The sequence below is a fragment of the Carica papaya genome, chromosome 5 (genome assembly GCF_054855325.1).
Source record: "Carica papaya isolate Zhongbai chromosome 5, ASM5485532v1, whole genome shotgun sequence".
Taxonomy (NCBI): domain Eukaryota; kingdom Viridiplantae; phylum Streptophyta; class Magnoliopsida; order Brassicales; family Caricaceae; genus Carica; species Carica papaya.
In genome coordinates this window covers 38,177,550-38,238,730 of record NC_142313.1, presented here as the reverse complement: position 1 = coordinate 38,238,730, position 61,181 = coordinate 38,177,550, and the positions used below count along the sequence as shown (strand labels likewise).

The following is a 61,181-nucleotide window of genomic DNA, read 5'->3' as shown; positions in this document are numbered from 1 at the left end:
GCATCCGGCGAAATGACTTCTCAACCCTACTACTTCCAAAAGAGTCGTCTTTCTTGACTTTCGCTGCAGTTTCATTCACTAGGGCTTTATCTTCAACTCCCTTCGCTTTCAATCTGGCTGGCTCCTTCTTTTTTGGGACCAACTTTAGATGAAAAAACATTCCCAATCGTCGCCTGTCAGCTTCGACTCCGCGATCGGAAACTGAAAGTGGCCAGATGTGCTTTTAAGTCAAAGTCAGTTACGGAGCTGCTGTCCTGAAGTCAGTGAGCGGAGACTGCGCTCTTTCCTTCTTTCCAACCCATACCCATCCTGTCCGTTGCAGCTGCGGTAGTTATCAAAAAGTAGCTAGGCGGGGTGAGAAGATTCAAAAGAGAAGGGCAGAGTAGTAGAAAAGGAGAGGAAAATCCATTCCATCTTAGCCTGATCCCGCGCCTGTTCGAAAGTACGTTGACGACCTGGATCCCCCTTTTAAATGACATAGGAAGCATCTGGCCGAGTAGCAGTCAGTAGGCGGAGAAGGAGTCAAAGGCGAATCTCTCTTTACCCCCCTCTTCAGTCAATGCTTTGGCCTTCGTCTCTTTTGCCCTTTTCTGTGACCAGTTTTCTATGTTAGCGCGGGGGGCTATGCCTTTACCCTATTTGAGAAAAAGACATTCCAGAGCCATAGCCATTCCGTGTAAGCTAAGGTAGTTATGTGCGTCTCAATAGCCTACTTGCCTTCAAGCTAGACCCCATTGGGGAAAAGCCCACTCCGTCCGTAAGACAAACTAAAGGAGGCTGACTTGACCAGGAAGCCAGTCCTGTATTAGTAAAAGAAACCTATCGCGCTGGGTCACCATTCCTTTCAGAGTAGCCTACAACCCATGATATGGTATATGGTCGGTCTCCAGCTAAGGCGCATTCTCCACATTCAAGGTAATCCCTAATTTAACATGACCATGACTTTTTTTTGGACTGACTTTGGAAGCAGACCTTTTCTCGGCTAGCTATTTTCGGTATTTGAAAAACATGGCTAAAGGACATTGAGATTTTGAAAACTATCCTTTCAATGTTGGTAGGTCGGTACTCAACTAAAGGATTTGGGGCTGACGAAGACAAAGACGTATTGAAATTCGGGATTTTTGATTACCACAGCACAGCGGACGTTGAATTGACTAAAGACTAAGGCCTATATTTCTCTTCAAAAAGAAGAAGGGGACAGAACCACGCCTTATGACGAAAGGGGAGAGTGAAACCTAGAACGATACCACTCCGAGAATGAGACATCCTGGACAGACGGCTGGCAAGAGTGAGACCTCTGAGAGATTTCCCTACTGGACTCCAATCCAATACTCTATTTTGAAGAGACCACTAAAAGAAAAGAGAAGAATGCGACCATCGAGTTTCTTCAACGAGCCCCACCCTGGGTCTTTCTTAGTGTAGTTGGTTCTCCCGTGGTAAGCTCTCTGACTACTGGCTTGGCTAGGCTGGTCTCCTATTAAACATGGTAAGCCCGACCCGTCACTCACTGAAACCCGGGAATCCTCCCTTTTTTTTTAGGAGTCAGAAGTCCTCTCTCGCCAGTCTCGGTCAATTGAATCTGACTGAGCTTGACAGGTTCCGACTTGCCTTTCCTATTCTTTTTTCTTATTATTGAACTGGTGTCTGAAAGACAACAAAAAGGTAGGGTAGGAAGAATCTCCTAAGAAAGGTCTCTTCTTCTTCTTTAATGGATGGGAACACATCGAATGAAAAGGATGTCGAATGAGTTGAAAGATGGCAAAAACCCAACTTCCTTGTGAGAAATTCAATCTGAACTTGATTGGCTCCATCACCGGAACCAGCTGCAGCCTCTCTAATCCAATTCCGTTCCACAGGAATGCCAAAACAATGATGATGGCCCGTTCTTCTTCTCAGAGACTACTTGAACTGCCCGATTGACCGATGGCTCTTTAATGGCTGATTTGCCTGACCTTCTCTCTTTCTTCAGAAGAAGCTAAAGGAGCCATCACTTCAAGTGAAGGCGGAAGAGAAGACTGGAAAGGCGAAGAGCTAAGATTCAGGTAATGAAATTATGGGAGAAAGGAGGAAAAGGTCAGGCTAGTAGCTAAAGGCTTTACTCAAACATATGTGATAGATTAGGAGGAAACCTTTGCCCCGGCAGCCAAGATGAAGTCTGTTCGTCTCCTGCTCTCTATTGCTGCGAATCGAGATTGGCCTCTGTTCCAATTAGATGTTAAAAATGCCTTCCTGAACGGGGACCCACAGGAAGAAGTTTACATAAGTCCTAAACCCCCTTGTGGTAAGGGGGATGAGAAAAAGGTTTGCAGACTGTTCAAGGGTGAAAGCAGTCTCCCCCGGCCTGGTCGGAAACTGAGGCCTGGTTTATCAATAATGATATGGACAAAAAATCCCGAAGGGAGAAAAACAAGAGCTCTTAAGGGCTCTATTTGAAAGGTACTGGGGACTCAATCAAAAGAGGATACCAGCAGAGTTCGACATCCATAGGATCCAATCCCACGAACTGATGACCTCATCTGCTCCTCGACCTAGAGGGGCGAAGTGGAGATCCCTTCCCTACGCGTACTCATGGAAGCTGAATTGGAAGAATCCGAGTGGAGTCGGTATGAACAGTTGAACCTGATCGAAGAAAGAAGGGAAGGGTGGCTTTTCGCTCCAGGCGACAAGATTAGAACCCATATAGACACTGTACCCACTAGTGCTGCGTCTGTCATCTGGACATCCAGCCCAATCAGCATCTGAATATGCACTAAGTTGATGAAGTTCATTTTTGCTTCTGTTAAGGCCAAAAGTGAGAGTATGCTTGAGATATCGAATAATACGCTTGACAGCAGCCCAGTGATCAACAGAAGGTGCTTGCATAAACTGACATACTTTGTTGACAGCAAAGGCTATGTCAGGTCTAGTGAAGGAGAGGTACTGAAGAGAACCAACAATGCTCCTGTACAGTGTGGGATTTTCAAAAGGTTCCCCTTGATGACGAGAGAGCTGTAAACCTGTAGCCATAGGAGACTTTTAGGGATTTGCACTTCCATAAACCATTTTTTTATCAAGTCATGGATGTATTTACTCTGACATAAGAAAAGACCCTCATCATCTCGCCATGCTTATACACCAAGAAAATAGTGCAAAGGAAGGAAAGCAACCTTAATAGCAAACTCAGTAGCAAGAGAAGCAATGAGGCCACGAATCGCTCCAGCATGAGAACCAATGAGGACGATGTCATCAACATATATAAGAACATAGAGGGTTTGAGAGTCAGAGTGCTGAATAAAGAGAGAGGACCTTGGAGCCCACAAAACCAAGGCTGTAAAGAAAATAGCTGAGATGCATATACCAGGCACGTGGAGCCTGCTTGAGACCATAGATTGCTTTACGAAGCAGACAAAGGGAGAATTTTGATCAACAAAGCCTTTGGGCTGCTTCATGTAGACCTCCTCCTCAAGGTCACCATGGTTGAAGGCGTTTTGTACATCTAGTTGATGCAGAGGCCAGCCACGAGAGACAGCAAGAGCAACTACCAGGCTCCATTCCAGGTAGTGGGTTTTACAACTGGACGGAAGGTCTCTTCATAGTCCAGGCCTTCTTCCTGACTGAAGCCTTGAGCACACAACCGTGCCCGATACCTCTCAAGAGAACCATCTGGTTTTTGTTTTATCCTTAACACCCATTTCCATGCTCAGTATCCAATATGCGTTATCATTACACCTTAATGCAATTCAGTATTAGACCGTGAAGGAATGAATTCAAGAGTGAACAGCTGCGGTGGAGATGAAGGAGGTGGATTAAGAGCCGGTTGGGATAGAACCGGAAGGGGGGCCAATAGGTAGAGGGAGGGGCCCCACTGGCGCAGCAGCAGTGGTGTCAGAGAAAGTCTCAAAGGGAAAAGCATTTTCATTAAAGACCACATGCCTGGATATGTACATTCTTCCTGATGGTAAATGCAAACATTTGTAACCCTAGTGCTGCCCACTATAGCCCATAAAAACACAAGAGAGAGAGAGAGTTTTTAACTCTCATCTATTACATGCATGGGACAGTATCTAACCAAACACAAATGTATAGGAACACATATTTATAGGCGGTTTTGCCGCCATACAAGACAAAACCAGCAGCCGACTATGATTATTTTATAATAATAAGAAATGCATTAATCTAACACTCCTCCTTAATGCATTTTTTGATTACTCCAAGCCAAGCATATTTCTTAATATCTCGAACTTTGTTCTTGGTAATGCTTTGGTGAAGATATCTGCGAGCTCTTTCTCTGTCTTGCAATATTTTAGCTCGATTTATCCTTTAGCAGTGACTTCTCGTAGGAAGTTATATTTCATCGTAATGTGTTTTGTCCAGCTGTGATACACAGGATTTTTTGTCATTGCGATTGCTGACTTGTTGTCACATAGAATTTCTGTAGCTTCCTTTTGTTGCTCGCCCATGTCCTCAAGTATTCTTCTGAGCCATATAGCTTGAGATGCGGATCCCGCTGCTGCTATGTACTCAGCTTCTGCAGATGATTGTGCCACAGAGTCTTCTTTCTTTGATGTCCATGAGAACACTCCAGAACCCAGTGTGAATGCATATCCTGAAGTACTCTTCATGTCATCCATTGATCCAGCCCAATCACTGCTTCGAATAAACATCCGACTAGCTTTGAGATAGAGTAAGCTCCCAATCAGACTTCTATAGATTGAAGCATCTGCCTTTGCGGATCCGTCTTCCTTTTGTAGTTTCTCGTTGTTGACGAGTGGAGTAGAAACTAACTTAGAGTTGTACATCTTGAATTTCGTTAGGAGGTTTTCTTTGTATTTCTTCTGTGATATGAATATACCTTCTTTTTCTTGACTTATTTCGATGCCAAGAAAATAGTGCATCAAGCCCAACTCAGTCATCTCGAATATCTTCATCATATCTTCTTTTAATTCTTGAACCATCTTTTCACTATTTCCTGTGTAGATGAGATCATCCACGTAAAGTGAAAGAATTCGAGTCTCGGTCTCACCTTGGGTCTTGATGTATAGTGTAGGCTCACTTTCGCTCCTCCTGAATCCTTGATCTGTAAAGTACCTGTTAATTCGACTGTACCATGCTAGCGGTGCTTTGGTACAGTCGCGGTCTTTCTTCACCAAATCAGATGAGTCGTCATAACTCAGTGCCCACCTCCATTACCGCTCCCGTTAGAGCTCCCATTGATCCTTCATCTCCCCCATCCTCAGGCAGTCATGCTCCAGATCAAACTCGGCTACACCCCCCTAAACCACCTGACCCTAATCCTTCCATTGTGAGTCGTGAAGTTTCCGCGTCTCGGTTAAGGCATACTCTTACCATGGCGCGTGATAAAGTGACTGGCTCGGCCAATGAGAGTCATGATACTGGTCCGTCTATTGTAGAGGAGGATATAGCAGATTATGCCATGGATGATGTTACTGAGGGACACCAATCTGGTGTGATTCAACATTCTTCTTCCCTTGTTTCACATGAAGAGACTCTCATGGAAGAGTAGAGGTGCTGGGAAGAAGGCTTTTCCGCGCAATTTGATAGATATAATGGCGCATCGTCCTGATTTGGTGATCATTCTTGACCCTCGGGTGCGCGGAGAGCGTGCTCCATTTTTGGTGAATCAATTGGCTTTTTATTCCCACCATATCGCTGATCCTATTGGTCGTTCAGGGGGTCTTTGGTTGTTATGGGATGCTGGGATATGTAAGATAGAGGTTCTGGATTCCTCTTCTCAGGTTATTCATGCTTTGGTCTCTCAGGGCTCTTCGCCAGATTGGTTGTTATCGGCAGTTTACGCGAGTCCCAGCCAGTAGAGAGGAGTTATGGAATATCTTCCAAGAAGCTGGTAAGGATATCAACATCCCTTGGATGCTTATTGGGGATTTAAATGAGATTAGTGATGCAGATGAGAAGTTAGGAGGGAGAGCTGCTCGGTCTTTCCACTGTAGTAGATTCGCTAATTGGATTTCCAGCTGCAATTTGATTGATCTTGGATTCTCCGGTCCGCGCTTTACCTGGAGCAACCTTCGGCCTGGTCTTGGGCATGTCAAAGAAAGATTAGACCGTGCCCTTTCTAATACTGATTGGAGACTGCTATTTCCAGAGGCCATTGTTCAACACCTCCCTCATACTTATTCTGATCATTGTCCATTATTGGTGGATCTCGAAGGTCTTCCTATTCCTAACCCCCATCTTCGTCCTTTTCGTTTTGAGGATTGTTGGCTTTTAGACGATAGATATAAAGATCTTCTTAATCAAGTCTGGCATCAAAGTCATTTTTCCCTTCCCGAGCTTATTCCGGCCATGGTGCAGGCTACTAAAGACTGGAATCTTCATATGTTTGGGAACCAGTTTAGGAATAAGAGACGTCTCCTAACTAAGATTGTTGGGATTCAAAAAGCCTTAGATAGGGGACCTTCTCATTTTATTATTAAGCTAGAGCGTGATTTGATTAACCAATACAATCGTATTTTAAAACAAGAAGAAGAGTTTTGGTACCAAAAATCTAGGGTGCGTTGGATGTTGTCTGGGGATCGTAACACTCCATTTTATGATGTCTCGACTATGGTCAAGAGAAGCTCAAATTGGATTCTTGCTCTTAGAAATTCTAATGGCTCTTGGTGCTATGATCAAAATGAGCTAAGGGACAAGGCCTGTGAGTACTTTTTTAAGCTATATTCTTGTGAGGATGAGCAAGATGGACCCTATCCCAGTTTTCACTCCTACTATTGCTCCTTCAGTAGCTCTGACTTTGAGTCAAAATTCTTCTAATGAGGAAATTCATTTTGTTCAGTATGCACCCTTTTAAAGCCCCAGGCCCTGATGGCCTAAAAGCTGTATTTTTTCAAAAGTTTTGGCCGATTACCTTTATGATTAAAAATGCTTTTTCTACTGGAGCTTTTCCTAAAGATTTGAATCTGACAAATCTTTGTCTCATCCCCAAGGCTCCTAAGCCTGATTTTATTACACAGTTCCGTCCTATAGGCTTATGCAACATGGTGTATAAGACTTTGACTAAAGTCATAGCCAATAGTACGAAAGCCCTTTTGAAGAATTTTCTTGCTCCAACCCAAGCTAGTTTTGTCAAAGGTAGGACTACCATTGAGAACATCATTCTTGCCCAAGAATTGGTCCATACCGTTCGTCATAAATCTGGTCTAATGGCGGTTAAGATTGACTTGAAAAAGGCCTATGACCGCTTAAGTTGGGATTTTCTTGAAGAAAGTTTGGGTCAAGTAGGATTTCCTTCTTCTTTAGTGAATCTTATAATGTTTTGTGTGCGTTCGCCATCTATGTCCCTCATTTGGAATGGGGAGGTCACAGACTCTTTTGCGCCTCAAAGTGGTCTCCTTGGCGGAGACCCCCTTTCGCCCTACCTCTTTGTCCTTTGCATCGAAAGATTAGCTCATTTAATTGATCATGAGGTTCGGCGTAAAAACAGGTCTCCTATCAAAGCGGGCAGGAACTGTCCTCCTATTGCTTCTTTATTCTTCGCTGATGATCTTCTTCTTTTTTCTAATGCTTCTTTTGCGCCAAGCTCCAATTTTATGTAAAATTCTTGCAGTCATTCTGGTCAGCGTGTCAGTCTTAATAAGTCCAAGTTATTTTTGTCTGCTAATATTTCTCACAGTTTGGCTTCTGGGATTAGTCAGATTTTGGGCATTCCTTTGACCAAGAATTTAGGGAAGTCTCTTGGGGTCCCTATCATCCATGGTAGGGTCACTAAACAGACCTATTCTGAAGTTCTAAAGAAAGTTCAGTCTTGCTTGAGTGGTTGGAAAGCTAAAAACCTTTCCCTTGCAGGTCGGGTCACCTTGATAAATTCAGTGACCTCTTTTCTTCCCTTGTACACTATGAAGTCCACTAAACTGCCTCTTGCAATTTGTGAGAATATTGATAAGCTTAATAGACAGTTTCTCTGGGGAGGTAGTAATGAGAAGCATAAGATTCATTTAGTCAAATGGGATGTTGTAACTAATCCTAGAAAGAAGGATGGAGGGCTTAATATTAAAGAAGCTAGGATCCTTAACCAAGCTATGCTGGCTAAGCTCGGTTGGAAGATGATGTCTGATCCTGAAACCTTATGGGTTATAGTCTTTAAGAACAAAAAGTGAGAGTTTCCTTTTCTTGGATGTGGCTATTAAACCGAATGCTTCCTACGTTTGGAAGAGCATAGCTTCCACTATAGATATCATTAGAGAACTTGGAGAATTGGGGAAAGGGCTTGAGAAAGAGCCTTCCCGACGATCTGCTTCATGAATGGAAGGGTGGAACCAGGGAAGACAACTGGATACCGGAAATTCAAAGAGAAGGATTTCCAGAGGTAAATATTTGGCATTGAGCCCGCCTATCATAAGTATGAGTTGGGAGAGCGAGATAAAGACAAATACCCAATAGACGGTGAAAAAGCTTTCCTGCACGCGGGAACCTTCCTTCTGTCTTGCAGCCTTGATGCTCAATTCTATTCTCCCGCTCTTGCAAGGCTAGCCGCTAGCCGGGAAGGAGGTCTTTTTTCGGGTTTGGTTTGCCTAGATAAGAAGTGCGCTTGCAGTGCTTCTAGTAATGATTTTGAAGTGCAATATCTTGGGGTATGATTGCTTCTTTCTTCGGCTTAATAGGGCTTGTGGTTCGTTATCAGTACCTGTTTTAGAGCAATATAACCTCGTTGCCTGCCTCTCAATGTGGTGCCTTTCACTCTGCTCTGTCAACACTTTCTCCCTATGCCGGAAGGTAGGATTTCAGGTCTTTTCCCAAGCTATGAATCTTCATCAATGGCATAGTAATAAGAGAGAAAGAAATTAGTGATTTGATGTTCCATCTGCAAACACGACGAAAAAGGTAGCCGAACCACCTCCCTCAAGTGCTAGCGTACAAGAAGGAGCTTTCGGCAGTGAATCACATGTCGAAAGACCAAAACCCTATAGATCGAGATTTTTTATTGGTCTTTCGCCTACTGTGTATGGTGTAACGGCATCTCATGCCAAGAAAAAAGAAGGGTTGAACCTGGCTCACAAACCAGGAGATCTGGGGGCTGCTTTTGCCCGCTCATCATCAATCCCATTCTACTACTCTGTTAGTACCCATTCTGACTCTTGTCAGTCTCCGAGGGACATCGAAGACTTGAAACTACATCGAAAGATAAAGCATTTTCCTTCCTCACTACCATCTCGAAAGAAGCAATCGGCTTGGGATGAATGTCATTGGTTTTTTTTTCCTATCTTTCCCTCTCGCGAGCTTCCTTTCGGAGTCGACGTGCTTCCTTATTCGCGAGAATTTCCTCCCTCCAGTCTTGTCTCCTCACTAAGAGCTCTTCTTGTCGTTTCAACCTTTTCTCATATCTTATTTTGGCCTTCAGTCTTTCTTTAGCCTGATCAGATAATGGTGCTTCACTTTTGGACATAGGATTTGATATCACCCAATTCTTCGTTTACTAACGTAGAACTCATACTACGCCGGATTTGATGTTTCAAAGAAGTGGGTGGTTGTGAACCACCGAAGTCTAGTTGATGTTTACATATGTAACTTAACCCCTTATTCTATTTCTATTATAGACTTTGATGGTCGACAAGGGGGTTGCAGAATCCTGGATTGTTAAACCAGCAAAGACCACCCCTCTTGCTGCCGAAGGTTGGATTAAAACTTCGGAACACACCAAGAATTGTGTACCAGATGTTCCACCCATTAAATAAGGATAATTAATATCACTCTTCAACGGCTCAAGGATAGGTACCTTGAAGTCGGGACCCAATAAGGCAACCATATCATAAACCTTCCAGATCAATCCAAATCTAATTTCATCTGGATTGGCCTTAGTGATCTTCCAATTATGGTTGATCACAGGTGCCTCAAAGAAATCCTGGATGGTTACAGAAGGAGACAGTGCTAAAGAATAATACCATTTTATATACTTAAGCCACTGTTTCACCCAAGCCCTTAAACATGACCACTCAAGAAAATCCTTCATACCTGGCTGATTAAATAAATCATAAGGTCTAATTTTCAAATCACGAGGGGTCATCCCCTTACGCAAGAAGTAAATAATTTTTCCTCCTAAGTAAGGATTCAAAGGACAACCGCGGCCTAACCAGAGATCCGCAGGTAACAGGGTTTTATGATACATGGCAACGACCCGCATAAAATGCTTAGATCGTTGGTGATCGAACCTTGCCAATTGCCTATAACCTGCACCTCCTACACGAGCAAGAGTAGATAATCTCTTAATAGTGTAGGTGTTATGAACACCCATCAAACCATATGGATGGTGGGAAGATAGCTGATTTTTCAAAGAAAGAGGTGAGAAATCTTTATATAAACCTGCAACCCTGAATTTCTTGGCAAGTTCAGCACACCCAGTATCCGATATAAGAGACTTTTGATAACTTTTTGAAACTCCTATACGGGATAAGGCCTGCTCATACTTCTCAGCGACTGCCGTATGTTGTCATCGCCTAAAATGGCATAGTCTTTAAACACTGATCCAGGGTAAACCTCCTCCGCACACCACCATACTAATATATGATTGGTTAAGGAGAAGAGAGCCCAAGACGAATAGTAACCGAGAGGCTGCCCCGCAACAAATGACACTGTACTATTTAGTTTCCTTACAAACGGTACAGTGAAAATCTTTGTTGCTAATGCTGAATTCACAACACTAGAAGCAAAACTTCGGTAAAATAGATAAAACATTACCTCAAATAATCAAAGTGACGGCCACCGGTCAGTGGCAGACTTTAAATCAAATGAGTAGCAATATCTATTACCCACTAAGTTATCCAACGGTTTTCTTTGATTAAATGTTCCATCGGTTGGCAATGACCGTAAAACAATCATACACCAATCGTGAATAGGCTTCAACAACCGTTGATTAACATAGTTACCTATGGCGAAGATTCGCCCTTTGCCCCCTCCTGGACACGAACAACCTAGTTTCCCTGGTATCCATCGTAAACCAAAGTCGTTTATCGAAGGCAACAAGGGACCATTAATTCGCTCAAATATATCTAAAGACCATCCACTTATCAATTTCTTCGTTTTATCTAGTGGATATCTGATATACTCAGGCCATAATGCGCCTTGAGACCACTGTTGACCCTGAGCGTGAACAAAGTTCACAAGCTCACGCCAATTAGCAAGCTCAAAGGGTAAGAAGGTAAAGACCGATTTCTAATCTTTAACCTTCTCACATCCTAATCCTCCTCTATCAAACTTAGTTAAATAAAAGGATGGAAGGCACTTAAAGGTTGGTTCCCACGTCATACCTTGGAACAAAGGTATTTCAGTGAGATTAGGGACATACCGAGGAAGAAGTCTATTCAAACTCATTTTAAGAGATGAACAGAATTCTTCAACGGAATCCATACAATTAACAGGCTCAATGATAGTTGACTTGGAAACTTTCTTTGGTATTAAGATAGCATTAGCTATCGTAAAGAAAAACAAGTAAATTCTCACTATCATATCCGCTTTATCATCCTTCTTATATATCATTAATCTATGGAAGGATGGGAGAATTTGAGGATATCCCGATCGTGCCAAGGATACCAGAACTGGTAGCAGAGTATGAGGGGTCTTCACACCCCCATAAGCCTGCTGTAATGATGATGAACACTGCTTCAACTAGAAAGGAGTGAACAGAGCACCAGACTTACGATACAATCGTATCACCAGCTTGGTAAAAAGGTAGGCTGAAATACAGAATTCCTTGGTTAGACCTTCAGCCACAATGAGGATCATCTTATTTAGAAATGACCTCATCATGCGAGAATCTTCTCAAATTCTTTGCCACCTAATGGAACTAATTGCCATAAGTGTCGGAAACAGTCAATTCATGGTACACGTTATAATTATGCTTCCTTCGGGCAGCTTAATTCCCTAACCGTGGTTAGTTCTGCATGCCAGGCTTCCGCGTCGCCCATGTGTCGTCTAAACATCTATGTCCAGACCTTCTCAAAAATGAGTCCATTAGAACTCACCTAAATGATCTCAATCTTGTTGAGACCATGGGAAGGCACCTCAAGTATGACTTAAGGTATCACAGAAGATAAGATTGTGATCGAGGTTATACATATCAGATAGAAAATAAGAAGCTTGGGATCCTGTCCCTAGGACAGCCCCAATTACCAAACCATGCTCCTGCCTCATGGAGTCAGGATCGTGTGGCGATCATGACCGGAAAGGGGATGACCCTTTCTCGCCAATAGTAGGTAACTGTTAATGACGCCTTATAGACTTTGACGAGCTAAGAGAAGTTAAGCCATATCGCAATTCCTGTATAAAGCTATTTTTCTGTAGTCAGAAGGCCTGTTCAAAAGATCAGATAGGCGAAGATAGAAGCAAGAAAAAGGCCGGCTAGCTCGTGCAATCAACGAGAAAAGCCTTCGCCTTAGTAAGCTAGCTTTGGTTGCTAAGGTTCTCCGGGCACTACGGTAGGACGTGGATCGATCATGACGAGAATGGACACTTCTCCGTAATGTAATGTAATAGAAGAGTCACAGTCCGGGAAAATCTCGACCAGACGAAGGAGATATGAATGACATTCCAGCGGGTAAGGGCTTGGCTTGACCCTGTCTTCTCTCCTGGTCGGGTCGGAGGCGAAGACAGGCAAAGTTCATCATTCAATAGTGGGGTGTTCATAGAAAGGAAGGCATCGCCCAACGAGTGGCATCTTTCTTTTAGGGATAGAGTCTCGCTCATAGATAAAGGAAGAGTACGTGCGCTAGCGCGCTACGGCTTACGCAGTTGATCGGATCAGATAGCCCTTCGGGCAACCAACTGCACAACAAATTCCGATCAACAACTTGGAGGGATGGCTGAGTGGCTTAAGGCATTGGTTTGCTAAATTGACATACAAGAAGATTGTATCATGGGTTCGAATCCCATTTCCTCCGGCGCGGAAGTGGAACGGGCGGGCGAAATTACGTGAGAGAAAGAACCTCTTGGTAGAGTCCCTCGGAGGAAAAAAGAGCACTACTTAGTGACAAGGAGTGGAGAGCCCGTTGCGCGTTGTTTTTGTTTGACCGGCCTATCTGATTTCTATAAGCAAGCTCCCTATGGCCGTCCAGTCCCTGGACGGCTCTCGGTTCTTGAGCATGTTGGGAGATTAGGCGGCAGTTGAAAGAGCTGCTCGAAAGCTTGACGAAGAAGCGAGCCCTATCCATTTTTTGAGTTTTGGGCTTTTCCCTGACTAGTCAGGTAGGGCGCTACTCGATTCAGAAAACAGACTTTAGGAAAGTGGTTCAGGTAGCTCAGCTGGTTAGAGCAAAGGACTGAAAATCCTTGTGTCAGTGGTTCGAATCCACTTCTAAGCCGGCGAAGGGATAAAAGGACACATAGCCGAGAGCGAGCCAGATTTCTAAATGAAAGTGAAATAAGAAGGCAAAAAGCCGTATAGTGCTGGAGGAAGATTTGAAAAGAAAAAGCGATGGATTACTCGGATTGGTTTTCCCCCCCTTGTGCCCAAAAGGATGGGCGAGTTCGGTTCGAGTGTTCATCGATCGGGTGGATCTATACGCTTCGGGGGGTGAGACGAGGTGTAGCGCAGTTTGGTCAACGCATCTGTTTTAGGTACAGAGGGCCATAGGTTCGAATCCTGTCACCTTGATTTGTCGGTATGCAGCTCCGCGAGCAAGGAGTGCCATGCACGAGCAGAGCGAAAACAAAACAGGGGGAATTCGGGGAAATCCTTCTCTATACAAGTTCTCGGACGAGGTTTTTGAACAGAACTTCGATAGGCGAGAGGTGTAAGCACCGCGAGGTGTAAAGCGATCTCGTACTAAACGAAACGACTTTCACTTTCCATAACTAAAATGAAAGAAAGTCAACCTATTCCTGCAATTGCGGCCAGTCTCGCTACCTCTTTAGTTGCCGCCCCCTACTTGCTCATTCGCAATTACTACCACAAGAAAGTCGCCCCTATATCTAAGGGAGCTTATGCACTCCACTGCTTTTTATGTTATGGGGTCTCGAAGACTGAATTTAGCTGCCAACCCTAGTCAGCAAGCTGAAAAAGCCCTTTCCCCTTTTTCCGAGCCCCTCCAATAATTGTACGAAGAGCCTAAGGCACAGTGCCCCATTCTGCGCTACCGGCCCACATCTTACTAGGAAATGCGCTAGATGCTGGTGCGGGTCTCCCGTTCCGTCGAACATTTTTCAGTCTGGCTGAGAGAACTCTGGCGTATATGGCACGGAATCTATCCAAGCCGGTTTGGTGATCATGCGGTTATCCTCCTTCCGGCCTTTTTGACTTTTTTTTTTTGACTAACTGATTCATTGTGCTTCGGAGACTACTTAAAAGAGCCCCGCCTCGGGATAAAGAGAGAATATGGTACCACAAGCGTAGAATAATAAAAAGAAAAATGAGTGAATTCCACATCCTGGTATTCCACAGTTCATTATTCATTAGTGTTAGTCAACTCCTTTCGCTCCTCTCCAACCAGTCGAGTGACTTTTCGCTCCTTCGTCCGTTTTAAAAACGAAAGGTGTATATTAAGAAAAGGTAATTCAAGTTGGTGGGATTGGCTTCCTCCTTGTACAAGCACGGGGCTTAGTGAAGTAGAACCGGGGGTCGCACAACTTGCTCGAAGCATCCTTTCTTTCAACCTTATTAGCGTTAGTAGGTAGGACGGACCGGTAAATTTTCCCAGGGTTATTGATGTAGTTGCTTGTAGTTTTCTTTGATTTTGATTGAGTTGCTAGAAAGAATATCAAAAAAAACTACATAGTTCAGGAGAGAGAATCAATGTTCAGTAGTACGCCTAGTTCACCGGGTTCTACCACTGCGGAGCCCAATCATACTCAAAAGAAGAGTTTGATTCTGGCTCAGAAGGAACGCTAGCTATATGCTTAACACATGCAAGTCGAACATTGTTTTCGGGGAGCTAGACAGAAGGAATAAAAACCTGCACCAACGCCGCTGATGATGCAAAAAGCTTTTTTTATAGAAAGAGAGTCAAGGGGGCTTCTGCAGATTCACGTAGAATTAACAGGTACTTTACAGGATTACCTAAGACACGCTTAGGACATGATGCTATTTGGGTAATTGTGGACTGACTTACTAAGTCCTCTCACTTCTTGGCCATCAGAATGACCGATCCCTTTGACAAATTGGCAAGAATATATATCCGAAAAATAGTCAGATTATATGAAATGCCAGTGACAGTAGTGTCCGACAGGGACCCCAGGTTCATTTCTCGATTTTGATCTAGCCTTCAGCAAGCCATGGGGACGAAACTGTCCCTTAGTACTGCATTTCACCCTCAGACCGATGGGTAGTCAAAAAAGACAATCCGCATACTGAGGATATGCTCCGAATTTGTGTTCTTGACTTCATATGCCATTGGAATGACCATCTACCCCTGATAAAACTCGCCTACAACAACAGCTACCAGGCAAGTATTGGCATGGCTCCGTATGAGGCGTTGTATGGTCCCCCATGCAGATTGCCGATATGTTAAAAAGAAGTGGGTGATAGAAAACTATTCGGCCCAGATCTCGTAGAGGAGACTACAACCAAAATAGTTAAGATCAGGAAGAACATTCAGACGGCTCAAAGCAGGTAGAACAGTTATGCAGACACCCGGAGGAGGGACTTAGAATTTGAGAAAGGCGATCGGGCGTTCTTTAAAGTCATTCCTTTTAAGAGAATTAGCAGGTTCGACAAGAGGGAGAAACTGAATTCCCGATTTATCGGACCATTTGAAATCTTAGACAGAATTGGTACTGTCGCCTACAGACTGGCACTATCTCTAGAATTTTACAGGGTCCATAATGTGTTTCATGTGTCCATACTACGCAAGTACAACCCATACCCCTCTCACGTCTTGGCTCACGAGTCTCTTTTACTTGAGGAGGATGGATTTGTCCTACGAAGAAGTACCGGTCAGCATTGTGAACCGAAAGAGCAGATTACTTCACAACCAGGAAATTTCCTTTGTTAAGGTCTTATGACAGAATTACACATCGAGAGAGACCACATGCGAGTTAGAATCAGACTTCAGAGCCAAATATCCCTAGTTATTTGATTGAGAGTGAGAGAGACAAATTTGAGAGACCAAATTTCTTTTAAGGAGAGAGAGTTGTAATACTCTAAATTAATTTTTAATATAATTTAGGATTTAATTATAAATACAATTTCTTAATTTTTAAATTTTTTAATTTTAATTTAGAGTAAAAATGAAGTAAAATTGATAGAGGATTAAATTAAAAATAATTTTGGGGGAAATGGATGAAAATTTGGATTCTAGGAGTATTTTTGAAAGAAAAATCAAAAACTGAGGGTCAAAATATAATTTTGAGAAGTTTCGCCACGTAGGATGCCTAGTCAGCAGCCCCGACGAATCAGGACACGGTGCCACGCAGACGAGTCGCATGCCCGCGATCAAACGACTCAGATCTGTTCCTGCGCGCACGAACGGCCCAGATCTGTTCCCTCTCCAAACGCGATCAGATGGTTAGATTTGAACACGATCGGACAGTACAGATTAGATCGCGATGAACGGCCTAGATTGGATCACGATGAACGACCTAGATTCACTCTCTATTTAATCGCGATCAGACGGCTCAAATCAAAAGCGGACAGATATAAATAACCCTCATCCACACCAAACCCTAACCCTAACCGCCAAATCCCCTCACTAGAGAAGAAGACCCAACTGCCGGGAAGGAGACCGCCGCCACCCGCTACCGCACCAGAGTAAAACACCCAACCGCAACGTGAGCCAGAGGAGCCGCCGCACCGGAGAGTCCTGCTGCTGGTACTTATAGCACGTTTTGATTCCCGAAGAAAAATTCAAGAAATCCGAGGACCGCCAGTGGGCGCAGTCAACAGTTTAGCCTTTCGGGTATTAAATTGAGTAAGAATCTCTCACTCTATTTTCTGTTTTAGAATTAAGACTAATTAACAATAAATCCGATATTTTGTATAATTTAGAAAATGTTCATGATTAATTACAGATTGCCAATGGAGCCACAACCAGAAACTATTCTCTGTTGATTGTTTTTACAGTTTAAATGCATGATAGTACCTCATTGATTTATTTTATAGTTTTGAATGCATGTATTGTTGTTTTACATGTTTACGATTGAATTAGAAAAATGGAAGTTAAAGGTAAATGGAAAACTTGTGTGATTAAGTGACTGGATGAAACGGCAGCCTTACTGGACATCCTAGGAGATGGTGGACGGACCGGGTACACATGAACCTTACCGTGAACGTCTCGTACCAGACGGGGTATGAAGACTTGGTACCTTGGCGCTCATACCGGACAGGGTATGGGGACGGCCCGCTTCACCCTCATACTGGACAGGGTATTGAGATTTGGTAATTTGGCGTTCATACCGAACGAGATATAGAGACAGCCCGTAATTGAGAATATTAAAGGAAATAGTTCACGCGTAGCGGGGATATCCCTATGAACGCTCATAGATACCATCAGGCTGGTGGAAAAAGAGATAATTATTGTTTGATGATTTGAATATGAAAGTATAATATGTGTTATGTTGCCAATTATATATGGAATCATGATACATATAATGTTATTATTTTTTATAGGTTATTTTCTATAAATCTCACTACGGTAAGTGGACGGTAAATGGTTTTATTATTGATAAATGAATTTAGTTAATTTAGTGCTCCATTAGTTGTTTTTTTATTTACCAACTTTCATTTCTATATTAGTGATATAGTGTGATTCTTACTGGTCTAGTGTAATTCATCCCTTATTTAAACATTTCAGATCAAGAGGAACAGGATCCAAAACCGGATCCGCAAGAGGGTTGCAAATAGAATGTTAGTTTTCTTTATTTTCCGTTTATTTCCTTATTTCTTTGTATTTCTTTTAAAATGGTGAATTGCGGAACACTAATTGGTACTCTAAGTTATTGTGTAAGGAATGTAAATTTTGAATATTTATTTCGCTTCCATACTTTAATTGTCATTTATTTCCTTTGAATATTTCCGGAATCGTTACATTTTTTGTGCCAAAATTGTAGAGTGTGGCTGGTGCATGCCTTTTCTGGTTCTATGTCTTTGCTCAGGGTATACAAGCCTCCCTTTATTCTATCCTTCTTTAATTTTCTGTTGGTCATCAAATCCTGCACAAAACAACGGTTTGGATAGAAAGAAACGTACGTATTTGAGGCTTGAATCAATTTTCTAACTGAGATCAAGTTACATGCAAATTCTGGTATGTAAAGAACATCGTGTAGGGTCAGGTCATTGCATAGTTTTATGGTACCTTTATGTGTTGAGTACCTCAGGGTTTTATCGGGTAAAGAGACAAGTACTGTGGGTTCTATTTTAGTGGTTTTAGTGAGCAAGCTAAAATCATGACATATGTGTGATGTTGCACTTGTATCGATTATCCATGTACTTATATCATCCGAGATGTGTAAAAAGTAGCAGTTAGACTGTTTACCTACAGGGTCGGAGTAGCCCACGTATCCTGCCAATTCCATTGTGCTTGCTCCATAACTTTTCATGTATTTGCTTATTCCCTACTGTATAATGTTAGTCATTTCTACATGCCAACTTCTTGTAATCGTCGTTTCCCCTTTAATGTCAGTGGGATTTCCATTTGAAACAGCATTTGCTTTTTCTTTTTCTTTTTTCCCTTTGAGTTCTATCAACCATTCGAGATAGCCGTGGAGTTTAAAGCATGTGTCCCTAGTGTGTCCTGTATTCCTACAATAAGTGCATATTCTGTTGTTTTTATCCCTTCTTTGGTTCTGTGGCCTCAGAGTTTCCTTCTGGTTGGCATAAAAAACGGCTAGCATCCCCTCGAATGCATTGCTGATTTGCACTTCTCCTTTCCTCTCAACACTGAGCACCATTGAGTAGACTTTGTTAATAGTGGGCAATGGTTCCATAAGTAAGATTTAATTCCTCATATGATCATAAGTATCACGAAGACCCATCAGAAATTGGATTAAGTTGTCTATGCTATCAATTTCACTATGCAGGTTAGTAGCATTGTAGGTACATGCAGGTAATGGTCTTAAGTAACTTAGTTCATCTCAAAGTTTCTTTAATTTTGTAAAATAAGCAACAACTGAGAGACTTGATTGAGTAATTAAACTAATTTCTCGTTTCAATTGATAGAACAGAAGACCATTACTTTCTCCATACCTTTTCTTGATTTCATCCTACAAATTTTTTGCAGATGTGGTATACAGGAAGGCGCTGGCCAGCTCTTTGGTCATTGAATTGAGGATACAGGACACCATCATGCTATCGGCCTTTTGCCACCATTCATATTCTGCTGTGTTGGGGACTGGTTTTTCGAATCTGCCGTCAACGAGAGCTAACTTATCTTTAGCTCTTAGAGCAATCATCATGGCTCGGCTCCAAGAGAAATAATTGGAGCCATCAAGAGGTGCAGAGACCAGCTGCATTCCAGGCTGATCTGAGCTTTGGAGGGTCAGTATATTATTGGCAGTATTTGGGTTGGCCATTGTAAAGGTAGGTTAGTAGTAAAAATTTAGTGGAACAGTGCTTAATACAGGCACTACTCTAATACCATGTAGAAATTACAGTGAAAAAAGGGTTTTATAATATTTTCTTCTATAGTCTTTATTATGTACAGATGTGCATATATATACATACAGAGAAAGAGGAATACTCTGATTGAGGAAAGAGAAACAAACCCTAACAAATACTCAACAACCCAAAAACAAAAAATTCCATAAACTACTTTTTACAGCTGTCCTCAACAGATGGCATCTTTTAATTTCCACCGTCTACTTGTCTTGCGTCCCATCGTGCTCTTCATCTAGTCCTTCATTTTCTGCTTTCAATCTTTACCGTTCATTTGCTTCAAAACCCTAGCAGAAAACTTTTCAATCTTTTACAAAGCTCCTCCCCTGCCAATAAGGAAACGCCATCATTGACATGTTTTGTTCAAGTAATTTTTTATTGATCAGTCGCAGCATGACAGGAGTCTTGGATATCAGGCATTTTATTGAGTCTCTTTCTTTCACACTGTGTGCTTATACTTGTTTTCGTCACGTCATCTGAAAGCATACAGCTACGAAGATCTGCAAGATATGATTTGCTGTTCAGCCTTTTAAACAAATATGAAACTCTAAATGATGTTTTGAGCTGGCAGCCAATGACTCAAATAATTACTGCGTTATCAATGCTTGCTAATAATGGAAAAAAACTTATGGAAAAGCAAAGAAATGAAAAAGGAAAGAACTATATCTAGTAATGGTAAACCTCGTTTCCAGTTTGCAGATCTGGGTTCTCCGGAGGCCTTGATATGAAGCTAAAGCATTTTTCTGAAGTTGTCAAAAGAGAAATAGGCTCGTGTCTTTGAAGTTTTTGGGAAGTGTATTTGTATGGAAAATAGGGTAAAATGTATATTAATAATGTATCCTTTGTAATCTTTGTAATTAATTGGTTTCCTTGTATGATTGCTAAAGATTTGTATATATAAGTCTGTAATATTCAACAAAATATATAACAATTCATTCTTCCACGTTGTATCAGATCTGTAGGTTAAAAAAACTCAATACTTTTTTACAAACCTTACGAGATAAGAAAACCTTTAGAGAGCAGCCTTCATCGCCACTTCCCTCCATCACCAAAAAAGCCAGCCACCACAAATTTGCAATCAGCCATGAAAATTGACCTTCATTGCCGGTTCCAGAAACTCAGTCGCGCCTCAGCCACGCGTCCAGTTTCCACCAGCCACATGTCCATGTTCTATCCACACAGCATGGCCATCACTCCCTTGCTCTATCCAGAACCTGCACGACATCTCTCTCCGTCCGTACGCCACCTTCTGCTCAACTACATACAGTGGCCAGGACCTCTGCAGCTCCAGCCACACTCTGCCCCAGCAGCTCCAGCTGTGATTCTGCCCCTCTACTGTGAAAGTTGCTGCACTCTAGCCATACCTGCACCTCTTCAGGCAGCCACTAGTTGTTACCGCTCTGTTCAGGAAACCTTAAAAGTTCTTGAATAATGTCGGAGGTTACATCTCAGTATACCAGTACAAACTTCCAAATGGGAATATCAGCACAAAACAATGGCAAATTTCAACCAATTCAAGTTGGCTATTGCTTCAATGGCAAGATTTACCTGATTATAATTGATTTCAACCACTCTCAAGGATCGAGGAAAGCTAAACCATCTCCTAGGCACTAGACCAGAGGTAGGAGATCCCACTTTTGATGTTTGGGATTCAATCCAGGAGACCTATTTCAAGGAGAAAGATGTTATAAAATTTGAATGTCAAAGTCTGGACAACTAAATAAGGTAAACAAGACAGTTATAGAGTACTCAAACTTTTGAAAAACATATGGCAGGAGCTCGCCGTTAACATAGTATCACCATAAAAAGCAGCAAAAATGTAGCCGCTCTGAAGAAATTTGTTGAAAAAGAAAGAGCTTAATAATTTATGGCAGGACTCAATGAGGAATATGATAAGGTAAGAGTCCAAATTCTAGAAAAAGAAGATATGTTGCCTCTCAATAAAGTAGTATCCTTAATCAATAGAGAGGAAAGTAGAAGGAGAATTATGTTTGATACTTGTAGAACTGAAAGACTCCTCCATAGTAAGTAAAAGTTCCTAACTTTGAAAATTAGGGAAGGAACCAAATTACACTGAGACTTCTGCTGTTGGTGTACATTCTACATGAAACCAAGGCACACCAAGGAAAAATGTTTTAAGCTTCATGGGAAGCCGACCATCTCAAGTAAGGATTGAAGATACGAGGAAAACCAGGGACGCAAACATTTAGCTTAGGGGGAAAGAGCAGTTAGACCTATGATTTCAAGGCAGAAATTAAGCAACCGCGAACCCGGCTTGAGTAACCTAAAAAACCTAAAGTTACAGGGTTCATAGCACACTCTGGTATATTTCTTATTTCCCATGGCTGAAATGTCTCAAATAAATTTCTTATATTATCATGGATTGTGGATTCATGAGCTACTGATCATATAATAAATTCCCTTAAATTGTTTGGCACTTTGCTCCATGTCCCAACAATAGAGAGATTGTTACTGCTGATGGTTCACTAATCCTAGTAGCAGAAATTAACACCATAAAACTTAATCTCCACCTCACTCTTTTGGATGTTTTTCATGTCCCCAAATTGCATACAAATTTTATATCAGCAACCAAATTATCTCATGACCTTAATTGCAAAATGATCTTTTCTCATTTTCTTGAAGATTAGAATTCGAGTAGGATGATTGAACATGCTAAGAAGGTTATACTTCCTAGATACAATTGATGTACCCAGCACTGTTCTCTCTGCCACCATATTAGACAAACTATGATTGTACCAGTAGAGATTATAACATCCTTATCTCTCCACCTTACGGTCATGTTTTCCTTTTTATTTTCTAATTGCAATAATGAAAATTTACATAGCAATATATGTGAACTAGTAAAACACTGATTTGTAACTTTTGCTCCTAGTAATAAAAGAAGTGATTTTCCCTTTCAATTGATTTATAGTGATGTCTAGGATTCCTTTAATATTTCTAACATATCAGGACATGGTGGTTTGTTTCTCTATTTATGGTTGTATTCAAGTTACTTGGCTAGTTTTTTCTACTGAAATCTAAAATGGAACTTAGTTGTGTTATTTCTTAGTTTCATAACGTGATTAAAACTCAATTTGGGGCCATAATTATATAGGACCCATGTTTTATCTAGGTGAGTTCAAGAAGGAAAAACTCCAATTTTGTTCAAAAACAGATTCAAGATTTTGAGACAAATGCTAGAAATGAGTTAAACTTTGAGAATCATTGTCTCTCTAATACCAATTTACCAATTGCTCTTAGAAAATGAACTAGAAAATACACCAAGTATCCACTCTATTCAAATTTCAATTTTGTATCATTTGAAAACTAGTTCCTAGCTCACAAAAATTTCTTATGAGACTGAACACAGTATACATTTCAAAAAATTTATCTGAGATTTTGACCAATGAGAAATGAAAAGATACTATGAATATTGAAATACAAACATTTGAGAAAAACCAGACTTACGAGGTGGTGGATCTACCATAAAGGACTTGCAGATTTCATATGGGTAATCATTATCAAATATAAGCTTGATGGAACTATTAGGAGATACAAGACAAGACTAATAGCTAAAGAATATAATTAGATATACGAAATTGATTATCAACAGTCATTTGCACCTGTTCTAAAGACAAATATAGTACGTGTTTACAATCCCTAAGTGCTAATTTTAATTGGCAGTTGTAAGAATTTGATGTACAAAATGTCTTTTTACATGAGAAATTGGAAGAGAAAATTTATATGGAAATTCCCCCGGGTTTACCAAAGGAGAAAAGAAGGATAAAGTATGCAAATTCAAAAGGCGCTGTATGAAGTTAAAGAGTTTCCTCAAACATGATTTTGGAGATTTGATAGAATAATGCTATCCATGAGCTACAAACAAAGTCTGGGAGACCATACCCTATTAGTCAAGCATTCGGAGGCAGGAGGAATCACAGCCGTCCTGGTGTATGTAGATGATATAATTGTTACAGGAAATGATGAAGATGAGAAGAAGATCCTCATCCAGTGCCTAACTAAGGAATTTGATATTAAAGAGTTAGAAAGATTAAATACTTCCTCAAGATCAAGGTGATCTACTCTAGATCTAAAACATTTATATCTCAACAAAAATATATTTTAGATCTCTTAAAGAAGACTAACAAACTGACATGTAAACCTGTTAATACCAATATAATCACAAATTGGAATTGGCGAAGGAAGACCCCAAGATGGAGAAGGAAATTTATCAAAGTTAGTGGAAAAGTTAATATACTTGTCACATACAAATTCATATATTACTTATATAGCGAATATAATGAGTCAGTTTATGCATAAGCGCGAAGAAGTGCATTTGCAAACTGCCTATAAGATACTCCATTACTTGAAAGGTACTCCAAGAAAAGGAATTATGTTCAAGAGAAATAATAGACTGCTCATTGAAATATATATGGATGCTAACTATGTAGGTTCATTAGTCAATAGAAGATCTACATCTGGATACTACACCTTTCTTGGAGGAAACCTAGTGAATTGGAGAAGTAAGAAGTAGAATATAGTATCCGGATTCAGTGCCGAGTCAAAGTTTAGGGTTATGACCCAAGAGGTGTCTGAGCTCCTCTTGTTGAAGATGGTTTTGGAAGATTTAAAGGTTATGTGGGATAGATCTATGAGATTTTATTATGATATTAAGTTAGCAATAAATATTGTTCACAACCCTATACAAAATGACAGGACGAAATATATTGAAATTGATCGATACTTTATCAAGGAGAAGTTGTATAGTGGATTGATATGCACCATAAATGACTACTACTTTGCAACTTGATGATGCATTAATCAAGGAATTCAGTAATCCCAGATTTTAGACTATCATTGGCAAGTTGGGAATGAATAATATCTATTTACTAGTTTGGGGAAGAGTGTTGAGAAATGTAAAAGTAGGTTAAAGGGTATATTAATAATATGTCCATCGTAATCTTTATAATCTTTGTAATTAGTTGCATTTCCTTGTATGATTTTTAGGGACTTGTATATATAGATCCCTGATAGGCAATAAAATATGCAACAATCCATTTTTCAATAGAAGTATGTTCAAAGGGCATCAGTAAGATAAGCAGCAAAATAATTACGACTATTAAGCCTTCAGGTATTTGGGACTGCTGGACTTATGCTCCAATGAATTTTTACAATTTAAGATGTCCTGTTTGTGATAAGTCATGCATTTGCTTCTTGGTTTTCATGCTGTTACACTCCATCCATATTTTATCGGGTTCTAACTTTTACATGACTCAGTTAAGATTTATATTTCTCTATGAAATGATTTTGTTCGGAGATGCATGACTTTTCTAGTTTCTTTTGCCCAAACGTATTGTAGCATGCTCAATCTGGCTTCCCTTTGTCAATTCAGTTTTTATGAGAGATGGAGGGACAGATTTCTTTTTTTCCTTTGTACGAACATGGACCGACTGACACAGTGAACTTGGTCAGTCAGAGACGTTGAGAATAACAGTTTTTTCAGCACAGAAGTGGTTAGAAGAAAATTTGATATTTGATTGTCTTATCTGAGCTGTAGTTATGGTTCTCCTATGAATAGAAGTTATATTTATCTGGTTTCTGGGGATATAAATTTCAAATAAGAGATGAACTTTTTTTCCGGTTACATGAAAAGCTGCTTCATGGCAGCAACTGAAATCTCAACATCTGAATGAGGTTCTAACCAGCTCTGCTGGAGTTGGTTTGTAAATAGGAAATGACTTATAAACCATATTAATATACTTCTTAGGGATCTCTAATTGCAGGAACATCGCGAAACTATAGGTAGGCCTTCGTATATAGAACCACCGCTCACCATAACATATTTACTAACTAGTATATTATTGTCAATGCTAGTGAGTAAAGTACAAGAGTAACATGAGGATAATAGAAGGGGATGAGGAAGCCTAAACTAAGATGAGGGAAAAGGGAATGGTCGAGAGGAAAAAGAAGGAAGAAACGAAGAAGACAAAGGGTAGAAGAGAATAGAGTAGAAAGCACAGCTGCAGGAGAAATATGCTTATTAGTCTATTGCAAAATGACATGACTATTATCCTTCTTTTTTATTATATCAACTGTGTTATATAGCAAATATGAATGAAAAGAACCGAGAGAAACTTACCTACTTACTGGTCCAATGAGGAGTTGCCACCATTCTTGGATCAGTGAGAACTGAGACAAGTTGGCCGCTAAGTTGTCACTACCTTTGGACTTACTAAACGTCTGACACTGGAAAAGATCAACAAAAAACAATTTAGTAAATTATCCTATTGCTAGTAAGACACCACTAGTTTGATAAAGAAAATAAAAAATACAATCGAAGTAACACACAGTTCTTGCTAACAAATTCCTAAATTAAGTATAGAATATAAACAGCATATAAAAGTTAATAAACTTACATAAATATCATAACAATAATTTATAATACTAAATTTTAGCTTGCTCCCCTTTATGTAATTTTAGTTCTCACTCTGCAAAAACTAAATTTCAAGTTTTGAAGTGATGTAGCGTAAAAGTTGTGTGGCAACATTTTTTAAATTCATGATCTCCATGAGAGAATAAAAAGTTGATCAAAATTGTAGGTTCCACATGAGCCGAAAATCCAGTAGGTAAAATGGATTCAAATTGGATAAATTTGCTTACATTGCTCATCTGTAGATTAATTCATGTCATTCTGATGTCATATGGGTTCAGGTTTCATCAAAATGAGTTTTTCTCAAGAATTTCATGTTTGATTCATGCCATGTTAATGGCTTCGGGCCAAAAGAGCACCTTGTCTGTTTTGTTATCAATAATTGATATTTTTTTAATGTATGAATACGTGTTTATTTATCCTTACATCGCATTTAATATGATAAATGAAGTAGCATCCATTATTGTATAGAATTCACTAGACTTACCAGGATTTTAATTTACATACATGATTGACCAGTGTCAAAAGGTAATTGTAGTTGGCATCTCTATAATTTTTGGGACTGTCAATTGTACAGCATTATTATTGATTTTTGATATATAGAGCTTTGTGGCACTGCTACTATGCTCTCCCGTGGTTCTTATTGGGATCTTGATTGTACTGATATTTTTCAACGAGAGGAACTCTTTTTTCTTATTGTTTAATTTACTCTAAGGTGTAGATCTTCTATCACTGTGGCACTGCTAGTATGCTCTCCCGTGGTTCTTATCGGGATGTTGATTGAACTGGGTCTTTTTCAATGAGAGGAACTCTTTCTTTCTTATTGTTTAATTTACTCTAAGAGTACCAAAGAATCATAAAAAATTTAATTGATGCTGGAGAAAACTGACAATTGTATATGTAACTTTCTTCTTTTTGCAGATTCTTTTCTCTTGATCTTGATGGAGGCTGTAATGGAGTAACACACGGTAAGTTTCTAATCTTTATTGTCAATCATTCTATGGGCTCATCTTCTCATTATTGCAAAACTGTGTCATCAAAGCAGGATACAGCATCTTTTTATTCCAAAAAAAAAAAAAAGCAAAATTACAGAAACCTTCTTCGGTCAAGTACCTTCTTCAATAGAGCTTGACGTCCAGGAAATGGATTCTCGACCTCCATTGTCAATGAGTTATCGTCACTTGCATCCTTATTACTCTCATCTCTGGTTGCCATTTTCTCCTCCAACTCTCCTTTTCTCTTTATCCTGGTTCTCTGCCTCCGCTCTCTCCTCCTTTTGCTATTCTCTGATAAAACGCTCTCAGCTTTTTCTCTCTCCTGTTCCATTAGTTTATCCTTTAGTGCAATATTGTTTGTCTTACCATCCAAAAGTCTTGGTATCCTCCCACCTTTGCTTGTACCCAAAAGCTCAAAGTTAACCTCAGCCCACCCAGCTTTATCCTCATTGTCCCAACCAAATCTGTTACTGATATCCAGCAGCATGGAAACAGCATTTTCATTTCTAGCCATACTAATGGCTGCACTGTTTCCATGCAAGACTCTCTCTGCAAACTCCCACTCTATTCTGTCCTGATAGATCGGATCCCTGAGAACCTCGTCAGCGAGCTTCGCCCAGTGCTCGGAGTCTTGAGCTCGGAGGTTCTTGGAGACCCATCTGAGGTATGTTGAGGGCAGGGTGCCCAGCAATTTTCCCTTGTGCATTCCAAAGTCAATGATTGTGTCCCTTGCTGCTAGTGTTAATTTATTGGAGTTGATTTCTGATTTGGAGTGTGAAGAGGACCATAACTTTTTTGGCTTGAAAGAAGAAGAAGACGATGATGAGAGTTTAGGGAATGCTGGCGAGTGAGGAATATGGAAGCTAAGCAAGTAAGTCATTGGTTTGGGTTGAAGAAACTGGTAGGTAATGAATTGAAGAGATACAAATGAAAGATAAGGTTGAGAGAGAAAAAGATGTTTTCGCACTTTCAATTTTTTAGTGTGTGTGTGTGTGTGTGTGTGTGTATATAAATGGATAATAGATTTGTCTTAACATAATGAAAAGAACCCATCTTTAATATAATAAAAATTGAAACCACATGATTTAGTTTACCTATACATACATATTATAACATAATCGTACTGGAAGCAATCTGTTACCAAGGGAATCACTTTCAGTCTCTCACATGCGACTGCTTGCTACAGAATTTGGAACCTGTTCCCGCACAAACACGCATTCTCTCTCTCTCTCTCTCTCTCGGACTTTGAAAATAAGTTCCGATATGTATCTTTTAAATATACAGAGGTAAAAAAATATTCTAACTTACAACAATCTTATAAATTTAAGAAGTAAATCATAACGAAAAAATGTAAAATTTAATTTTAATATAATAAATAATTCAAAAACTACAATAATAATATTATATAACCTAATTGTACCATGAAAATTAATAGTTAATATTTTCAAAATATAGATTTAATTGATAACTATGATTTCTGAGTTTATGATAAATGATTATATTAGAATTATGAACTAATTTCGTAAAGACATTTTTTTATTTGATTGAATTTTAAGAAAATAAAATTTATTTTTATTAGTATTAGCGTTATCTTACATGACCAATTTTGTGATCAATTTCTCATTTTCCAAAAAAAAATTAAGATAACAAAAGCATATACAAATATTCATATCTTCTAGAAAAAGTAATTGTGGTCCTCTTCACTTAAAACTTTTGATAGAAAGATCAAATAAAAAAAAAACAGAGAGGAAAAGAATAAACATATAAAATAAAAAGTGAAGCAGATGAAAAACAAAAAGACTAATAAAAAAAAGAAAAATTTGTCAACTTTTTTGTTTTTATTGTCTTTTGATGAAAAAATTTGGAGCAACTACACGATTTATAATCATATTTAAATAAATGTACACATTACGATGTCATCTCGCGACAAAATTTCCACGACAGAATATGGAATTTAAAGCAACCACAGTATGTTCAATATAAATACACACACAGCAGTGCCTTTCTACGGTTATACTTAAGATAAACAAAGCACAAGGCTTTCAATGGTAAAGACATACAACAATAATAATGCCCTCAAATCACAAAAATTTAGGGAAAACGTAACGCTTTTAACTATATCTTTTCATTTTAAACAATCAAGATGGTAAAGCTTGCATCATCAGGATTGCAAAAAATATCAGTATCTGTCTAAACGTAATATTCAAACTCTTAGTAATCTGTTCCACTAAATAAGTATCATTTTTATCCGACTTGGATATTTTTTGCAACATATAAATACTAAATTTCCTATCCATTAATACGTACCTTTTAACTGCCAAGCAAATATTATGGCCGAGGGAGGACAGAGCAGCTACCTTCCCATGCAATTCTGCTATACATTTACACATACAGAGAGAGAGAGAGAGAGAGTGAGAGAGAGAGAGATCCAATCAAATAATTCAAAGAACAAGACCCAATACCAACAAATGATTCAATAATGAATACATAGCTTATTTTCATAAATACAACAAAAATAATTTGACAATTTTTCGTCCCATTATTATTGTCAAAAAACGCAACCGTAACCGGCAAGATTAACACTGTTACACAGTGAAGTGAAACCCACTTGTATCAACTCTTCATCTAAAATAAATGAACCCAACCAAACACTACCAAGTAATCCATTATATCCTACCAACTCAGCTCCATCATACACTCAAACAAGCAGACCAAATCAACCGTTGCTGTCCCCATAGATGATTACACCTGCCACCAGGATTTTACAAACAAAAACCTCGATTACTTTCATCGAGTTTCATCCTCCAGCGCACGGAAACCAGCAGTCAGATCCTCGTGCAGCTTCTTGAACTTTGCAACAAGAGCCTCTTCACCTTCTACAGGATCCTCAAATTTCTGGGACCTGCATTCCAACAAATAACCATGTTGCATGTAAATCAATTATCAAGCCTTTTCACATGCCTATTTTGACAGTTCCAAAGTTTCTGAAAGATGTTTTTTTTTTTTACTCACACTAGCCGGTAAAACAGATCTCCCAATCGATGCTTAATAAGACTGTATGTTATCTTCTGTCCATCCATCCCAGCTGCTCTCTCCACCGCCTGCATATTAAATTTAACTACATGAAGAATCTAAAAACCACACACAGGTTGCAGATCAACCACACTAGACATGAAATCATGTCCAATGTATGCGTGATCCTTACCACATTGGTCCATTAACTCACAGAACCAACCTACTACGGACATGCAAACATTTGAATTACCAATTAATATGCGACTGGGGGAGAGGTGGAACAAACACTTTACCTGATTAGCCAGATTATAGAAATGAATGATGTTCCGCATCATCCATACAGACTTGTAAAAAGGACAGAACTTGTCATATCTGTCATATTCATCCGAACAAAAATGAAGAAATACTTTTTCAGGAAGACAATGGATAAAATTTGCAACATCAATAAGGATAGATTTACATAGAATTAACAGTAAAACGGGAGAATTACGGGGTAAATGCATTCTGAGCAAGATAGTCCTCCCTCAAAAGCTTGGCAGTTTCAAGGGTAATTTTATCTCCTTCAGCTAAAGCATCCTTTCCTACAAGCTGCAAGAATAATCATATCTTTTTAGTTACAGGAGATTAAAGCAACACTTTGCTCTATGACAAGTTCATGATAATCAATTTTGATTACAAATAGCAAAACGTACTTGGACAATTTCATTCAGGTCATCCTCTCTCTGCAACACCTCCCTGGCCTTGGTCCTAATGTTAATGAAATCTGGATCAAACTGCTCATAGAAAGACTCTAATGCCTAAAAAAAGAGAGAAAGAATCCAGTAAATATTTAGAATTCGTAGCATGTAAAAATAAAAAAAAAAAAAGCTGCCAAACATTAGAGATTTCCTGAGTCAAGAATTCTTTTCATGTGCTAAGAATTAAGGTAAGCAGAAGAGCTTACAGAGGCAGGGAACAGATTCTCTACATACCGATGAGTACTTTGAGTAGGAAATAAGCCAGTTTACAGAAGGGAAATGCTTCCTCTGGGCAAGTTTCTTGTCTAGCCCCCAGAAAACCTGCAGAACACTTAACTCAATAGAAAGAGAGAAAAAGGAACAAGAATGTCTGTCCCTATGATAATACATAAAACCATAGTTAATGCGGATTTAATCATTCATAGTCAGATATTGGATTAACCCAGTTGCATGCAACTTTAATCCAACTAATGCAATGTAAGGTGCTTGTTCGAGAGTCATTATTACATGTATCTAAGAAGAAGCTAGCGTTGTGCTCAAAACAAAAAGCTGCTGATTTTTGCCTGAACCAGTTTTGTTCAGTGACACACATCCTCTCCGGGACTTAACATCAGGGGTTCAAGTTCCCATCCAATTGCACACTCACTCTCATGCTCAGTGAACCAAAAAAAAAAAAAAGAAGACAAAGCTGAGGCTTAAACAGTGTATCTAGAGTAAAATTACTTTTCTACAAGGAAAAATAATCATATAGGAATTTGTCTTTACCTGGACGATACTAAGAGTTGCAGATGTCACAGGATCTGAGAAATCTCCACCAGGAGGAGAAACAGCACCAACAATTGTGACACTACCAGTACGCTCTGGCCCACCAAGACACTTTACCTTACCAGCGCGTTCATAAAATGAAGCTAAACGTGCTGCTAGATAAGCAGGATATCCACTATCAGCAGGCATTTCGGCCTACAAGAGAAACAAAAACAGATGTTACGTTGAGAACAAATCAGTGAGTAAATAACTGAACATGTACACAAGTTAACATAACCAATGCAGTAACCCATGCTTCTTATCTTTAATATCAATTGCAAGAAATATAGAGCTGGTTATGCAAAGAGATTGCACTATGCAACCCATTCATGCCACCAAAATTTTCAAGACGCCTATGTATCATGTGGCATATCTTTTCAGTGTCAAATACCATTTACAGACAAGACATTAACAACGGTTCTGCCAAACAAACATTTTTTTAAGAGATTGTTGGCCACTCAAAACACTACAAACATGTCAATTAAATCATGAGCCTGCAATTCATACACAATGCTAATTTCCAGGAAGCTTTCACTAAAATATACTTCGAGAAGTACCCATACAGAACCAAGAAGGAGATGAAAATGAATAAACACCATCCTAAAGTTTATAAACCAGACATTCTAAACACAGAAAAAGATGCAGTGGAAGATTTTGAAATCTTAACTTGATGTTAGAGAGACGAGACCTGAAGGCATTGGCTATTAGGATATATTCACAAAGAATAATAAATAAAAAAAATGCAGTGAGAGACTAGGACTACCAGTATCCATGTTATTCTTCAAATTCGTCAAAGAGAGGCTAAAATAAAATTCTCACTAGGCAATTAAACAATAGTATATATCATATAGGGCCCAATATACTTCTAAAAATAAGGAGGAAGAATCAGAAACTCTTGAATTACAGGAGTTTTCCTTTCATGAATTATGATGTTATCAACATAAAACTACCTTGATATACAAACCTAGATGGTCTGCAAACTATAGGCCTAGAGTTCACAAAAAGATGAACCAAGTACAAAAAGGATATCTACCTAAACATTAAATAAAGAAGAGCTACCAGTTTGTACGGACTAGTAGGGTCCTAAAAGATGTTTTCTGAAACTTGAGCTCCAGTGAATTTAAATTAGTCTAGAATAGGTCATCGGATGGGAAAAAATAGTGTCATCAGTTATAGAAAAAAGTCCAACCTGACAGATTCCAGTTTAACCACAAGAGTACCAGATGCACACAAACTCTACCTTGCAAAAGAACATCTCCTTCGCATTTGTTTTGATATAAAGAAAATAATTCCAACCAAACACTCTATGCTACTGATCCGCATATTTCATGCAACCTAAGTATTACCAACATTCTCAAGCACTCATAGCAGTGAAGAAACAATCAGCTCATGTTTAATAGACTAAACAATTTAGGATTGTAATGTTGAATGCTGAGTGCCCACTAATCGTAGCAATAATGCCCCAAGTAAATAAAACCAAAGTGATTAATTCTTCTATCAACTTACATAAAACCAATTTGCTAAGAAACCGATCTTGTGCTCTAACAATTGTTTTTCAGAAAGGAGTTACACGCATGTTAAAACAGAAATTTACAGCATTCTTAAGTAGAACAACCAAGAAAAGCAAACAATAAAATTATATAATATATAAAATATGAGCATTACAGAAAAATCTGAAATAAGAATCCTCAATAAAAGGAATCTGCCAACAAGAAAAATCATGAAAAGGAAATGATGTTAGTCTGCTGCATAAACTAGCATTAAGAACATTACCAAACGTCCAGAGATCTCACGCAATGCTTCTGCCCAGCGAGAGGTTGAATCTGCCATCATACTAACATTGTAGCCCATATCTCTAAAATATTCAGCTATAGTAATTCCTGTTGATCAACAATGATAAAAGTTCAAGAGTATCAAGCCAAAGATTTTTCTAACATGTGGAACTAATTCTGTTATAGAAACAAAAAAAAATGGCTAGGAAGACCTTTGCTTAAGTTTTCCCCAAAACTAGACCTTTCCCGGTGGTACTAGTTGTTTTCACCATCTGTTACTGTTATTTTAGAAAAAAGACAAAATGCATACCCGTATAAATTGAAGCCTCACGAGCAGCCACAGGCATGTTAGAAGTGTTGGCCACAAGTGTGGTACGCTTCATAACGGATTCTTCACGCCCATCAGGTAATGTCATTGTCAATTGTGGGAAGTCCATAAGAACCTAAATAATCGGTCAGCATTACAAAGATCTTGAAAAACTGCAAAATAACTAATGTTTAAATTAAGGAAAATACATACTTCTGCCATTTCATTTCCTCGCTCACCGCAACCAACATAAACAACAGTATCCGAATTTGAGTACTGCACACAAGCAGGATGCAATCTCAGGGAATCACCTCAAGATTCAAATATCCTGTACATTGAGTAAGCACCAAGTGAGTTGCAGCAAGCTGACCTTAGAAAGAGCTTGACTAATGACAGTTTTTCCACAACCAAATGCCCCAGGAATGGCACAGGTTCCACCAAGAACTGAGGGGAAAAGGGCATCAAGAACCCGCTGAAATCAAACAAAGCCACGTCAGAATGTGCAGCAGTGATAAGAAAGAAACCAACATGTACAGCCTTTACATTAATTACCTGTCCAGTAAGTAAAGGTGTATCAGCAGCAAGCTTTGATGCCACAGGCCTTGGTGTACGGACAGGCCAAGTCTGGAAATGAATGAAGCATGAAACAGATAAGAAAACTGGCTGTTTCTATACATATAGATATTGGTCAAGACTTCTGAGATGTAATTCCTGTCCTATTAGGTTCTGCCATTAAACAGGTTAAGAATCCACCAGCCATTCCAACTGCTGGACATGGATTGACGAGGAAAAAACATATTAACAAACTGTTCAAACCTGAAGCATGGTGAATTGCTTCTTCACACCCTGAAATTCAAGCTCCAGAACAGTATCCTGAAAATAAGGGAAAAATCAGAGCACATATCCCACCACGAGTACATATGTTCAAAGAAGGCTTGACATCTTGCAGCTACATCTTTTTTATTTCATTTGTATTGAAAGGGTACAAAATCCTCTTAGCATCCTTGCATTTATGCAGTTTCAGATACGTCTTAGAAATTTAGAATAACATTATCATCCAGAAAGCAAAGCATTTACAAAATCACTAACATAAAGCTTTTCAGAAAAATATTGACTAGAAATATGAAAGAATTGCAAGTCCTAAAAAGAAATCGCAAGAAAGGTCAGTAACAAACCTTAAGGGAATATTGACCAGGTTCTGCAATGTAAACAACCTTCCCCATGGCATCAGGAGGAAGAGCAACATGGTGTTCCATCAAGCTATTCTCAAAGACAGTCTGCATTTTAAAGCATTCCTCGATGACAGTGCGAAAATAGATATATTTCAAAGACAATCATATTTTACCCAACAAACTATCACAACTGAAAAACTAAATTGAAGCCTCACAAACTTACAGCATACAAGTCTCCTCCAGTAAGAAGATCTCCCTCACCTGCAATAGTAGATTAAGTTAAATCATATAGACAGTCCAAGGTCAAAGTGCAAATTACCAACTGCTCATAATTTCATCTAAGGAGCTATAATTGAATTTACACGGATTACCTATTTTTTTAGGCTGAAACTCCCAGAGTGTATCTTTGTCAAGGGCTGGTACTGATACACCACGAGGAATATAGACATCACCAGATCTTTTTGCAATAGTTTTCAAAGGCCTCTTTTTTAATTGAAAGAAAGAAACCATATATCAGAACAAAGAGGTTAGCACCATATACTGGGGACTAAGAATGCAATAACATTTACAGGCTTAGCACGAAGATTAACACTTATTCAAATGAAAGCCACGTAAAAAAATTATTTCTAATAATACATTGTATTTAAGCAGCAAGTGAACTTTTTTGCACCTGAATTCCATCAAAAATGTTTCCCAATATTCCCGGTCCCAACTCAACTGATAGAGGCTATAAAATCAACAATCGAGCATAAGTTAATTGTCATCAATGCATCAGCAAAAAAAATCAGGATATGGCAATGATGAACAAACCTTGCGTGTCCGTAGAACAGGATCATTAACCATCAGACCTGCAGTTTCTTCATAAACTGAGGCAAGAACACAAAAATTTTCTTGTCAGTTTTTAGAGTTACTTATTTCTGCAAAAAGACCAATCTTACCTCCGAACTAATCCTAGAAAGTAGTAAAGAACAAGGTAAAAGAAGAATTAAAGAACCTTGGATTGTTGCAGAATCTCCTTCCAGCCTAATTATTTCACCAATCAAATTATCATGTCCAACACGGACTAATTCATACATTGCAGCACCAGCCATGCCATCTGCGACCACGACTGGCCCTGACACCTGTTAAATGGCACTTGATGAGATAAAAGTAAAAGCAATAAACTCGTGCTTCTTGGATCACGCCAATCATAGAAAAAAAAAAGCACGGGAAACATAAGAGACAGCATGACTGATTGGAAGATAATTTTTTTTAAATAACATATTGGAAGATAATTTGTCATAAAATCAATTTGTTCCTATACTTCAGGTGTTAGAAAGTCCATCAAGCAGTTTAATGAAAGTAGATGAGCTAATTTAGTTCCCTCTGGAGAACACAAACAGAATACTCCACACCTTACAGCATTATTCACCAGGTAAAGAAAGACAGAGAAAAAAAAAATCAATCTAGCGGCACAAAGCAGAGACGTCATTATGTCCCATGCGATCAAATTTATCAAAGCATAGTCAGCTATACAGCTAAGCAATTTAAAAAAAACCTAAGCCTAGAGTCTTGAGAAAACTCAACGAAATTTGCACCCCAATCAGTTGAAGATAAAATATAATATCAATAAACTAACTCTAAATTAACATTTCAACAAACATTTATCACAAATCACAGAACGGTTTTACCTCAAAACAAAAACCACAGAACGAAATTGCCAGAATTAATGTGAGATTCACATGCCATACAACTTATACAGCCGAAAAATCAACCTGAATACTTCAAACTTCACTCCAGAAAGTCTAATAATAGGGAAACTGCCACGACGCACAGTAAAAGCAATGTAGTAGACTAAATTCCAAAAATAATAAACAATAGATGAAGGTAGCACAAATACATCAACTTATCCGACACTTTGACAGCCAAAACTGCTATCTACTAATTGAATTCATGATTGAAAATCGCAAAATGAAATAGATCATAAAAGAAATCAACAGTACACATCCAATTATTTCAATTCAGCTCCCAAACAGATAAATTGGATCCACAATCAAATTATCCACGACCTAGAAAAGCACGAAACCGATCCTTGAAGTCAAAATTCAACGAAAGAAGAACAAAACCAAATCCCATCAAAAACTAACCATGACGTCAGCGAAATCCCTTTGAGCTTACTTCATGCAACCAAGGAAAGGGAGCGAAAAAAGGGAACAAAAAAATCAAAGCATCGAAAAAAAAATTAGTACCTTACGAACATAACCGTACTCGCTCTCCTTCTCAGAATCCTCAAATGTGGTCAATCTTTCTCCGTAGACTGATGGCATTTTTCTCAGTTTCCTTTGCGAGATTAAGCTTGAAGTTCAAGATCTAAATTATAGAATAAAAATCGATCCAAACCCTAGGGTTTCGATCGAATAATTAGGATTTTTCAACTAAGAGCGAGATTGAGAGAGACGGAGACAGAGAAAGAACGAGCAAGCGAACGAGGGGGGGGGGGGGTGGAGACAGAGATAGAGAGTTATGATTTATGATAGTTAGCAGTCGTGGGGAAGATGCCTGTATTGTAATTTAGTTAAAAGGAAATAATCATGTGCTTTCGTTAACACTTGAAATTCGTACGACTGCATCGTTAAGATTCCGTCAACGTTTATCCGTACACGTGTAAGGAGGAATGATTCTGTGCTCGCGCGTGTACCGAATTTGATATGTGACCTGAGTGATTGATGACGTGGCCTTTTGATCTAAGAGTCACGTGTAGATTTTCTATTTGTCACGTGATTGATCTGAAATTTCTTTCAAGGGTATCTTTTGGTGGGAAGAAACAGCTGGATGATAATCCTAAAAAATGAAAGTAGCACATTAGATAAAGAAATGAAATGACGAGTTAATTACGAATTAGCTGGTTCATCGGTAATTTTTTTACCTCATTTTGTATATAATAAAAAAAAAAAAAACCAGTTAATTAAAATTATAAGAAAATTTCTGCTATATTTTTTATTTATTAATATTATGTAATTGTTAATACTATTTTTGCACTCGCTAAGATTATTAAAATGGTAGGCAAGGTGAAATATTTTGTTAAGATATAATAATATGACATTGATAATAATGATCGCAATGGTGACACTAACGAAAATGAGTAATAACAATAATTATAATGACGATATTGATAGTATCAAGATGACAAAAATCATAATAATAATAATGTAAGAGTAATATTTTAACATTAATATTAATAGTATCTACCAGTAACATACATAGGTTGTAACACCCATTATTATTATTATTAATTTTTAATTTATTTTATTTAGTTTATTTTGTAATTATTGAAATTTTAATTGATTTTTTTTAATTTAATTTAATGAAAATAATGATAAAATTGGGTAAAAATATTATTTAAATTTAATTGAAATTGATTTTGGGAAAAATTTGTGAAAATTTGGATTCTTGAGGTATTTTTGAAAAGAAAATTGGAAACCGGGAGTCAAAACGTAATTTAGAAAAATTGTGACACGTCAGCACCACGTCAGCAGCCACGTCAGCGGCCCGGCCAGCAGCCCCGCCCAACCAGGACGCGCCACGTGGCATGGACACGCTGACTAGGGGACGGGCCACGGGGGCGATCCGCGTGCGCGCGATCGGACGGTCCAAATCCGTTCCCGCACACACGGACGACCCAGATCAAACGTGCGCACGGACGGCCCAGATTCACGCGCACGGACGACCCAGATTCACGCGCACGGACGGCCAAGATTCAATCAGGCACGGACGGCCCAGATTTAATCCCAATTAAATCGCAATCGAACGGTCCAGATTCAATCTTGATGGACGGTCAAGATTAAAAGACGAAGGGTATAAATACCCCCACCCACACCTGACCAAAGAAACCCTAGCCGCCAGTGCTCGCCGGAGAAGAAGAACCAGTCGCCGAAGGAGCTGGCCGCCGCCACCCGCCACCGCATCGGGGAAATTTCCGACTGCCGATCGAGGTAATTTTTCTCCCCCTTGCTCGTTTTTCGACGCTGAGTCCACCTATGGCCAAACCGGAGCCAAACCACTGGCCAAACGGCCGAAAAACTCAACCGAAACCCAGCGGCGCCACCGCGCCCCTCCTCGATTTTTGCCTCCGATGAGGCCCTTCCCGGCCTCCGTTCGATGCAAATTTTATACCACTGTGATCACCGTTATTTTCTCTACAGGTTGATCTGAGCCAAATCACCAAAACACGATTCACGCCGGAGAGCCACCACACCCGAGAGCACCGCTGGAATTGCGATATTTGCCGAAAGGGGCCCTAGGTCTAATTTGGGATTTTTTTTAGGACACGTACAGGTACTAGTAATTCAGGAAAAATTAGGGACAGCCTGTAGGCGCACTGTAGAGCTGTATTCAGACCCCGAAACAAGTAAGCACCCCTCACCCTATTTCCTATCACAGTATTAAAGTTCAATAAATGATAAAACGGTATTTCATGAATCAATAGATGTGTGAAATTGTTTAAGGTCGCTAACGGAGCCCGAGTCTGGTGTATTTGTCGGTCAGTCGTTGTTTGTTCTATTTCACAGTTCTAAATGCAATATGATGTCTGGTGTTTTCATTTTATAGTTTCGTGTGCATATATCACTGTTTTATTGATTATGGCTTGAATGACTGAGAACCCGATGTTGTGTGTTGCCTTGTTTGGCATAAAGTACTGGTTTGCATGTTTGTGTGTGATTTGATGATGGTGACTGAGGAAAAAAGAATAAAATGTTACGTGCATTGATAAATGGATAATGTGGACAGCCTGACTAGATATCCTGGGAGATGGTGGACGGACCGGGTCCGTAGGGAACCCTACTGGGAACGTGGTCTCTCATACCGGACGGGGTATGGAGACCTTCGGTGTTTTGGCGCCCATACCAGACGGGGTATGGGGATGACTCTGGAATCAGGTTATAAATGTTAAGGGTTCACGGGTAGCGGGACCCCTATGGATCCCCATGGATACTAGTAGGCTGGTAAATGAGGAAAATATATTGTGTAATGATTGAAATGCAAAGGCGTGATAAGTATTAGGTTATACAGTTCATATGATTTCATAATGATGATAATGTTATTGCTTTCGTATGTCGTTTTATGGATCTCACCGAGGTATGTGGACAGTAAAGGATTTTATTATTTATAAAAGAATTTGTTATAAATTATGCTCCATTGGTATTTTTGTATTTTCTACCCACCTTTACCTCCGTGGCGGTGAGATAGTGTGATGTTTTTACTGGGCTGGTGTAGCTCACTCCTTATTTAACCATTTCAAATCAAGAAGACATTGTTCCCGAGCTCGTTCCGCAGGAAGACGGCGAAGAGGACGCCTAAAGACTCCGTAGTTATATTTATAGTTTTTATTTTCGAGTTTCTCTTTTAGTTAGTTTGTTCTTTTATACTTTGAGCACGTTTTTTGTTTTAGTGTAAGGGATGTTAATCAAATTTTTATTACGCTTCCGCATTTGATATTTTTAATACACATATTTTATTTTAAATTTCCGGGGCCGTTACAGTTGGTATCAGAGCCGCGTTCCCCGGACCCATCCCTTACACTATAATACTTAGAGAAATATTCACCGATAAACTATTCCTTATGAAATGCAGGTGTAGAGAAATGAGGAGAGGAAGACCCCCACTAAACCGAGCGGCCAGGGATAATTCTCTTCGGGAGGATGTAGACAGGCTATTTGAGATGATGGAAGGATTCATAGCTGCCCAGCAAGGGCGAGAAGAGAGAAGGGAGTTACCCGAACCTCCCCCACTACCACGGGCTGAGCCACCGCTACAGCAAGCGGATCCCGAGCCACCCCGGCACGAGCTTGTTCCTCCACAGTACCACCCGGCACCACTACCGCAGTACAACCAGGTGCCCCAGCCACGGTACTACCCGACACCGCCATAGCACGACCCAGTGCCCCCAGCATATCAGCAGTTGCCACCACAGGACCCCCTAGTCTATCCCCAGCCGGGTCCAGTCCCTTCTCCACATGACCCCGCTCCTTCCTTGATCGACCCGGGCTACATAGAGAGGTACAGGAGACTGAACCCATCCACCTTTGCAGGAGGATCCTCTTTCGAAAAGGCCGAGTACTGGCTGGCGGAGACTGAGAGAGCTTTCAGGATCTTGGGAGTAGTCCCTGAGCAGAGAGCTGCCCTAGCTTCCTTCATGCTGGTAGGGAAAGCAGGACGTTGGTGGGAGCTCAAGCAGGCCACCCTGCCTACACCAGTCACTTGGGAGCAGTTCCTAACGGCCTTCCATACGGAGTATCTCCTTGAGGACATCCGACACCTAAAGGAAACGGAGTTTGTTCAACTAGTTCAGGAAAACATGACAGTATCAGAGTATGCTTGTAAGTTTCTCGAGCTGGGCCGATACTCCCCGGAGACATTGATGGATGAGGGCCGAAAGGCCAGGAGATTCCAGTCGGGTCTCCGCCCAGAGATCAGGCAACACTTGGTAGTATTGGAGCTCAAGACCTATTCAGCAGTCCTAGCAAAGGCGCAGATCGTGGAAAGAAGCTTTAGCACCCGTCCTCAGCCAGGAGGGGGTTCCCGACCCTCGGCTCCGTTCCGCAGGCCAGCACCTACGGCGCCTGCCCAACCAAACAAGAGGCTCAGACCAGCCATCGAGGCCCCTCCTCAGGCTCCAGGGGCAGCACGTGGGAAGATCTATCAACCCTGTGGCAGAGATCACGGGGACCGACCCTGCTACCGCCTCAACAACACTTGTCGCATTTGTGGCAGTGCCCAGCATTATGCTAGAGAATTCCCGAGGAACCAGAATCAAGGGAGGCCTCCTATCCAGGGTAGAGCTTACAACCTTAATAAGCAGGATGCCGAGGCCGACCCAGATGTGGTACAGGCCAAGCCCAAGAGGGAAATTTGTACTCAAGAGATTCCTGTAGTCCGAGACTTTCCAGATGTATTTCCGGACGAACTGCCCGGTCTGCCAGTGGACAGAGAAGTCGAGTTCACTATAGACTTACAGTCAGGTACCCAGCCCATTTCGTGTAGCAGCCCCGGTAATTCAAAAAATGGAAATTATATTATAAATGTTAAATGCGGAAGCGAGATCAAAATTTCAGTTAACATCCCTTACACGAAAACCAAAAACGTACTTAAAGTATAAAAGATTAAACTAACTAAGAGAGAAACTCGAAAATAAAACTATGAGTATGACTACAGAGTCTCTAGGCATCCCCTTCGTCGTCCTCCTGCGGAACGGGCTCGGGAACCATGTCTTCCTGATCTGAAATGGTTAAATAAGGAGTGAGCTACACTAACCCAGTAAGAACATCACGATATCTCACCGTCACGGAGGTAAAGGTGGGTAGAAAAACACAAAAGACCAATGGAGCATGATTTACAACAAATCCTTTTCATTTATGATAAAACCTTTACTATCCACTTACCTCGGTGGAATTCATGAAGCAATATAAGAACACAATAACATTATCACAAACATGGAATAATATAAGCTGTAAAACATAGCACTTATCACGCCTTTTGTAATTCAATCATTATACAACATATCATTTTCTCATTTACCAGCATACTAGTATCCATGGGGGTCCATAGGGGTCCCGCTACCCGTTAACCTTTAACATTCATAATCAGTTTCCAGGGCCGTCCCCATACCCCGTCCGGTATGGGCGCCAAAACCATAAACCTCAATACCCCATCCGGTATGAGGGTGAAACGGGCCGTCCCCATACCCCGTCCGGTATGGGCGCCAAAACCATAAACCTCAATACCCCGTCCGGTATGAGGGTGAAACGGGCCGTCCCCATACCCCGTCCGGTATGGGTGCCAAAACCATAAGATCTCCATACCCCGTCCGGCATGTGAGACCACAATCCCGGTAGGGTTCCCTACGGACCCGGTCCGTCCACCATCTCCCAGGATATCTAGTCAGGCTAACCCCATCATACAATTATCAGTCTACACAATCTTTCATTTTCCTTTTCCTCAATAAGCATCATCAATTCACATTTAAGAAAGCAAATCGTAATTCATGCCAAACAGACAACATACAGTATCAGTTCTTCAGTCATTCAACCCATAATTAATAAAACAGTAATATATGCACTCGAAACTATAAAATGAACACATCAAACCTCATAATGCATTTAAAGCTGTAAAACAGGCCAAATAACAGTAAATCATCAATCACACCAGACTCGAGCTCCATTACCAACCTTAAGCAATTTCACACACGCATTAATTCAAGAAATACCGTTTTATCATTTTGAACTTTAGTACCGTGATAGGAAATAGGGTGAGGGGTCCTTACTTGTTTTCAGGATCCAAATACGATTCACAGTGCGCCTACAGGCCGTCCCTAATTTTCCCTGAATTTTTCTCGGGGAAACTGAAACACACTAAGGTACCTACACGTGTTCCAAAAAAACCCAAATTAGGCCCAGGGCCTCTTTCGGCCCAAATCGCAACTCCGGCACGGCGGCTCCGCCGTGCTTCGGCGACAGTGCCGCCGCTGGCGGCGGCGAGTCGCCTCGGGTTGGCTGTTTTCGGCCGTTTTCGGCCGAATTCGGCCATACTCGCATCGGCCCCTCTGAGAAAACAGCCCTAGGGCCCTCGGGGGGCCAAAAAATCACGAAAAAATGGAGCTTACCGGCGGCGGCTCTCCGGCGAGGTTCGTGTTTTGGTGATTCGGCTCCGGTCAACCTGTAGAGAAAAGAATGGTGATCACGGTGATATAAAAATTGCATCAAACGGAGGCCGGGAAGGGCCTCGTCGGAGGCAAAAACTGAGAGGGGGCGCGGCGGCGCCGCTGGTCTTCGGCCGCCTATTCCGGCCGTTTGGCCAGGATTTTGGCTTCGATTTGGCCATAGGAGGAATCAGCGTGGCAAAACGAGTCGGGGCTATGAAATTTACCTCGATCAGCGGTCGGAAATTTCTCCGGTGCGGCGGCGGGTGGCGGCGGTCGGCCTCTGGTTCGTCTTCTCCGGCGAGCGGCAGGCGGCTAGGGTTTGTGGTCTGGTGTGGAGGTTCTATTTATAACCCCTTACCCTTTGATCTCAGCCGTCCATTTTGTTTTAATCTGGGCCGTCCGTTTTTTATTAAATCTGGGCCGTCCGTGCGATTAAATCTGGGCCGTCCGATCATGCGATTGATCTGGGCCGTCCGATCGCGCCTACGCGGATCGCCAACGTGGCCCGTTCAGGAGCGACGTGGTCTTGCCACGTGGCAGGCCCCGGTTGGCCGGGACTGCTGACCGGGCCTGTCGACGTGGCTGCCGACGTGGCTTTTTTTTTTTTTTTTTCCCCTCGGTCCGGGCGCTACATTTCGGTTGCTCCTTACCGCATGAGCCGCATTGAGATGGAAGAGATAAGGAAACAGATCACTGAATTGCAAGACAGCGATTTTATTAGACACAGTGTGTCCCCTTGGGGTGCCGGAGTCACTTTTGCAAGGAAGAGAGATGGAACATTGAGACTGTGCATTGATTACAGAAGATTGAACAAGGTCATGATCAAAAACAAGTATCCCCTTCCCCGGATTGATGATCTCTTTGATCAACTGCAGGGTGCACAAGTCTTCTCTAAAATAGATCTACGATCAGGTTACCACCAGGTGAAGATAAGAACAGAAGACACCCCCAAGACGACCTTTCGAACCAAGTACGGACACTATGAGTTCCTGGTCATGCCATTCGGGCTAACCAACGCCCCGGCAATCTTTATAGATCTGATGAACAGGGACTTCAGAGAGTTCTTGGATCAATTTGTCATCGTGTTCATCGATGATATCTTAGTCTACTCAAAAAGTAGAGAAGAACATGCTCACCATCTGGCCCAAGTTTTGCAGGTCCTTAGAAACAAGAGGCTATATGCGAAGTTGAGTAAGTGTGGATTCTGGCTTGAGCAGACTGCCTTCCTAGGATACATCATATCGAAGGAAGGGGTATCAGTGAATCCTGAAAAGGTTGAAGCAGTACTTGGTTGGGAGAAACTGACATCAGTTAAGAAAATTCGTAGCTTCCTGGGAATAGCAGGTTATTACCGCAGGTTCGTTGAAAGATTCTCCAGTCTAGCAGCTCCTCTAACCCGACTCACAAAGAAGAATGCCAAGTTCGAGTGGAATGAAGACTGCGAAAGAAGTTTTTCAGAATTAAAGAAGCGGCTGACCACTGCACCCGTGCTAGCCTTACCAAATGGATCGAGAGGATATACAGTTTATAGTGATGCCTCCTATCTAGGCCTGGGTTGTGTCCTGATGCAGCATGGAAAGGTTATAGCATACGGGTCCAGACAGTTAAAGAATCATGAGAAGAACTATCCCACCCATGACTTGGAACTTGCCGCAATCATTCATGCCTTGAAAACCTGGCGCCATTATTTATACGAAGAGACCTTTCAGATCTATACCGATCACAAGAGTTTGAAACACATATTCACTCAGAAGGATCTCAACATGCGTCAAAGAATGTGGATGGAACTCCTTAAGGACTATGATTATGACATCTTATACCATCCGGGTAATGGCAACGTGGTAGCAGATGCCCTCAGCAGGAAAAGTGCAGGTATCTTAGCCCATTTGATGGTTTCAGAATGCAGACCAATTGGGGCCACACAACAGGTTCGACTTCATGATCTGAAGAGAGTCACATGTTTGGGCCGCCTGATAGTCCAGCCCGAGTTAATTCAGAGAATAAGAGAAGCCCAAACAGTTGACCCCGCCCTGGTAGCCCGCAAGAAGGATGCAGAACAGGGAGGGAGCTCAGAATTCTGAATATCTGCCAATGGACTACTTCGTTTTCAAGACAGGGTGTGTGTCCCAGATGACAGTGAGTTAAAAAGGGACATCATGACAGAGTCCCATAGCTCGAAGTTTGCCATGCATCCAGGAAGCACCAAAATGTACCAAAGCATGCGACCCCGGTTTTGGTGGCATGGGATGAAGAGAGACATAACTGACTTTGTATCTAAATGTTTGGTATGTCAGCAGGTCAAGGCAGAGCATCAGCGCCCAAGTGGGTTACTTCAGCCTTTACCGATTCCGGAGTGGAAATGGGAACATATCACCATGGACTTCGTATCGGGGCTACCCAAGGCGCGTTCAGGAGCCATATGGGTAATCGTTGACCGACTTACCAAGTCTTCCCACTTCCTAGTCATCAGGATGACCGATTCATTGGACAAGTTGGTAAGGATGTATATCCGGGAGATAGTCAGATTGCATGGGGTTCCAGTGACAGTAGTATCCGACAGCGATCCCAGGTTCACCTCTCGATTTTAGAGTAGCTTCCAGCAAGTTATGAGAACAAAGCTGTCTCTTAGTACTGCCTTCCATCCCCAGACTAATGGATAATCAGAGAGGATAATTCGTACGCTTGAGGATATACTCCGAGCTTGTGTTCTTGACTCCGGGGGCCATTGGGACGACCATCTACCCCTGATAGAGTTTGCCTATAACAACAGCTTCCAAGCAAGTATCGGCATGGCTCCATATGAGGCGCTATATGGGCGCCCGTGTAGGTCACCGATTTGTTGGGAGGAAGTGGGCGATAGAAGATTGTTCGACCCAGAGTTGGTAGAGGAGACCACATCCAAGATAGTTAAAATCAAGAAGAATATTCAGACAGCTCAGAGTAGGCAGAAGAGTTATGCAGATATCCGGAGGAGAGACCTAGCGTTTGAGAAAGGCGACCGTGTGTTTCTTAAGGTCACTCCTTTTAAGGGAATTAGTAAGTTCGGCATGAGGGAAAAATTAAACCCCCGATATATTGGACCCTGTGAAATCTTAGATAAGATTGGTACCGCTGCCTACAGACTAGCATTGCCTCCCGAGCTCTCCAGAGTCCACAATGTGTTTCACGTATCTATGCTACGTAAGTACAACCCGGACCCTTCTCATGTCTTGGCTCATGAACCGCTTCCACTCCAAGAGGACTTGTCTTATGAAGAAGTACCGGTCGGTATCACGGACCGAAAGAGCAGAATACTCCGCAACCGGGAAATATGATTTGTAAAGGTCGTGTGGCAGAACCACACGCCCAGGGAGGCTACTTGGGAGCTGGAATCAGAATTTAGAGCCCAGTATCCCCATTTGTTCGACCAAGAGTAAGAGGCAAATTTGGGGGACCAAATTTCTTTAAGGGGGGGAGAGTTGTAACACCCATTATTATTATTATTATTATTATTAATTTTTAATTTATTTTATTTAGTTTATTTTGTAATTATTGAAATTTTAATTGATTTTTTTAATTTAATTTAATTTAATGAAAATAAAAATAATAATAATGATAAAATTGGGTAAAAATATTATTTAGATTTAATTGAAATTAATTTTGAGAAAAATGGGTAAAAATTTGGATTCTGGGGGTATTTTTGAAAAGAAAATCGAAAACCGGGAGTCAAAACGTAATTTAAAAAAATTATGACACGCCAGCACCACGTCAGCAGCCACGTCAGCGGCACGGTCAGCAGCCCCGGCCAACCAGGATGTGCCGCGTGGCAAGGACACGCTGACCAGGGGACAGGCCACGAGGGCGATCCGCGTGCGCGCGATCGGACGGCCTAGATCCGTTCCCGCGCACACGGATGACCCAGATCAAACGTGTGCACGGACGGCCCAGATTCACAAGCACGGACAACCCAGATTCACGCGCACGGACGGCCCAGATTGCATCGCGATGAACGGCCCAGATTTAATCCCAATGAAATCGCAATCGAACGGCCCAGATTCAATCTTGATGGACGGTCAAGATTAAAAGGCGAAGGGTATAAATACCCCCACCCACACCTGACCAAAGAAACCCTAGCCACCAGTGCTCGCCGGAGAGCCACCGCACCCGAGAGCACCGCCGCCGGTAAGCTTCGATTTTTCGTGATTTTTTGGCCCAACGAGGGCCCTAGAGTTGTTTTATCGCAGTGACCGATGCAAGTGTGGCTGAATTCGGCCGAAAACGGCCAACCCGAGGCGAATCGCCGCCCTTGTCGTCGGAGCACGGCGGAGCCGCTGTGCCGGAATTGCGATATTGGTCGAAAGGGGCCCTAGGTCTAATTTGGGATTTTTTTGGGACACTTGCAGGTACTAGTAGTGCGTTTCAGCTCCCCGGAAAAAATTCAGGGAAAATTAGAGACAGCCTGTAGGCGCACTGTAGAGCCGTATTCAGATCTCGAAACAAGTAAGCACCCCTCACCCTATTTTCCATCACGGTATTAAAGTTCAATAAATGATAAAACGGTATTTCATGAATCAATAGATGTGTGAAATTGTTTAAGGTCACTAATGGAGTCCGAGTCTGGTGTATTTGTAGGTCAGTCGTTGTTTGTTCTATTTCACAGTTCTAAATGCAGTATGATGTCTAGTATTTTCATTTCATAGTTTTGTGTGCATATATCACTGTTTCATTGATTATGGGTTGAATGACTGAGAACCCGATGTTGTGTGTTGCCTTTTTTGGCATAAACTACGGATTTGCATGTTTGTGTGTGATTTGATGATGGTGACTGAGGAAAAAAGAATAAAAGGTTACGTGCATTGATAAATGGATAATGTGGACAGCCTGACTAGATATCCTGGGAGATGGTAGACGGACCGGGTCCGTAGGGAACCCTACCGGGAACGTGGTCTCTCATACCGGACAGGGTATAGAGACCTTCGGTGTTTTGGCGCCCATACCGGACGAGGTATGGGGACGGCCCGTTTCACCCTCATACCGGACGGGGTATTAAGGTTCATGATTTTGGTGCCCATACCGGACGGGGTATGGGGATGGCTCTGGAATCAGGTTATAAATGTTAAGGGTTCACGGGTAGTGGAACCTCTATGGATCCCCATGGATACTAGTAGGCTGATAAATGAGGAAAATATATTGTGTAATGATTGGAATGCAAAAGCGTGGTAAGTATTATGTTATACAGTTCATATGATTTTATAATGATGATAATGTTATTGCTTTCGTATGTTGTTTTATGGATCTCACCGAGGTAAGTGGACAGTAAAGGATTTTATTATTGATAAAAGAATTTGTTATAAATTATGCTCCATTGGTCTTTTTGTGTTTTCTACTCACCTTTACCTCCGTGGCGGTGAGATAGTGTGATGTTTTTACTGGGCTGGTGTAGCTCACTCCTTATTTAACTATTTCAGATCAAGAAGACATTGTTCCCGAGCCCGTTCCGCAGGATGACGGCGAAGGGGACGCCTAAAGACTCCGTAGTTATATTTATAGTTTTTATTTTCGAGTTTCTCTTTTAGTTAGTTTGTTCTTTTATACTTTGAGCACGTTTTTTATTTTAGTGTAAGGGATGTTAATCAAATTTTTATTACGTTTCCGCATTTGACATTTTTAATACACGTATTTCATTTTAAATTTTCGGGACCGTTACATAGGTAATGTAGTAATAATAGAGTGACGTAGTGGTAATAGTTATGTCAATAATGACAACAACAATAACATCAGTAATAGTAGTAGAAGTTGCGATAATAATAATAATAAAAATAAGATAATAGTATTAAAAATAAAAAAAAAATGATGATGGTAACAATGAGTTACTAGTGGTAACAGTAACAATGATATTATAAGAAATAATTGTAAAATATTAACTTTAATGTCACTTTGTGATCCTCACTAATGAATGTATTTGTGGGTAATTTACATCATTTTTATTGAAAATTAATTCATTTTACTAAATAGATAACACATATATATTAATGATCATAGAACATTTTACGAAAGGTATATAACACAATATTTTTTAAAAAAAAACACAAAATTTACAACTCATGACGTGAAACTTATATCTTTGTAAACATTCTCAACATCTTCATCAAGGCCACATCTCATAATTACATATCACAATCAAAAATTTTAAGACTTTATTAATTTGGACCAACGAATTTAACAATATTTTTTTATCTAAACTATTAATTTTTTAAAAGTTTAAGTTTGAATCGTTGATAAAATATAATTTAATCTTTCATATAAAACTCAATAATTATACACTATTTCAATATAGAATTGAGATACAAGAAATCTAGTGTGCTCTAGTCCATTCGGTAAAATACGCCTTTGACCCCTATTGAAGTTGTTGATCGTAGGCGAGCATCACCATATTTACCTTCCATTCTGAAAATTAAAACTAATACTTGATTTTTATATTGGGCTCCCAAGCAATAAATGATAATTTATAAAATAAAATTGTCCGTATATTATTCAACATGTCAACATTGCCAATAAAATATTTATTCTAACAACAAATTCACCAAATAGAACAACCAAAACGATTATTGTAATTACTAAAATGACAAGTCAATAAAGACAAATTTACTTTTTCCAAATAAAGTCAACACGACTTTATAGAAAGAGTCAAATATTACATTCTTCAAAGCTTTAAACTTTATTGAAAAGGAAGAAATAACTTTTTACTGATCGCAACTTTTAGGATTTCTAATTGTTTTGCAAATAAAAGAAAATGGAACAAACTAAAGGAATCCAAAATGGTATAATTAAATCTATCGTATCTAGTTGTGTAAATCGGATTGCCTTTGTGGCTGAGCATCACTTCTCTAGGCTGTATTACTCATAATAATGCCTAACATGGATAAACAAACAAGCTGCTTAAAAATACATAGATACCATCCATACAGTTATTACACCTGCAATCTGGTTTGAAAGGAAAATCAACATCCAGAATGCATATACAAACAACCCACAAAACAAGATCAATATGTCAATAGCACCCAAATTTGCCTGACAACTCATGAAAATTGGTTCCTCCTTAACAAAATTAACCAGGGCCAACTTTGGGAATGTCATAATGCTCGCTCATGTTTGCTAGATACTGGTTAAAGTCTTGAATCCGATCCCGGTGAGATTTATTAGCTTCCTTTGCTAACCTATGCACATCAAGTTGCTGTTTCTGCTCTATGTATCGTCTCTCTGCAGGTGTCAGGTGGTCATCATATGGAGCAGCTTTCATATCCCCACTTGATTTGTTAGCATCATCTTCTTCCTCGTTATGATCAGCTGATGCATCTGCACTTCCACCTAAACAAGATAATATATCAAATGACAGATACTCCTGAAACAAAAAAAAAATGCAATAGAACTAAAACAGCTAGATTAGAAAGACAACCCTCAATAACAAAATCTTTAGATGATCCCTAAAATAGCCACAGCGGCATCTCACAAGTCATCACTAAGGCTGAAATCATTTACTAATAGATAACATTTGAGTACTGAATGTAATTGTGGAGTAACCAAACAACTAGAAAGACAAAGGTGGCAATATTGGCTCAGGAATTACAAGTATTAAACTTTCTTATCACAGTGACATGCTATTGGCTTGAACACTATATAGCTGGTTTAGTTGTATCCTAGAACAGCCATGTTTCTTTTTGAGATATAAGACAAACTCTTGCTTTTGAACACAAAATTAGAACTTTTTAACCACTTCTAATTCTCTGAAACCTGCAGGTAATACAACTACACTGATAAATGCAAGTCTGATCCACGAGCAATAAAAGACATATTTCTAGTGGTCATATGTAGTTTTCTCAACAAAATAAAAACAGAAGACAGCCAGTTCCTCAAAAAACAAAAGAACACCCCATATTACCTTGCTTACTTCAGTTTCACCGATTTTGGCTTATTCTATGTAATAACTGAATGAATCACTGACTCCTCTCATCACTTCTCTATGAAATTTAAATAAACATCTTAATTTATCAAAAAAAATTCCTCTCTATATGCATTTTTATTATAACCAAAACCACCACCAAAAACCAACAAGGATATTCACCAACCAGCAGCTGCTGGTGATAACTGGCAATCATGAATAGACCAATCCAATTGCAACTGGTCATCCAAATCCAGTCATGATCAAACCAGTCACAACTGGTGGTTGCGAGAGTAAAAAGGTTGCTGAACAGGCAATCAATTCCTCAAATTTTATATTTTATTTTATTTTTTAACAAAAATATTTTTTTTTAATTTTTGTCTATTACAAATTACTATTTATTATTATAATAATTTATGTCATCCATTATCGTTCGATCAAATTACCATTTTAACTCCAAAACTATTATAGGTCATGTAGCAACTTGTCTCAACTTCTTTCATTAACTTCCATTCCTCAAAATTATGAAATTGTTTCAAAATTGTTTCAAAACAGAGAAACTTTTGATAGAAAGGGCAGGTACTCTTGTTTGTTCAGGTGAAACACCCAAAAAAAAAATGGTTTAGAAGGCCTGTTAAATGTGAATAAGGGCATAAAAAAAATCACTAGGAAAAATAAATTACATTGAAACAAAGAGGAAAAATATTTTTTTTACAAAAAAAAAAAAGAATGCAAAAGAAGAAGGTTTTATTTTTTAGAAAAAAGAGAACAGAAGAAATAATTTTGTTTGACATAAATTGTGTGTATTTCAAGTCATTTTCTTGTGTCTCCCCAATAAAGCAGAAATAACTTCAATGTTTCTGTCGAAAATTTTACAGTGGCATTTAAAATTACAATAGTTTTGGACACCAATTTTAGGATGGTCCATTATTAAGTCATTATTTAAAAAATGACTTAAAAGGTACTTGCCATTACTATCTTCTTATTATATAAATCATCATTACTTCAAAAATAATTTTGATATTTTATTCTCATACCTCTTTTGAAAATTTAAGTTCTCCAACAAAAAATATAATTAAGTCATATATTAAAGTAAAATTTATCAACTAAGACCATAGACGGTAAAGCTTCAGAAGTTTAAACCAAATAAATTATACCATTCGTGTATCCCCGGGGATCGGGTCCAGAGGTATATGTATGCATGTAGTATGTACATATTTATGATGATCAAAATATGCAAAAACATGCTCTACATAGCCTGGAAGGAAGAAGATGACCTCCTGAAAGGAAAAAAAAAAAGAAAAGGGATAAGATAAACCAACCTGCTGACAGCTCATTATTGAGGACTTGAGCAGCCTGATCTTCATGCTTCTTATGTTTCTTTTTCTTCTTTATACCACCAGCTTTCACATCCAAGGCTTTTCCCTTTAGCTTCAACTTCCCACCAACAACATTCTCGTATCCTGACATCTGGTCAGGAAGAAACACAAATTATGTCAATGTTCGGAAATCTATAGAAGAGAAAGATACATTACAGTTGATTGAAAAGATTAGCAATATCAAATTTCTTCTTTTCAATCTAAAAGCCAAGGCTATTTATGACTAAGAAAGAAATGGAAGAATGAAACCAATTAATAGTTTCTCCATCAGAAAAATCAGAACCGTTCAATTTTACACACACCAAGGCTAATAATGGAACATGAATAATCTCAGGATGTATATTTGACAAGTGAACCTCACTGCAAGAAAATATTTTTTTTTTTTGCGCAGAAAGATTTTTGACATTTAGCCAACAAATATTCTTTGCTCTGAAAATTCTTAGCCTTTTCAATTATGAAATATCTTAAAAGGTGTTTAGCTCACCTTGTTTTGTAGGAAATTAACAGCATATAAGCTAATATTTTAAAAAAAATTCTTTACATGTTTAATAAATATATGACTTAAAGAATAAAATTAATTAAGTCTTCTGATTGAACAACATAGCATTTTCAAATAGCTTATAAACCTAAACAAATAGAAATTTAGGGGCGAACAGCATAATAAAAATATTATTGCAAAAACTCATAAGATATCTGACTTATTAGCTATTGGTTATTTACCAACTGCCTACATATAACTCAATAAGCATGACCAGCTGTCATCTCTAGTCCTTAACCACAAAAATTATCGAATCAGATACTTGAATTGATACCGATACCAAACACTTGTACCCAAGTCAAAGTAATATAGCTAATTTCGTAGTCTTGATCCTAAATTGTTCAATTAATATCAAGGACTTCAAGTCAATTAGCTTGATGTGTGTTCAAACTCATGTCCAACGTCCTTGATATTAATGAGAACCTATTCCTCAGCGGATTGCATACTAAAATGTTCAATTGCAGATAATGACTTTGACCTTTAAATTCGGACCTATAATAAAGAAAGAGCATTCTGCCAGGTTCAGATATTACGGTCACTGAACCAAAAAAAAAAAGAACAAACCGAACTGAAAATTCGCTTAGCCGAAACTGGCCCAATAATATATGGAAATCGAAAACCTTGGATAGGTTAGGTTATTTATGAGAAAAAGAAATTCTACATGCATGCCGAAAAATATACAAAAACTGTAAATATATAAATCAAAGCAGAAAGATTGTAAGAAACTACTATTATTGATTAAGAAAAATTAAAAACCTTAATGCACTGTGTATGTTGTCGGCTGCCTTCCTGTGAGAGAAACTTAGCAGAAAGGAATGCAGACTACCGCGCAGGAAAAGAAGCTAGTGAAAGAGAATCAAGGTGCGAGTGATGAGTAGACGAGTAGGAGGATAAAGCACTGAGGGAAAGCGCGAGTTGTGCGAGAGAAGAAGGGAGCGAGTTTGAAGGAACCGGTGAATAAATTAGCGATTTCCTCCGTTAATTTTCCGGTAAAGACCGATGGCCGCGGTTATTGCCACACCGATGGCCGGCAGGGAGCGGCCGTTGAAGGGGGGGAGTTGGGGATTAGGGAACTGGAGGTTAGGGCACAGGTAAGATGGGAAGGGAGAGATAGGAATGGGAGTTAATAGGGGCGCGAGTTGGATTCGCTTGAAGAAGGGAAATTCTCTCTCTCTCTCTCTCTCTCTCTATATATATATATATGCATGTAGACTAGTTTCCAGACCCGAAGACGGACTATCCGTTTTGTTTTTAATTTATATATATTATAATGTAATTATCTTAAAATAATAAAAATAAAACATATAATTAAAGCATAAATTTTAAATTACTCTATAATACTTTTAAATATTTTAATTTGTTTATATATATATATATATTTTGCTATTTTGATAATTCCGTTTTCAAAAGATAATTGTATTAACCTATAATTTACCTTTTTCTTTCATTTTTATTATTTTATTTTTTATATTACTATATTTTTACAATAATAAAAAAATAAAAATTATACTTCTGCATCTTCTTCCTCAACATCATTCAACATTCATCTTCTTCATTTCTCCTCACTATAAACACCATTCAACATAATTATAGTCTTAATTATAATTAAGGTTGAGGAAGAAGATAAATAATAATAATTTTCACTTAGACCCAAATTTTAATTTTAGTTCTAATTTTTTTTTACCCTAAATCCATATGTCGACTTGTTTTTTTTTTTTTTTCTCGTAACAAAAGTTAAGTCTAACAAATAATTGTATAATTTCAAATATTAAAATAAAATAAAATAAGCACTTATAACCAAATTGTATAGTGAATTATATTTCGAGAACTATATTGGCAAATTAGTAATTTGCTCATGTATTCATTAAATATAATAGTATGTATAAGTTAAACAATTTATGTGACTAATTTATTTTAATTTAATTGATCAATTTTTTTAGTGATTTTAATAAGCTATTAATTATTCTAATACATACTAAGTTATTTTAAGTAAATACATAAATCAAAAAATTACTTTTGATATATATTTTTTTTTAATAATCCAATTTACGATTACTAATATACATATATTTAATTCTAAAATATTTAATAATTATTAAAATTAATTAAATTTATATTATGTTATCACTTACTTGTATGAATGCTGACATATAAATTTTTTTATTTCATGTGACGATCAATGTACATGTACTAGTTTTTTATGCCAGTTTTTCATTTTATGATTTGAAAACTGTTAATTATTTTTAGTTGATTAATAATTAAATTACCAACAATTAATACACAAAAGCTAATGTTAAACCAATCAACAGAGTAGCTAATAAGTTAAAAAGTTTACCGTAAGATTTTTTTTAATAAAAATGCTTTTGAATTTAATGATATAAAAATTAAAATTTTAATAAAATATAAACTAATATCGTTAATAGGACAAAAAAAAATATATACACATAAAAATTAAATTTAAGTTTAAAAAAGAAAAGAAAATTATAAGAGAGATTAATACTAAAAATTAAAAACAATGTTCTATGAAAATCAAAACATAATAAAAGAGTATAGTTATAGTAAGAACTTCAGGGAAGAATACGTTTGATATTCCAAAACCAAGATTTCCTAAATCAGAAAAAAAATTAACTTAATTAGCCACTGAGAGCAACTCAAATCAGAAAACTTTTTACCTCAATTCAACACTAGTACTGATACATCTAAATCCCCAAGCTGATTCAAGATGGGAGCCGGATTTTCGATTAAACACAAATCTCAGTAAATGCCAGGAATGATTTTGTAGCGAACCTTCTCGCAATATAGTTTCCAGTACTTTCCATACCTGAAATAATAAGACCATAAAAAGATCCATTAACTCGACAACAACCTCCACCGAATATTCAGTCATAGAACTAAGCAGTTTATTTGTAAACACCATTAAAGCTATAATTTACAAGCTCAAGCAAAGCTAAACACCCTCAGACAATTTAGTTAGTGTGTGGGGAAGTCACTAGTTTCCTTTGTCAAGCTGGCAAAACTAGCAAAAGAAAAGCTGCCATGACAAACTCTCGAAGGTAGTCAAGTGGAGGAATTAGTTACAGGAATAGTTCAATGACTCCGAAAGTTCATAATCGAGATGTATGAGACCATGGATTTGAGGCTGGCAGCGAAAAGGGTAAACTAGCAGAAAAAAACATCAAACAGCAGATGCTGGTGGTAAAACAATGTGATCCTTGATGGCCACACAGCATGCACTTGCACCTTTTCCAACCCCTCCTGGACAGGTACTGTCCCCTCCAACACCCTTTTGCCTTCTAGAAGGATATACTACATACACCTAGATTGAGAGAAAATGGAAATGGCAATAACACTCAAGGATCTTGATCAATATTTTAGGACAAAACACTCATAGGATTCGCATTTTCAGTATTTGGAGGAACTAATCCAAAATCGTGGATAAGGAGATGCAACGAATATTTTCAGATGGAATTCCTAATGAGCAGAGAATGAAGTTAGCCACCTATTCTTGGGAGAGAAGGCTGACACATGGCACCAAGGGTGGCAAGCACACATGGGGTCATATAGTGGGCCATTTTTAAAGAGTGCGTTTTGGGAAGTACATCTTTTGGAATCCGACAGGGCTGACATGGTACAACATCCAAGAAACCTAAGCAAGAGAGCACTATTGTTGAATACCAATGGAAGTTTGAAGAGTTAAATCAGTCATATTCAGAAATAATCCTCATTTCAGTGAAGCTCTCTATCAAGCTTCATTAGCGGGTTGAGTGAGGGACTAAGAGTAATGAGCAAGTTGTACAAACCAAAATCACTCAACATAGCCTATGAGCAAGCCAAATTGCAGTGCTAAGATATTGAAGCAATGCTGAAATGCCAAAGGAGTGGAAGCAGACCCTTTTATCATGCACTCAAAACTCCAACAGACCCACGCGACTCAGCATCTAATCCCAACAAGAGGAACTTAAAAGACTGAGCACCAACCCAGGACAACCCGACCAAACCACCCCATGGAAAGGCCAAAAGATCAGACAATGTTTGCTATAAATGTGGATATTGATATTTTTCACGTCACCAGTGTAAAGCTAAACAGCTAATGGTGTTGGAAATCACTGAAGGAGAGAAAGATGAGTTTGCGGATAAAGGTGACCATCCTGAGGAGGTTGAGCCAACGAAGGACATGGGATAAATATACCTATTATTCTTTGGAAAGCCAAGAAAAGGAAAATAAAATCAAAGTCTGGGGAGTATTGGACTCTATACTCGTACTTATCTTGACATGCAATTTCAGTACAAATACCTTCATGCGTAACAAAGTAATCGAGTGTCACAATGTTCGACTCATCAAGACCCTTCTCTTGAATGTCCTAGACGCAAAGGGTCACAAGATGCTGAGTTAGGACAAAATGTGGTTCAATTGCTCGTTCCGCGAACTGAATTTGGGTATGATGTAATTCTTGAACTGACTGGATAGGGAGGCACAATCTCATGTCCTTTGATTCTGTTAAGACATAAGTGGAATTGATGAAAGACCAACCAGAGTTGGTCATCCAAGGAGTAATAATCGATGACTACATCAAGCCTTTGTCAGGAAAAGTTTAAACAAGATGGTGCGAAAGGAATAGTGGGGAGTTAGCAATGCCCTGTACTCTCTGGAGTATGAACAAACTGAAACAAAGAAGTACAAGGACCCAAAAGAACTTAATCTAGGCAGGAGGCCTTGCAGACGCTGATCTAGCAGTACCATGACATCTTCGAGGAACCAGATTCCCTACCCTTAGAGAGAAAAGGACTATCTCTCTACTACTCTGGACCTCACCTGTAAATGTGAGACCACACCAATATCTCTATTTCCAGAAGACAGAATTTGAAAAGCAAAAATCCAAATGCTTGACAACTCATTCATTCAACGAGCTACAGTCCATTTGCTTCACTGGTGCTCCTACTGAAAAAGAACGATGGAGTGAGAAGTTCCACGTGGATTATAGACAACTTAATGCTATCACCTTGAACCATTCCTATGATTAATGACTTGCTCGATGAACCGTATAAAACAACAATTTTTTTCAAGGTGGACTTAAGAGGAGGTTATCATCATATCAAAGTCAAATTAGAGGACGCCTACAAGACAATCTTCAGAACACACCACATGCATTTTGGATTAAAGGTTAATGCCTTTCTGCCTCACCATTTCCTCAGCCACTTTTCAATCATTTATCAACTGTATTTTCAAGCTTCAATGAAGAAATGTGTTTTTGTTTTTGATAAAATCCTAGAATAAAAGTTGTACACTTGGTCACCACTTAACACATTTAAAGTTTTTTGTTTTTGATAAAATCCTAGAATAAAAGTTGGACACTTGGTCACCACTTAACACATTTAAAGACTATGTTTGAAGTCCTATGACAAAATCAATTATTTGCAAGGGAGTCCAAATGTTGTTTCAGACAAAAGCAAGTAGATATATGAGGCATTTGATTTCAGGTGAGAAAGTGAGAACAGGTCTAAAAGAAATTGAAGCAATGTTGTCTTTTACGAGACCAACCAACACCAAGGCTTTAAGAAATTCTTGGGCCTCCAAGATGCTACTGCAAGCTTATGAGACTATAGAAGTAGTAGCCAACTATTAACAGAATTTTCTAAAAAGAAGCATCCGATGGACCCTTGAAGTAGAAGAAGCATTGGAGAAACTGAGGAAGGCGATGACCACCACCCATGTCTTAGCTGTCCTGGACTTCTTTCAGCCTTGCTTAGGTCCTGAGTTTAACACACCAGTCACTGTTCATCCATGAAACTTGGATGTTAGCAATCCTCATGACCATCACCAAATGGAGACACTACTTAAAACAGACCTCTTTCACTATCAAGACAGATCAACAAAGCATCAAGCACCTGCTTGAGCAACAGGCTCACACATTCATGCAATAAAAAGATATTGTGAAACTGTTGGGACTCAATTACATGATCCGGTATAAGAAGGAAAGAAAAATGGAATGGTTGACATATTGACAAGGGAGCTCAACAATGAAGGAGAACTTACAGGAGTTACTGCAATAACACATCATTCTCAGGTGCAGGAGTTCCAACATTCTTATCTCAATGATGATGAGGTAAGCTCCTCATTTAGTTGTCCATAACCCAACACAGAAACCCAAATACTCTTATGAACAGGGATACTAAGATACAAAGCAAGGCTCTACATTGAGAGAACAATTGCTTCAAGCTAATCATGATTCCCAATCAGGAGGTCGCTCTATAATAAGATGCATCTAGAATAGACTCAAATAGAATCTCTTTTGGCCTAAAATGAAACATCAAGTCATTGAGTGGATTAAGAAGTGAGACATTTGCCAAAGGTGCAAAGGAGAGCATGTTCAACACTTAGGCCTACTTCAACCCTAAGCTCTTTAAGCAATTACCAAAATCTAAAGGGAAAGACAAAATCTTGGTGATAGTTGATAGGTACGCCAAATATGACTATCTCTTAGCCTTGGCACACCCATCCACAACCCACAAGGTAGCTACGCTCTTCCCCGACAACATACATAAATTGCACGACATGCTTTGCTCAATCGTGATAGACAAAGATAAGCTCTTTTTCTCTGTTTTCTGGCAAAAGTTGATGAGACTGATGGGAATCAATTGCACCTGAGTATAACCTACCATCCCCACACAGATGGCCAAACAAAGAGGGTAAACCAATGTTTGGAAAATTATCTACATTACATGGTATTTAGCAAACCACACTCATGGGGAAGATGGCTTAGCTTGGCTGAATGGTAGTATAATAGTACCTGTGACACTAGCTTAAACATGCGTCTCTTTTCAGCTTGTATGGCCATCCTCCAAACATAATGGAAGGAAAGAGGTTGGGTGATGACAGTGACTAGCGTAGGATGAAGGAGAAGCAGGAAATGAATCGATCACAGAGAGAGCAACTGTTGGGATCTAAGAATGGAATGAAGAAATTTGCAGACATGAAGATTGTCATAAAAGGCAGGAGAGTGACTTAGTTCCATTTAAACTACAGCCCCACTAACAGTCCCATAGCTTTCATGAGGTACGTGAAGCTAGCTCCAAAGTTTTATGAACCCTTAAAGATAGACAAGAAGGTTGATTCGGTGGCTTACAAGCTAATTCTAGAAATGGATTCAATGATTCATCCAGTCTTTCATGACTCAATGCCAAAGAAGTATGGATGAGATTTACCCCACTTCCACAGCAGATTAACTGTTATTGACTCCCATTTTGCAAAGAATAGTCATAAGCTACCATAATAAGCTTGTGAAGCAAGTCCTAGTTCCCTGGCTCAACATGGCCCCTGAAGAAACCACATGGGAAGACTGCCCATTCCTAAAGGGGCAATTTACACATTTGAACCTTGAGGACAGGGTCGCTATGCAAGAAGGGGAGATGCAAGGCCTTGAAAATGGCATTGTAAGGAAGATAGAAGATTAAGATTTCTTTTAATTTTTTTTTCTGTTTTTTGTTAATGCTAGCTGTTGGAATAATGGAATATGTTTGACAATGTGAGCTAGAATGCTACCTCTGGTTGTACCTAGCGGCAAGTTAGTGATTTGTTAACCATTAGCTGAGTAGTATAAATTCTTCGAACATGATTGTAAGCACAAACGTGCATTTTGAGTGGAATCTATTTCCCATTGTGCATCACTCTCTCCTTCCTTAACTCTTTCTTCTCCTATCTCTCTTCTTCCGCTGTTCTACCTCATTTGCAATTCTCCTAACCTTATGCCAGATTGATTCATTCATACTGTGAATGAGTCATCTTATTGACATATTTAGTTTTGATTTTGATGAATAACCAAACATAGTTTTATTACTAACAAATGTTTGTAGTTGAAGAAGCTTTTGTAGTAAAATTCAAGTTTTGAGTATCAAGAATGAAGAATTC

At 39.4% G+C, this 61,181-nt stretch overlaps 5 protein-coding genes, 1 long non-coding RNA gene and 2 other non-coding genes across 18 annotated transcripts in view; 4 read left to right on the top strand and 4 right to left on the bottom strand.

The window, feature by feature from the left end:
• Nucleotides 1–5,546: 5,546 nt before the first annotated feature.
• LOC148266068 (uncharacterized) lies at nucleotides 5,547–8,734 on the top strand. The gene is made up of 6 exons (XM_088220543.1): nucleotides 5,547–5,680; nucleotides 5,760–6,655; nucleotides 6,910–7,441; nucleotides 7,565–8,087; nucleotides 8,189–8,323; nucleotides 8,651–8,734. Exons 1-6 carry the CDS (start codon nucleotides 5,547–5,549, stop codon nucleotides 8,732–8,734), a joined length of 2,304 nt encoding a protein of 767 aa, XP_088076669.1.
• Nucleotides 8,735–13,233: 4,499 nt separating this feature from the next.
• On the top strand, nucleotides 13,234–13,307 carry TRNAF-GAA (transfer RNA phenylalanine (anticodon GAA)). The gene has a single exon. It is a non-coding gene; the product is annotated as a tRNA-Phe (tRNA).
• Nucleotides 13,308–13,525: 218 nt separating this feature from the next.
• On the top strand, nucleotides 13,526–13,600 carry TRNAL-UAG (transfer RNA leucine (anticodon UAG)). The gene has a single exon. It is a non-coding gene; the product is annotated as a tRNA-Leu (tRNA).
• Nucleotides 13,601–19,530: 5,930 nt separating this feature from the next.
• Nucleotides 19,531–27,836, bottom strand: LOC110807992 (golgin family A protein). 9 transcript variants are annotated; one of them, XR_015819430.1, is made up of 5 exons: nucleotides 27,075–27,836; nucleotides 26,852–26,909; nucleotides 25,671–25,777; nucleotides 20,524–21,196; nucleotides 19,531–20,031 (listed from the first exon to the last, which is right to left on the bottom strand). XR_015819430.1 is itself a non-coding variant. In XM_022033319.2 (3 exons), the coding sequence occupies exons 1-3, from the start codon at nucleotides 27,834–27,836 to the stop codon at nucleotides 20,022–20,024; spliced, it is 879 nt and encodes a 292-aa protein (XP_021889011.1). In that variant the 3' UTR covers nucleotides 19,531–20,021. The 9 variants fall into 9 exon arrangements, 1 of the variants encoding a protein (XP_021889011.1); XR_015819428.1 differs by lacking the exon at nucleotides 26,852–26,909 and having other exon boundaries at nucleotides 20,524–20,954; nucleotides 21,080–21,196; XR_015819427.1 differs by lacking the exon at nucleotides 26,852–26,909 and having other exon boundaries at nucleotides 20,524–20,931; nucleotides 21,080–21,196.
• Nucleotides 21,720–28,049, top strand: LOC110807994 (uncharacterized). Its single transcript, XR_015819433.1, has 2 exons — nucleotides 21,720–21,854; nucleotides 26,883–28,049. It is a non-coding gene; the product is annotated as an uncharacterized LOC110807994 (long non-coding RNA).
• Nucleotides 28,050–29,415: 1,366 nt separating this feature from the next.
• On the bottom strand, nucleotides 29,416–37,262 carry LOC110807980 (V-type proton ATPase catalytic subunit A). Its single transcript, XM_022033305.2, has 20 exons — nucleotides 36,992–37,262; nucleotides 35,758–35,884; nucleotides 35,574–35,629; nucleotides 35,434–35,490; nucleotides 35,135–35,246; nucleotides 34,987–35,024; nucleotides 34,767–34,868; nucleotides 34,408–34,464; nucleotides 34,144–34,215; nucleotides 33,962–34,063; nucleotides 33,805–33,867; nucleotides 33,595–33,727; nucleotides 33,286–33,392; nucleotides 31,474–31,668; nucleotides 30,943–31,029; nucleotides 30,664–30,768; nucleotides 30,462–30,559; nucleotides 30,265–30,343; nucleotides 29,969–30,057; nucleotides 29,416–29,858 (listed from the first exon to the last, which is right to left on the bottom strand). The coding sequence occupies exons 1-20, from the start codon at nucleotides 37,067–37,069 to the stop codon at nucleotides 29,744–29,746; spliced, it is 1,872 nt and encodes a 623-aa protein (XP_021888997.2). The 5' UTR covers nucleotides 37,070–37,262; the 3' UTR covers nucleotides 29,416–29,743.
• Nucleotides 37,263–50,316: 13,054 nt separating this feature from the next.
• On the bottom strand, nucleotides 50,317–54,458 carry LOC110808003 (7-dehydrocholesterol reductase-like protein). The gene is made up of 3 exons (XM_022033331.2): nucleotides 54,032–54,458; nucleotides 52,681–52,828; nucleotides 50,317–50,787 (listed from the first exon to the last, which is right to left on the bottom strand). The coding sequence occupies exons 2-3, from the start codon at nucleotides 52,826–52,828 to the stop codon at nucleotides 50,528–50,530; spliced, it is 408 nt and encodes a 135-aa protein (XP_021889023.1). The 5' UTR covers nucleotides 54,032–54,458; the 3' UTR covers nucleotides 50,317–50,527.
• Nucleotides 54,459–55,768: 1,310 nt separating this feature from the next.
• Nucleotides 55,769–61,181, bottom strand: part of DWF5 (Ergosterol biosynthesis ERG4/ERG24 family) — a 19,461-nt gene continuing 14,048 nt past the window's right edge. For 2 of the 3 annotated variants that reach the window (XM_022033328.2, XM_022033329.2), the window contains one exon: nucleotides 55,769–56,096. In XM_022033328.2, the coding sequence (XP_021889020.1) occupies nucleotides 56,030–56,096 (67 nt within the window). In that variant the 3' untranslated portion in view covers nucleotides 55,769–56,029. The remainder of the gene's footprint in view (nucleotides 56,097–61,181) is intronic. The other variant, XM_022033330.2, reaches the window with a different exon arrangement.

What these genes read in the sequence shown, in the direction of transcription:
- LOC110807992 (XM_022033319.2), bottom strand. Translation starts at nt 27,836, where the DNA reads ATGACTTACTTGCTTAGCTTCCATATTCCTCACTCGCCAGCATTCCCT. An exon ending in GTCAAGCTCTATTGAAGAAG is followed by an intron (nt 25,778 to 27,074) that starts GTACTTGACCGA and finishes GATCTTTTCCAG; the next exon opens with TGTCAGACGTTTAGTAAGTC.
- LOC110807980 (XM_022033305.2), bottom strand. Translation starts at nt 37,069, where the DNA reads ATGCCATCAGTCTACGGAGAAAGATTGACCACATTTGAGGATTCTGAG. An exon ending in CTGGTCAATATTCCCTTAAG is followed by an intron (nt 34,465 to 34,766) that starts GTTTGTTACTGA and finishes CCTTATTTTCAG; the next exon opens with GATACTGTTCTGGAGCTTGA. An exon ending in TCTATAATCTGGCTAATCAG is followed by an intron (nt 30,058 to 30,264) that starts GTAAAGTGTTTG and finishes TTTAATATGCAG; the next exon opens with GCGGTGGAGAGAGCAGCTGG.
- LOC110808003 (XM_022033331.2), bottom strand. Translation starts at nt 52,828, where the DNA reads ATGTCAGGATACGAGAATGTTGTTGGTGGGAAGTTGAAGCTAAAGGGA. An exon ending in CAATAATGAGCTGTCAGCAG is followed by an intron (nt 50,788 to 52,680) that starts GTTGGTTTATCT and finishes TATCTTGTTTAG; the next exon opens with GTGGAAGTGCAGATGCATCA.
- LOC148266068 (XM_088220543.1), top strand. Translation starts at nt 5,547, where the DNA reads ATGGCGCATCGTCCTGATTTGGTGATCATTCTTGACCCTCGGGTGCGC. An exon ending in GGTCGTTCAGGGGGTCTTTG is followed by an intron (nt 5,681 to 5,759) that starts GTTGTTATGGGA and finishes TTGGTCTCTCAG; the next exon opens with GGCTCTTCGCCAGATTGGTT. An exon ending in AAAGAGAAGGATTTCCAGAG is followed by an intron (nt 8,324 to 8,650) that starts GTAAATATTTGG and finishes TACCTGTTTTAG; the next exon opens with AGCAATATAACCTCGTTGCC.